At 45.5% G+C, this 72,089-nt stretch overlaps 3 protein-coding genes across 3 annotated transcripts; 2 read left to right on the plus strand and 1 right to left on the minus strand.

Annotated features, from left to right (window-relative positions):
• Positions 1-5,147: 5,147 nt before the first annotated feature.
• LOC123429449 lies at positions 5,148-13,801 on the plus strand. Its single transcript, XM_045113484.1, has 13 exons — positions 5,148-5,424; positions 5,521-6,147; positions 9,883-10,068; positions 10,278-10,370; positions 10,498-10,680; positions 10,763-10,865; positions 10,959-11,141; positions 11,262-11,528; positions 11,646-12,193; positions 12,293-12,403; positions 12,509-12,708; positions 12,781-13,326; positions 13,462-13,801. Exons 2-13 carry the CDS (start codon positions 5,581-5,583, stop codon positions 13,568-13,570), a joined length of 3,096 nt encoding a protein of 1,031 aa, XP_044969419.1. The 5' UTR covers positions 5,148-5,424; positions 5,521-5,580; the 3' UTR covers positions 13,571-13,801.
• A 25,122-nt stretch (positions 13,802-38,923) lies between these two features.
• Positions 38,924-41,052, plus strand: LOC123424711 (F-box/FBD/LRR-repeat protein At5g53840-like). Its single transcript, XM_045108378.1, has one exon. The coding sequence runs from the start codon at positions 39,391-39,393 to the stop codon at positions 41,026-41,028; it is 1,638 nt and encodes a 545-aa protein (XP_044964313.1). The 5' UTR covers positions 38,924-39,390; the 3' UTR covers positions 41,029-41,052.
• Positions 41,053-41,150: 98 nt separating this feature from the next.
• Positions 41,151-46,273, minus strand: LOC123424712 (alpha-galactosidase 3-like). The gene is made up of 15 exons (XM_045108380.1): positions 45,888-46,273; positions 45,693-45,751; positions 45,368-45,424; positions 45,239-45,273; positions 44,525-44,628; positions 44,342-44,414; positions 44,105-44,163; positions 43,940-44,005; positions 43,767-43,850; positions 43,614-43,678; positions 43,435-43,517; positions 42,810-42,900; positions 42,212-42,270; positions 41,961-42,101; positions 41,151-41,426 (listed from the first exon to the last, which is right to left on the minus strand). Exons 1-15 carry the CDS (start codon positions 46,094-46,096, stop codon positions 41,316-41,318), a joined length of 1,296 nt encoding a protein of 431 aa, XP_044964315.1. The 5' UTR covers positions 46,097-46,273; the 3' UTR covers positions 41,151-41,315.
• Positions 46,274-72,089: the final 25,816 nt, after the last annotated feature.

The raw sequence follows: 72,089 nt of genomic DNA on the forward strand, positions 1-72,089 counted from the left end.
GCTTGTACGAACCAGCTTCCGTTATTCTTTGTTTGCTTTCAATCTACATTTATACCAGTGACGCCATCAAATCAAACAAAAATTCGTTTAATGTCTCACTTCTTAATTATACTCTTTTGACGTGTTTTGTCGAGCAACCCACTATTGCAATGCTAATCATGGAAACGTGGTTCCTTGTACTTCCTAGCGCCATACACATTACTTAATTCTAGTACCGTTTTATTGCATGATACGCTATTGAAAACGCTTGTACGAACCAACATTCATTATTCGTCGTGGGCTTTTGATAAACCACAATTATATGGGATCACAATAGTTTTCGAGGATAGAGTATTCAACCCAAATTTATAGATTCGACACAAGGAGAGCCAAAGAATATTTGTAGGTATTAGCAGCTGAGTTATCAATTCAACCACACTTGGAGATTTAGTATCTGCTACACAGTTATCAGTAGCATAGTAATATGATAGTTTTGATAGCAGTGATAACAGTAGCAATAGTAAGAGTAACAATGATAGCAGTTTTGTAGTAGTTGTAACAGTATTAGCAATAGTTGTAACTTGGCAAGAACAATATGTGGAAAACTCGTAGGCACTGGATCGATGATATTGCTAGATAATATTCATCATGTAGGAGTCATAACATAGGGCGAGACCGAACTAGCTCTCATTCATCAATATAATGTAGGTATGTATTCCGTATATAGTCATACATGCTAATGAAAAAAAACTTGCATGCCATCTTTTGTCCTACCCTCGAGTGGCAGCGGGGTCCATAAGAAAACTAAGGGATATTAAGGCATCCTTTTTACAGAGAACCAAAACAAAGCATTAACACATAGTGAATACATGAACTCCTCATAGTACGGTAGTCACCAGAAAGAATCCCAATTATTGTCACCTTAGGGTATGCGAATCCTAACACGTAGTAGGTGCATACAACTTGCAAGGTCGGATCAAGAACAAAGATATAATGGTGAAAACATGAACGGTTCAGATCTGAAATCATGGCACTCGGTCCCTAGTGACAAGCATTAAGCATGGCAAAGTCATAGCAACATCAATCTCCAAACATAGTGGATACTAGGGATCAAGCTCTAACAAAACTAACTCGATTACATGATCAATCTCATCTAGCTCTTCACCGACCAGCAAGCGTACGAAGGGATTACTCGCTCCTGATGGGAGCATCATGGACTTGGCGATGAAGGAGGGTTGGTGATGACGAAGACCGAAGATTCCCCTCTACGGAGCCCCAAACAGACTCCAGATTTGGCCTCCCGATGAAGAATAGGAGGTGGCGGCGGCTGTGTATCATGAAATGCGATGAAACTTCCTCCCTCATTTTTTTCTCCGAAAATAGGATTTTATATCGCTGGAATTAGGGTCAGCACAACCCCGTGGGTCCCACTAGCCAACGTGCCTAGTGGGCGCCTGAGGCCTCTCCTCCGTTGGGACTTAGTTCTAATATTTTTATTTTATTCCATAAAAACTCTCCAAAAAGTTTCATTCCATTCCGAGAACTTTTATTTCTGCACAAAAACAACACCATGATAGTTCTGCTGAAAACATCGTCAGTCCGGGTGAGTTTTATTCAAATCATGCAAATTAGAGTCCAAAACAAAAACAAAAGCATTAGGAAAAGTAGATACATGGATACATATCAGTTTTCAATGTACATCTAAACCAGTGACGCCATCGAATCAAATAGAGTTTCGTTTAATGCCACACTTCTTAATTATACTCTTTTGACGTGTTTTGCCGTGCAATCTTAGACATAAAAATATGGTTCGTTGTACTAACGAACTTCACACACAATAATTAAGTCTAGTTATGTTTTGTCGCCTGGTCCACTACTGAAAACGCTTGTATGAACTAGCTTCCGTTATTCCTTGTGGGCGTCGAAGCTACATTTAAACCAGTAATGTCATTGAAATCAAACAAAGTTTCTATAACGCCACACTTCCTAATTATACCTTTTGTCGTGTTTCACCGACCAATCCACTTGTGCAATCCAAATAGCAACAAACGGTTCGTTTTACTTTCGTAATACGCAATAATTATACCCTAGTTGTGTTTTAACACCCAATCCGATATTGATAATGCTTGTATCAACCAGCTTCTGGAATTTGCCACTTGTGCCCATCTACATTTGAACCAGTGGGGCCAACGAATCAAGCATAGTTTCCTTTAATGCCACACTTTCTGGTTATATTGTACTCCGGCGTTCTACGGTCCATCCACTCATGCAATCCTAGTAATGACAATAAGGTTCGTTCTACTTTATAACGTCACACACAATGATTATACTTTAGTTGTGTATTGTAGCCTAATCTGTTAGAGAAAACGCTTGTACGAAACAGCTTCCGTTATTTGTTATGGGCTTTCAATCTACATTTATACAAGTGATGCCATCGAATCAAATCGAATTTCGCTTAATCTCATACTTCTTAATTATAATCGCTTGATGTGTTTTGGTGGGCAATCCACTCGTGCGATCCTAAACACGGAAATACGGTTTGTTTTACTTCCTAACGTCATGCATATTAATTAACTCTAGTAGCGTTTATCGCCTGGTCCATTGCTGAGAACGCTTGTACGAACCAACATCCGTTATTCGTCGTGAGCTTCCAATTAACATTTAAGCTAGTGACACCATCAAAACAAATAGATTTTTGTTAAATGTCACAATTCTTAATTATACTCTTTTGACGTGTTTTGCCGAGCAATCCACTCATGCAATCCTAGTCACCGGAATACGATTAGTTGTACTTCCTAATGTCACACACGATAATTAACTATAGTTGCGTTTTGTCTCCTGATCCACTACTGAAAACACTTATACAAACCAGCTACTGATATTCCTTGTTGGCATTCAAGCTACATTTAAACCAATGGCACGGATCGATTCAAACAGAGTTTCCTATACCGCCACACTTCCAAATTATGCCATTTTGTCATGTTTCGCCGATGGATTCATTGGGGCCACCTTAGTAATAACACCAATCCATTCTGTTGCACTTCCTAACGTCACGTGCAATAATGCAATATATAGTTATCTTTTGCCGCCCAATCCGCGACTGGAAACGTCTATACCAACCAGCTTTTGGTATTTGTCGTGGTCGTTGAATCTAGAATTAAACCAATGAAGCCATCGAATCAAACAGGTAACGCCACACTTTCTAATAATACCCTTTTAGTTGCCGAGCGGGTAGCAACCCGCTCGTGCAAACCTAGTGACGACAATGCCGTACGTTGTACTTCGTACGTCACGCGCAGTAATTATACTCTGGTTGCATTTTGCTCGACGCCGTCACCTTCTGCTCCGGCAGCACTGAGGCGGAGACCGCCACCTCCTTCTCCACATCCGCAGCGGTTGCGAGTTTCCCCGCACCGCCGTGGACGCCACCAACATCCTTCACTTCATCCGCGGTCACCGCGCCCTGCAACTCCACTACATCTCCGGCCGCTGTGCCGGCGTCGCCATGAGCTTCCGCCATCGGATAGATGGAGGCGATGAAGGTGGGGAAGAGGATGCGGTGGGAGACAACGAGACGACAGTGGAGGAGAGCGAGATGATGTCGGTTGGGGAGAGGAAGATGATGCGACAGGGAGGGGATTTGGGGGAAATGGTAGGGGCGATGCGCTGGGAGGTGGTTCCCCCTCTTTATACGATGGGACGTTTCGGGCATGTCCCATCGATTGCCTCCATCGACACGTGCTACCCCACGACCGCGGTCAGTTGCATGCGCCCTACGCGGCCCCACTCGTCAGAGTTAACAGTCAAAGCACTGACCCGACGGCAATGTCCGTTGTAACCTGTTCTGAGGGTTTCGAGCAAGGGAGTGGGGAAAAGTGAGTAAAAGTTAAGAGCGTGGGGATGAATGAGTAGAACTAACGAACGAGGGGCACAGAAATAAAAATCCCTTAAACCAATGGCAGCCATCAATTCAAACAAAGTTTCCTATACCGCCACACTTCCAAATTATACCATTTTGTCGTGTTTCGCCGACGGATCCATTGGGGCCACCTTAGTAATAACGCCAATTCATTCCGTTGCACTTCCTAACGTCACGTGCAATAATACACTATGTAGTTGTCTTTTGCCGCCCAATCCGCGACCGGAAACGCCTATACCAACCAGCTTTTGGTATTTGTCGTGGCCATTAAATTTACAATTAAACGAATGAAGCCATTGAATCAAACAGGTAACGCCACACTTTCTAATAATACCTTTTTAGTTGCCGAGCGGGTAGCAACCCGCCCGTGCAAACCTAGTGGCGACAACGCCGTACGTTGTACTTCGTACGTCACGTGCAGTAATTATACTCTAGTTGCATTTTGCCGCCCATTCCGTTACCGGAAACGATCGTAACGATAACAGAATCTACTGGGTTTTTTCCTAACGACATGCTTAACGAATTTAGTTCTCGCCGCCTTTTCTTTGCGTAGTATCTTAGTTTTTTCTTTTCATGGGCTTTATTTGTGTGCACACTTGGTTTCTAAGCCCCAAGAAAGAAATCACCATTCCAGCCCTTTTAGCCCAAGAAAGAACCAACGGTCGGAACCCTCTTCCCACCAACCACCACCTATAGAAAGAAGATCCATGCACATAGATTACATGGTGCCAAAATACTTCACTGCCAATGACTAGCCATCATTTACTACACGATATATTGCGAGGATACTACGAATAACACACACACCACTACCCCACAATGCAAGAAATAATAAATCTCTCTCTCTCAAAAAAAAAAAAAAAAGATCCCTGCGTAGTACGTAGGCACACCAGGCATAGAGCTGTGTGGTGCCAAAAAAATGCTTTGACTGCCCAATGACGGGCCATCATTAACCACGATATATTTTGCGGGATTACGAGTAGCACACAGCGCGCATCCTCGTATATCCTCCCGCGGGGTCCATCCAATTAATCCAGTCTCCAGATATGCACAGCCCAAAGGCGCGGCATTAATCCCAGAGATCAGCCCTGCTTTGGCCACCGGCCGTATCCCGGGCACCTAATTAATGCCGCATAAAACCCATCGAGTAAATGGCCATCAGCAGATAACTCACATTCCGGGGCTGCGCTCCTCGCTATATAACCCCGCCCCCCGGCACCCCCCAGGGACCCATCACCCGACACTCGCTCTCGCACTCGCACTCGCACTCGCACTGCACAGACAGCCAGATCCAGAGCGGCACCGGCACCAGCGCCACTGCCAGTACCGGTGCCAGTGTGCCAGTGCTTCTCTTCTTCTCCTGTCTGTGCCACCTTCCCTCCATCCATCACCCAGCATTCCATTCCATTCCTCGTACTTCCTAGTGGTAGGCCGCCCAAGTCGAGCCCCACCAACGTAGGTTTTTTTGGAAGTACGAGGGAGATCCGGCGGCCCCCATCGGTTGGTCGGCGGCGTCGGAGGGAAAGGTTGGAAGGGGAAAGTGACTGTAGATTACTTTTTTTGGTGGGGTACGGGATTTTCCTTTTGCCTTTGTGCTGATGCTGGCCCCTTCTATTCCGCAGGGCTTTCTATCTATACCGTGCGCGAGGTGACCGTGCCCCCGCGCGCGGCCGCAGGCGCCGATGCTCTCGCGGCGGCGCATCCCTAGTGCTCCTCCAATGGCGGCGTCCTACCCGGCCAGGCCCGTCCAACACCGGGAGGACGGCGTGTACAACTACGACTACGCGGGTGGCGGCCGCGGGCGTGGCCTCGACGGCGGGTACGGCTACTACCACCCCGGCAACGGCGGCGGGCGCGGGGGCTGGGGCAGGGCCGGCTACCACGACCGCGGGAACGGCTACGGGGGCGGCGGCGACGGGGGGTTCCAGCACTACGGCGTGCCCGGCAACGGCGTGGGCGTGGGCATGGGCCACCCGCTGCCGCTGGCGGCGGGGCTGCCGGTGGCGACGACGAGCTACCTGCACCCGCACGCGCACGGCCTAGGCTGGGTCCCGGACGAGCTCCCGCGCCGGGTAATGCCGGTTGCGCCGCCGCCGCCGCCCCCGTTCCTCCCGCCGCCGCTGCGGGCCGCGGAGGCGGCCGCGCGCGAGGTGCTGCTGCGGCTGCACCCGACGGAGGAGGCGGAGCGGCGCCGGCACAAGATCATCGACTACGCCAAGAACCTCATCGGCACCACCTTCGGCTGCGAGGTACCCACCCACCCCCACGCGAAACCCTCGCGCGTTTGTCCCGCCGCGCGCGCGCGTGCCCGTTCGTCCAACGTGCTCCCTTCGTCGTCGCCCGAGCTTCCGTAGCCCCGTCCCCCACACAATCAGCAAAAAGCTCTTTCCGTTTAATCCTCCTCGTGGTGCCGCCGCCGCGTCCCGTGCCTCGGGTTTCGTGCCGTGCCGTGCGGCCGCCGCCGCCTTCACCTGATCCGGCGGCCGCCGCCGTGTCCTCTCCCTCGTACCACGTCCTCTCGGTGCTTGGGGAATTTTTTCGATTAGGCTAATCCATCCGTCTCGTGTCGTCGTCTGGGTTGGGATAGGATATATTGCTGGTCTTTTGTTAGTTCATCATCATCACCTGCTAATTAGTTAATTAATCATCACCCTAGGATTATCCTGTTATTTGTTTGTTTATGCTCCTATAGAACTAGTAGTACAGAAGTATTTGGATCTTAGGATGATAATGGTGTTCGGACCTAAAGTTTACCTATACCTATATTAAGCATATAAAGTCATAATAAAAGGAAGGGGGGAGAAAAATACTGGTTCAAGAGTCGCTCACTGCTGCAATTCAAAAAACAAATATAGTAACAATTCCAATTCAAAAAAAAAAACTTATTTTTCATCTCAATAGAAATAAATGAAGTTTTAGTGTGCTAGTACTGTCTGTTTTAAGATACATATATCAATGACAATAATCGAAACGGGGTAAAAAGGTTAAAAAATGAAAAAAAAATAAGTAGAATCATACTCAAAATAAAACAAAGTGGCTTTTCATAGGAAAACATGGATGAACTTTCCTAACAGATAAAAAAACAAGAATAGATTTAAAAAAAGATTAGAAAAAAGTAAGTACGAGTAGATATATACAAAATAAAATAAAGGGGCTTTTCCTAAGAAAACATGCATGGACTGTCCTAATGGATAAGAAAAGAAGAAATATGGTATTGGTAAAAAAAATAGAAAAAGTAAGTAGAAGTAGATATATACAAAACGAAAGGAAGGGGCGTTTCGTAAGAAACCATGGATGAATACTATAAATTGTTGTTCTGATGGATAAATAAAAACAGGAATGGATTTTTTGGAAAAAAGATGGGGGGAAATTAAGTAGAATTATATTCTATATAAAAGAAAGGGGCTTCAGTGAAAAATAGATGAATACTTCAAATCACTGTCCTAATGGTTAAGAAAAAAGCCGGAATAGATTTTTTGAAAAATATTTAAAGAAACAAGTAGAATTATATATTCACAATAAAAGAAAGTGGCTTTTCATAAGAAAACATGGATGGATACTTCAAGTAGCTGTTCCAATGGTAGAAGATCACAATAGGCTTAAATTAGGAGTGATTAGTCCAACAATCCTAGTACTACCGTAGTTTAACTTCAAATACCTATTCAAAGACAGATCCTCTAGCTTCACTGTTCCTAGCTCTTAATCTCTTCTGTAGAGACACTTTGAACCAAAACACACCTAAAAATGGCAGACACATTTTGAAGCAAAACACCTGAAAAGGGGAATTCCCCGATTAGACTAATCGATCGGCTCGTGTCGTCTGGGTTAGATATCATGACACGATCCCATGCTTATGCTGGCCATTGTTTATTTCCTCCTACGTACTACAGTATTGTTAATTGAATATTTGATGGGCCGGTTAGTCCAATAGTCACATTCCATGGACACATACGGACATTGTCTGGGTGCATACTTCAGGCATATTCTTTTCGAACCATCATTTGTCCGGATGCACAACCACAAGTCCACAACAAGACAACCAAAAAAGTTTCATTCCCATTTTCAAACATGTCAACGAGTTAGGCTGGGCATAAAACCCTATACCCAAAGCCCGAACCTGCAAAATTCAAACCCGTATTCCTTGAACCCGAAAAGGCCAAGCACTACATCAAGTACAAGTATCATAAATCTGAATTTATTCAGTTGAGTTCCTAATAATAGTACCCAAAGTGCGGGAATACATGAAATAATAGGCAGCCGGATAGAACTTAGCTAGCCAAGGCCCAACCCAAAAGAAGGAAAGTCAATTTCATCGACCGCCAAGGGCGCCCAACCCGAAAGAAGGAAAGTCAATTCCATCGACCGTCAAGGCCCAAGCTAGGTAAACCTAATCCATGTCTGACTGCCCAACCCCGACCCCTTCCTCGACCCTCATACACAATTCCCCATGCCAGTGATGCGCCTAAGGCGGCCTCCACAATCACAGCCGCACGCATCACAGATATTTGGGTTCCTAGTCACAATACCCAAACTACCCGAAAAACCCAAATTAATAGGCGGCCTTGTAGAAAATAGCTAGCCAAGGCCCAACCAACTGAAAGAAATGCTCAATTCATTGACCTTCAGGGCCCAAGCTAGGTAAACATAATCCCTACCCGACTGCCCCAACCCTGACCCTGTCCTCGACCGTCATCCCCAATTCCCCCATCCCAATGATGAGGCTAAGGCGGTCGCCACAAGCACATCCGCACGCACCACAAGTATTCGGATTCGTAATCACAATACCCAAACTGCCCAACCCAACTGAAAGAAAGGCTCAACTCCTTCAACCACCAAGGCCCAAGCTAGGTAAACATAATCCTTGCCCGGCTGCTCCAACGCCGATCCTGTCCTCAACCCTAATCCCCAATTTCCCATCCGAGTGATGCAGTTGAGGCGGCTGCCACAACCACAACCGCATCAACCATAGAAATTCGGATTCCAAGTCACATTACCCAAACTACTTGGATAACCCGAAATAATAGGCATCTGGGTAGAAAATAGCTAGCCAAAGCCCTACACATCAAGATAGTGCCCGGTGCTCCAGAGGCAGTGTCCAGGCCCCTCATATGTGCATAGACATGTCTAGACAGTGTCCGAGCGTGTTCACAATAGTTCAGACACAGAGCTGCACCCTGAAAATGGCCTTCACATTTTCACACATTTCAACTAGCACGACACAGCTAGAAGCACGCACAACAAGAACACACAGTAGCACACGCACACACGGGTGTCAAATATGTCCATGAACACGTTCGGACATTGTCCAGACGTGTCCGATCCGAATCCAAATTTGTGTGGGTGCACAACCACGCCACCAAAAATGTCTTCCCATTTTCAAACATTCCAATGAGTATGTTGTGGGCGACACCGTCAGAGCATTGCACTACCCCGGCATCACAGTAAGACAGCACTGCAACACAAAATTTTCCACTCGGTGTGGTGACCGATCGAAGCGCACGATGGGTCGCCCGATTTCAGTCGATCCCCTTTTACCGGCGCAAGTACCCCATTAGTATTGATTACGACGTTGATGTGTAAGAAACACTTGAAAAGGTTCCAGCCTTTCTGTTTAGCTGTTGTCACTGTCCGCCGTCGCATGACTCCCCACGTACAGCTGCACTCACGCATGCACTATACACGTCTAGTACTGGTAGGTCCTGAAGGCACAACGTCTACTGGATTTCCATGCCCTTGCACTCAGATGTGCTTCGTACACTTTTATGGGAGGACTTCAGTGTACCCGTATTTAACATGAAAATGGGAGTACCACTTTTATGCGCATCTTTTATGGGAGAGTTGATTGGGTTTGGCAGGCAATAGGTAGTCTTGTTAAAAATAGCAACGGCACTCGTACCGCTTAACTTTCTACGCGCCATTTTGTGAAATGTCCTACACATTTTTTTGCGAGAAGTGTTTAACACATTTTCCTTCTAGCAATGCAGGTGTTCGCGTTTGGGTCGGTACCGCTGAAAACGTACCTCCCCGATGGTGATGTCGACATCACCATACTGACGAACGTCAACCTGGACAACAACTTCGTCCAAGACGTTTGTTGCTTGCTGGCAGCCGAACAGAGCAACGAGGCTGCTGAGTTTGCGCTGAAGGAGATTCAGGTCATCAACGCTAAGGTGAGTCGTCCATTTGAACCTCCAGATCAATTATCTGCATATTTGTGGGAAGTACACTTTTTGAGGGGTTGTGGGAAAGACACTTTTTAACATTGTGGGAAAGACACTTTTTAAAACTATATGCTCTTTTCTATGTCCTTATATAGTTATATTTGCTGCTGATACTCAATAAAGTCTCTAATCTTATGCCATTGTTTTTGTGTACCCAGGTCAAGATAATCAAATGTGTTATCGACAACCTTGTGATGGACATCTCATTCAACCAAGTCGGCGGTGTGTCCACGCTCTGTTTTCTTGAGATGGTACGTGAATGCAATCTAAACTATTCATTTCATTTCAAGTTTTTCATCGTAAATGCATACCCATCAATTTGAATAAATAAAACGGAGTAAATTAGATCCCTAACCTGAATGTGTGTTGTTGTTTCAGGCCAACAAGGAGATCGGCAAGGACCATCTATTCAAGCGGAGCATCATCTTGATCAAGGCTTGGTGTTACCACGAGGGTAACATCCATGGATCCAACCATTGGTTGATGTCTACGTACGCATTGGAGGTGTTAATCTTATACATCTTCAACCTGTTCCACACCGTTTTACATGGCCCTTTGCAGGTAATTCCTTGGAAAACAATCCAATTAACTTTACAGCATGTGCAAATTAAAATGTTTTGACTGTATCTTCTCTGTTTTACAGGCCCTGTACAAGTTTTTGGAGTACTATAGCAAGTTTGATTGGGACAACCAGTGCCTTACTTTAAATGGCCCTGTCCCCTTGTCATCCCTGCGCAACTACACCGGTTAGTCATACTAGTCTACCATTTCCCATTGTTATGTGAATCACCTGGCATGTAATCACTTATTGTAATTAATAAAATGTCTGTGACTTGCAGCTGGGCCTACTGGCTCAAATGAGGAATTACTGCTGAGCAAGGAGCCCCTCGAGCCCTCACTGCGTAGACTTTTTGACCTTCCAGCAGGTTCTGATGGGCGTGGCCCAGAATTCCGTCTGAAGTATCTGAACATTATTGACCCCTTGAAGGGGGGTAATAACCTCGGCACAAGTATCAGCGAAGGTAAGAATAACCACGATGATCCATCATTTTGTTTTCTATATCTTGATTATGGGATACACATTTTTATTTCTATTGGTTGGATGAATTGGTTGAACTTAACATAAACATTATTTTATGCAGCAAACTCTCGTGTCATACGGGACGCCTTTGCAGCTGGTGCAGAAAAGCTCGGACAAATTCTCAAGCTGCCTTGTGAACTTATTGCCGAACAAGTGTATGTGTTCTTCACACACACGCTGGGCAAGCATGGACGGGGCGAAAGGCAGGACCTTGGCGAAAGTGTGTCCCAATCCATGCCTGATCCAAGAAATGCACGTGGCCAAGATGTGTCCAGCTTGGGAGTTTCTTGCATGGATGAGGATGAAAAGAGAATACATCGGATCCCAGGTAGATTATTTTCCAGTTCATGCTAAAGATCGTATTTGGCACAAAATTTGAGTATTTCTACCTGATTATTATTGCAAGATGGTACCGCAGCCATTAATTCATCATTTCTTGTTGTAGGTTTAACCAACTTCAGGAGCCACTCCGATTCGTCCTCCTCCTTGAAGAATGGCCAGGATGTTTCTGGTTCTAACCCTGTTAATGGGTCAAACCAGACTGATGTCCAACAAGAAAAGGTGCGACTGACGACTCATTTCACACCGATGAACTTACTGGACCTCTCAGGGCATGTGAATTTACACATGACATGCCTACGGAGTGTTCAGTACAACTTGGAGGCCCTGTATGATAAGCTCCTTAGGTCGGCCATAGAAGCATCTTCAGCTGGTGTACTGGATGAGGAACGGTTTGTAGTTCCAATCCTGCGCCCTGATCCGAGGCCATCTCCATGCCCGCGGATGCCTCCAGTTAGTTCTTCTGTCGGCACAGGAGCTGTTCCTCAGCAACCGATCACTGAGGTCCAAGTTCAATTGGGTTATCAGTCGACGCCTCGGACGCACATTCCACCCAACGGATTGTCGGGATATCCACCTTTTGCTGGTCCTTGGTTTCCAAACACGGAGGACATGTCTCTGGCTTATGGAGCTACCACTTACATGCATGACATGGTAAGAAACCTTGGCTCATGATCCTTCTTGTTCACAATCTGTTCAAGTTTCCAATAGATTGACTCAATAATGTCTCTTTTGTTTTTTCCTTATGCGCAGAACTATTCGGTGCCTCTCGGAATAGATGCTCTCTCGAGCGGGATGCCATTCTATCCACCTATGTGGGGTTTTCGTCAGTCACGTGGAACCGGCACATACATCCCCAGAACAGTAAGAAACGTTGGGAAAATGTTTTTCCCACTTTTGAATTTAGCTCTGTTTGCACTAGGCTGATTTAATTCTTGATTGCATGTCATTTACACTTAACTCTTGCAGGGTTGGGACAGCAACAGGGACAAGTGGAACGATAGGGGAAGGATGCAAAGGCAGAGACAATCAGACCGGGGTTACGGAGACAGGAGGCCGGATGTCGGCTCAAGCAATGGGCACGCTACCGCCGCAAGCGTAGCAGGACAGACACCGCCGATGCGAGGCAATCCACACCAGGGTGCCTCTTCAAGCAACAATGATCAGAGGTATATGCGGCACTGCTGAAACATGAAACCACACACACCATATTCTTTTGGTACTAACGAAGTTGTTGCCAGGTTTGAGAATGGGTGGGTGGCGACGCGGATGCCACCGAGGATCACGGTTCCTCGAAACGGCTGCGGCAGTCAGCCCTCTTCACCTGTTGTGGTGGTCACACCTGCCGTCACAATGGTCAATGGCCAGTCGGTCACCGCGGAGCAGCATGAGAACTTGGAGTTCGGAACCATGGGGCCCTTCTCGGTGGCTCGTCAAAACTCTGTGTTCGATGAACAATTCCCTGCTCTCCAGGAAACAATCAGGCAGGGACAACAAGGCCCGCAGAGGAGCCCCCCCAAGCCGGGCGTAGGTGCATCCCCCAGGAGCTGGCCTGCAGAAGCCCCTGGGTCAGCAGTGCAAAGCCCTAGGCCCGGTGTGGCTATGAGCCAAAGCTGGCCCAACCTGCCGGCGCAAAGCCCCAGGCCTGTTGTGCGTACAATCCAGAGCTGGCCCAACATGCCGTCCCCCAGGCCCTTTGTGGGTGTGACCCAGAACCGGCCCGCAGAATCCCCCACTGCCTCCACATCGCAGAGCCCTAGGCCCGGTCCCATTGCGGCCCAAGACAGGTACAGTAGTATAGATCATCTTCTTCCATTCCTAGCTCATGCATTACTCTCATGTTCATTCCTGCACTATGTGATGAAGCCAAACCATCATCTTCTAGTTCTAACTAGAACTGCTTCCTGATGGAACTTGTGCAGGGCTGCCCGGCCTTACCAGCTGCAAGACGACGCTGACTTCCCTCCCCTGGAGACCGAGAACTCGTACGATGCTGACTTCCCTCCTCTCCAAGCCGCGGTCGGTCGCTGACATGGCGCTCGCGGTCGCAGCACATGGTAGAGTTGAGATGACATACAACTAATCGTGACGGTGCAAGGGGAGAGCTTAACTTCATTACTTGGTTGAGGAGATAGTGTGTGCTCGAGGAGATGGAGCAGGATTTTCGTCCGGCGGCATAAACAAACAGTTTGGATTATTGATGCTATTCGTGGTGATGGCATGTTATCTGTGTGTTGTAAAAGCTCTAATAATTCCGGTGCCTTTTATGGTTGTTGTTGTCTGTAGTGTAGAAGAGGGCGGCTCTAGTGCAGTGCAATGCCAGCGCTGGCTGCACCCTCCGTAGCTTCATATATACATATCCCAAAAAAATAGCAAAAATAGAAAATGACAAAAAAAATTGTAGCCTTACCCTTTGTAGATCAGTCATTTAGCATTTAGAAAAAGAAGAAAAAAAGTAGTTAGAAAACAATGCCTCTCTTTGTTCCCATGTGGAACGCCGATGTGTTCTTTTCCATGAGATCATCATGATTTATGTGCTGCATTGCTGCATTGTGGTGGCAACAATGTTAGCCTTAATTATGGATTTGCAGGGACCGAGTCCTTCTCCTATGGTGGTCGGCGACCAAGAGACGTGCGGTGGCAGCTGCTTCTGCTTCTGCCTCGAACCAACACAACTCAACCCCCTGCTGGCATTGAAAGGGGTGGAGGATGGCACTTAAAAATGTGAAGTGCCGGCAGGGTAAGTTCATACTATGGATTCCGTAAAAAAAAAGTTCATTATTATGGATGGTAGATTAGCTTTGCTCAATGCCACTCTTAGCTATAGGCCTATGCATATGACATCCTTATGGGGACTGAGAACAGGATTTGTTTCTTTTAGGAAATGACTTTTGTGGCAGGAAGACTTGGGTAACAGAAAATAAAATACCACTTGGTTAACTGGAACACACAGTTTTCCTAGCTTCAGAATATGAGCCTCCTGGTCCTGGGTAAATAGTTGGGAAAGCTTGAAACTAGTCATGGCTCTTAGTAGAATATGTTGAGGAAGAAATTAATACCTTGATAACCAGATTATGTCTCAAGCCCAGAACTTCTGGGTTTGAACCAGTATTCTGTTGAATTATTTATTTATTTTGTAGTTTAAACTAGTGTTTGGGGCTGACTCCTCTAGAATTGATCTTTGTTTCTGGTGTTGGTAAATTTATTTATTTACAAATAGTGTTGGTAGATGTATTAGTTACATTGCGTCAGCTAATCAATTGCATAGCACTCGAAAATACTGTTGTGTATAGTTTACCTTTGGATTTTTTTTATTTGCCTGTTTTACATGATTGGTTTATGGTCAACCTCTAGAATTGCATGGAATTATTGATGAAACATTTAATTCACTAATGCCAACTTTTGGAATTTGGATGGTAAACGAACGGTTTTCCTATTTTTACTCGACTGAAATCAATTCGAGTTCAGGTGAATTTGCTGGCTATTTGGTCACGCGACGTGATTTGTAGAAGACGGTTACAGCAGAGACCATGAGAACAGGGGGGGGGGGGGGGGTAGAGGTGCTGCTCCATGGCGATTGTCTCGGCGGCTTCGATCTTCTCATTGTTGGCATGAATTTTGATTTTACTTTGTTTGTTCCTGTTTATTTCATCTCCTTTTTCTGACATCGATGCATGAAGGACTGCAAGAATAATTTGTAACCTTGTGATCTTGTGATGTTCTAGCTCAATGTGTTAACGAGCAGTGGCGGCTGCACTGCACTACTATGCAAGAAGCATGAACTCAATATGTATGGTCATCTTAAATTACCCTTTCTTTATAGTGTACTTTTTACTATTATTATTCTTGTACATGGAACTTTTGATTCATGCTTACTGTAACTGCAACCCACTAGCATGAAGGTAAAAATAAAAATTTTCTTGGACTTACCTTTGATTTTTACTATTTAGCTTACAACTTTAGTGTTCAACCTTCAGTTAGTCTGTTGTCAGTTTCACTTTCAGTGTGAACTTTTTAAGTCATGGGATGATGCATAGCTTTTTACTTGGATATAAGCTCTTATTTACAATGTGAAATGAATGAATTACAGTGTGCAAGAAGTTGTACATGTGCAAGCAGCTGCCAGTAAACGATCATATGTACATGTGCTTATAGTCTGGAAAAATGTTTTTGCGGTCTGATTGTACATGCATTGCTGTATAGTTTACTCTATAATATTAGGTTCAATCTTTTAGTGCTTTTGGGTTCAAGCTTCAGTACATCTGCCATGTGGATCTTACACGACCTACTGGTTTAGATTTGTGTTCAGATTTCACCAATTTTTGCCGCTATTTTGGTTTGCAACGGTTCCTATGTTTCAGTTTTCATATCTTAACTTGCTATGCTGAACTTTTCAGTCAGCTCAGGATCTTGTTTTTGTAGCATCAGCAATGCATGGCTTTTCTATTGGATGATCAGCTTATTTTTACATGTTGAAATGCATGAGTTACAGTGTCCAAGTACTCCCTCCGTTCCTAAATATAAGTCTTTTAAGCGATTTCAATAAAGGACTACGTACATAGCAAAATGAATGAATCTACACTCTAAAATATGTCTATATACATCCGTATCTAGTCCTCTAGTGAAATCTCTAAAAAGACTTATATTATGGAACGGAGGGAGTAGTTGTTATTTTGGTCGGTTTCATGTGTTGTGTATGGATTACTGTATATTATGCAATTTTAGGTTCAAGCTTTAGTGTTTTCTGGTTCAAGCTTTAGTGAGTTTTCAGTTCTTCTAAGTTGCTCTATTACTACAAGAAGGAATCTTGGGTAAAGCGGGCATACGCTTCTGATATATACACTATGCTCATAGACTTGATAGTTGTGTGTCCATGAAGTCTCCCTTAACTTGCAACTAGTATATATGGTAAAAACTTGATTTTTCTTGCTATGAAGAGATGGCATCAAAATTGACTTCTAAGTTTTGAACAAGGATTGTATCAGTATCATCAATCCAATCAACATTTCTGATTTGCTATTGTTTGAATATGTGAATAAATTAACCTTTGGTGCATTTGCTAACTTGGTAATTGGCCTTCTAGTATTGTACATGCGTTCCACTTCTTGTCTCGCTGCGCATGAGTAAATTTGTGCACTTGCACTAATTGTTATTGAACTATTGAAGATTGTTGTTGAGCTCAGTTATGTTCTTGTCATCTTAAGTTTGCTAATAAAAAATGTAATAAAAATCATCGGAGCCTGTAAGCCTAGACTTGCATTGTGTTGCTTTTAGCTCATGTTAGCCTAATAGTTTATGTTCTGGAATAAATTCCCTCTTTTCTGTTGTGAATTATAGGTATTGATTTCAAGGCTTTGTTCACGTGGTACACTCTAAAGTGTTCTTTATTTTTGTTACAATTCATATATTTGTGTATCAACCTGAAGATTCAAGCTCACCGTGCTGACAAGGGACTGTTTACTTGCCTCCCCTTTGTACAAAAATTTGCTCATGCCAAGAACATGATATAAACAGGAGTCATGACTTTGCATGTGTTATCTCCAATTGATGTATCTTGATGGGCTTACAGGTTGCTGGCATGTAATTTCCATTTACCGTTCCTGGCTTGGTAGTCTAAGGAGTGGTAGTAACACAGAGCAAAACTGGTTGTGTTCACGTTATGTGTTTTGTGAATGTTGGTGGCATGTGAGGTTTGTGACATGCAAATCACATGAAGCGTAGTACAGGAATCTTGCCAAGCCCACCATAAAAAAGTGCTAAAGAGTTGGATGTTGGAAGCATGCTTGTCATACCGAGCGAGCTCCAGCCTGAGGATTTCAAGAATCTTGAATTCATGTTTCGCACACTGAAACCATGTGCGGCTTAAACTGCTAATCACATGGCTAAGCCTTGCTAAAGGCACATATCCCCATGACAGCCATTTTGAAATGGGTCAACCATTGTCCAACGCTCCTACCTTGTGACCCGTGGGCCAACGTAGTTGAGCTCTGTCGTCATCTGTTGCACCGAAAAATCTCAATATCTGGATCCACCATTGGTCATGTGTTCTATGCTCTATGTAGGAAGAAAGTGGGGAATGGTCTGAATATTAGTTTTTGGAATGATCCCTGGCTAGGGGGTACCGAGCTAAGGCAGAGCTTCGGGCTTGTATAACTTTGCTATTTTACGGCGTGTTAATAGTGTGTTGGTGTTGATCGTACGTGTGCATCCTAGCCAGAGGTCGGGTGTATTCATTGTGTTTGCATTCGCTTGATGCTTCATTTGGAGTCAATAAAATTCACCCTTTGTCGAAAAAGTGGATTCCAAGCTGGCTACGAGGTTTAAACAACTACTTCCTCCGTTCCTAAATAATAAGTTTTTAAAGATATTCCATCAGGGACTACATACGAATGTATATAGACATGTTTTAGAATATAGATTCATTCATTTTGTTTTGTATATAGTCCGTAGTGGAATCGTTAAAAAGATTTATATTTAGGAACGGAAGGAGTATATGACATCACCTTCTCTATGCCAAGGGCTTGCCTATTCAGAAGTTAATTACTTGCAGCTGATGCGTGTGTTGTTAGAGAAATGGCTAGAGTTAAAGATCTTGCTTGACCATGTATTCTTGCTTATCAAATCTGATGCCTTGGATACCTAATCCAAACAAAGGTTTTACAGTTCGTTTGTTCTATATAAGCAGATGCATTCTTTCTTTCCCCGTGTCTCCAAATAGAGGGATGTGAAAGTTAAAGATACCATCAAAAGTAAAGGTTTTTTTGTGGCTTGTTTCTAAGCGTAGCATTCCCGAAAATATCGTGCCTTAAGAACGCGTGATGCAGTCCATCCCCTGCACACCCTCGGTCCCAGGTCTTCGGGTGAAAACCTAAAGCCCGGTCGGGCTGGGCGTCGGCGTCGGCATCGTCGCTTCCCCTTTCGAACGTCGTCTTGAAGGTCATGGGATCCGGTTTACACTCTTCATGGGCTAGACGCTCACGACGCTGCAGTTGGCAGGTGCCCGACTGGCAATATGGAGGTCCTGGCATCATGACTTGTGTGGCGCCAGTGGTGATGGTGCGGCCGGGGTCGACGGTGGTGTGTGTCGTGCTTGAGTGCTCCTGGTGCGTCTCTGCTTGACTGTCCCTGCGGCTACGTTGTTGGCACTCAAGTGTCTTGGCGTCGTCTAGCCCTCGCATTACCGTTCGAATGCACCCCCGACATAGGTGGTGTCGTGGTGTCGTGCAGTCTTGATTTGTGAGGTGCCGTTGGATTGCGTCAACGATGCAGTGCTACAGCTTGGTTTGCTAGGCGATGCCTTCAATTATGCCGATGACACACAGGTGTTGTGGTGTTGTCTTGGCCTTGCGTGGCCTTCGACTGTGCCTCACGATACAGGTCTTGTGTCACGGCGTTGTGTAGTCTTGGTTTTTGAGGTGCCGTTGGATTGCGTCGATGGTGCAGTGTCGTGGTTTGGTCCGGCTGGCCAATGTTGCTTGTCTTCTCCTACGGTGTTCTTTGTTGTGTTTTCCTTCCCTGTTCTTTCTGTTATGCGTGTTGTTGGCGCTTCTCGTTCGCTTGAACCTATCTTGCGAGGTTGCAAAGCCTTATAGTCAAAATTGAATACAATTCAGGTGGAGGGCTTTGCCCTCCCCCGATGACCTTAAAAAAAACGCATGCACAAAAAAAAATTGGGACCATGATAATACGCCACACCTACTTGGCAAGAAAGGCTTGGTTAAACATCTTGAAGTCTCTAAAACCCATGCCGCACTCTTTATTCATTGTACGCATTTTATCCCACGCCACCCAGTGGACTTTGTGTTCGTCATCGGCTGCCCCCATCAAAATTTAGAGGAGATAGACTTCAGGTTTCGGCACATCTTCTTGGAGAGATGGAAGCAACTCATGGTGTAAGTTGGTGTCGGTTGCAACCCAGACTTCACTAGTACCTCCCTTGCATCCTTTAAGAAACCTTATCCTTCCCACCAAGTGACTTTTCGTGTCGATGATTCTCTCACGTGCTTAAAAACTCATTATTATTGTCCCACAATAGTTGGAAGACCAACATACCGCTCACCTAATGCCTCAGAATCAATACCCAGCTCATGTTTAAGTTCCACTTTGGTTTCCTCACTATACCCCTTGGCCAAAACAATAGATGACTTCTGCATGTTTAGCTTTTGCCCAGAGGCTTCCTCATAGATCTGCAATATATGTTCCAGCCTCGTCATATTATCCATAGAAGCCTCTAATCATAGAAAACTCAAACTGTGTCATATTATGCAAAAAAGACCACATGGTCCTAATGCCTTCATCACATCACTTGTTGCCGTGGCCATACCAAAATTTGACGTGAGTGCTTGACTTGAGCCGGGAAAACCTGCTTATAAAAACGAGACCATCCAGAACAAGCCTTTGGAGGCATATTTTTACAGGATAAATCTCTAAGCAAAATGGGCCACTCGGGACACGCAGGGCCGGCCCTAAGCCATGGCAAGGAGTGCGGCTGCCTAGGGGCCAGCATGTACAGAGGCCCACACTCTTGTGCATATGTAATTATGTCTTGATGCAATTAAAGAGAAAATAATCAAAGAATGTGGCAATCCCAGCTCATTAAGAGCATCTTCAGGAGTCTGTATGTTTAACCGTTTGTATAAATGTCCACGTCAGCAGCCAACAACACATCATACAAACTCTTCAATGCAGTGTATGTTAACCGTATGTAAAATAACTAAGCGGGTCCACTAAATGTTGAAGAAATGATCATGTTTGCCTCGGAGCTTATGCATGAACCGTTGCTTCAAGTTCATACAATTTCATTCTCTCTCTTCTTTTATTACGTGCCATGTCATCAAAATCGTCTATGTGGCAATTTTCTCAACGATGATCATACGACTATTGAAGGTGCCCTAAGGACAGGACAGAGGAGGCAGTCACGAGATGAACTCTTAATTGCTTCGTTTTGTGCGATATAGTGTTGCCGGCTCGTTTTGGTTGGATTTTCAGTTGCACCAAGTCCCCACGAGGCCCGAGCCCCAAGCGATGCCCATGCATGGATTTTCGTTGTACCACCTCATTAATCTCTTCGTCACCCAATAAGGTCCTCTTTGATTCACATGATTCTCAAAATACATGAATAGAAAAAACATACGAATAAAGTGTCATGACCTTATACCCTACAGGATTTAGAAATGTGTTTGATAGCACAAGAAAAACAAAAAAAATCTATGAAGAGGGATGGAAATTTTTGTCCAAAATGTAGTACAAATGAATCCTATGAAAAAATTCCGAAGTATTTTAATCCTACGAATCAAACGACCATCATAGAAAAAGATTCCTAAGGATCCAAATCCTCCAAAAATTCAATAAATTCCTTTGTATCAAAGGAGCCCTGATTTTTGTACAGGTTCTTTCTTAGGTACCCAAGCTGACAAGGCCCCGGCGGACGGCGACCCCCTTAGCAGATGCGCCATATTAGGCTGGCCGCTAAGGCGTTGACACCAGGGCCAGTGCACATATAAATTGTTCATACTATGGATTGGATTCCTTTTCATGTTAATTGTGAATTATGTGACGATTCTCTTGCATAAAATTGTCAAACAAGTGATTTCTTCATGTTAACGATGATCGACCACCATCATATTACCACATGACAATTAGTTATCGCTCGGGTTTCATCTTATGGATTTTTTATATCGTTCTTGTATGGAAGGTGTTTGTGTTTTTGTTCAAACTGCTATTTCTTGATTGACACAAAAAGATTTATTTGACATTACTGCTTTGTCAAAAAGAATAGGTCATATGTATTATTCGAATGGACTTGTGGCTACAATTTTTAGCAGGGACCAGCAACACGTGAGGAGTGACCGTAGGGCCCTTTGTACCATGTTCGCACTAGGGCCGGCCCTGGGGACACGAGCCCGGGTTGGCTAGCTCATTTTTCTATTTTTTAGGAAAATGCCTATCCGGTGCATTTTATTTCGAAGTCAACAAAGTTACATCTTAAATTACATAAGGGAGTAAGAGACTAGGGGGGACTTTCCCAAAAAATAAACGACTTCGACTCAAAATAGTGTTTTGCTAAAATATGTGCTACCGAATTTGCATCCAGCAATATGTTGCTCTTTCGTAAATATTTCCACCAAAGTAGCTGAAGAGGGACCAAATAATTCAGTGTCACCAGTGCAAGCATTGATCAATTCCAAACAGTCCGATCCCACAATGACACCCGAGCATCCCAATCTTTCCAGGAGTTCAATTCCTTTAAACATGGCTAATTAATGACTCGCGGACGCAGCATCCAACACATGATAAAACCGGTTCAGCGGCGCCGCCAGCGATGGCTTCACCCGGACGGTTGCGGAGGACTACACCCAGCTCCCGTTCCGTCCTCATGAAACGCCGCGTCCAGATTGAGCTTGTAAAACCCCGGACTAGGTTTAGCCCACATGATTTCATGTGGTGCACTTGATGCCGTGGCCGCACCAAAATTTGACGTGAGCGCCTGGATTGGGAACGCTGTGCGAGCGGGGGCGGACATCTTTTTTTCATGGTAATAAGTGTCTCATTCATATTAAAAAATAAAATACAGATTACGTAAAAACCGACATGACAAAACTAAAAAGATAGCAAAACATCGTTGAACTTGACACCAACGCCCGTCGCCTATCTCCGGCACCACCACAGTAGCCATCAAAGGAGTAAATGACGGATCACCTCCTCACCCGAACTCGACGCGGCTCCATCACCGATATGCAGCTTTGCGAGTGAACTCGTTACCGTTGAACGAATCAGATCGGGGCAACATCCTAGACACGTCATCGATCTCCAGACCTGTCACCCCACCATGACTAAGACGCTGAAGGAGGAAACCATACATGCCATCCATCAACCACGAACCCGGCATACGTTCCGTCTTCCAGATGTCATCGATGCAGACCACGATCTGCATCCGCTCCTGGACTACCTTCCAAGCTCCACACCGACGTTGGAGCAAACGCCATCACAATGACGGAGCCCAAGGACACAGATCCACCATGAGGATGACGACGTCGCCACACCATCCTTGCTTGAACGAACTGATTTCCAAAGTCATCCCCAATCATAGGACCAATTGCCTCGTTGGGGACAGATCTCAACCTTCTTTATTCAGCGTGACATCGCCACCTCTGAAGCGAAGACGGTGAACAACCGAAAAAATCAAAGCTACTAGGGCCTAACCTAAATCTACACGATCCACACGCGTAGATCCGACGACCCCCTCATCACCGACGACCGAGGTCGCTGGCGGGGGCGGTCACCTTTTTTCGTTTTGATTGAAAATATGGGGAGCTTTATTCAAGAGGTTTTTTACGGTACCCTGGTACTCTTTAGGTCGGGGTGGGAGTACCGGTTAAATCCAGCCCTTGGTCTAAAAGGGTAGTTTGGGTAATGTTTATTTAATTTTGGATCTAATTCCCTGCCAATTGGCTGGTCTAGAAGTCTCCGCCGCCTCCCTGATCGAGTTACCGTGCACAGCCATGGCCCTGTCCTCCCCGCAGGCCCATTGCAAGCATGCCACTCTGCCAGTTGCATCGTTGGAGTTCTTCGATCTTGCAGTTGCAATTATTAAATTTTATGCATCTCTCGTTCATAGTTGGAAGATGCCAACAAATCTTCCTGATGCATGGCTGCGCATGGTTCCTGGCCGGATCTCCGTCTGGTCCGCTATGGATGTTGATCACATCCCGTAATTAGTGGGGAATTAAATACGACACTCACATAATACCACATTAATTACCAATCTATATTACCAATTTACCCTTGAAATCAAGGTACTCCTCAAATTTTGGCTGTAGTACTCCCAGGTATCCATATAGGAGTACCAAACAATTCTATCCATCAGATTAGAGTAAATGGATGGCTCTTATTTACTTGTGGGTACTGTAAAAGAGCTCTTCAACATATGCCCCGACAGAATCTGTCATGAGGTTAGTTACAAGAAAACTAGGCTTCGAATCAAGCCAGCAGTCCGTCACATCTAAAGTGCTTGCTTGCTTTGCACATAGATGAACAGAGGTGTTTGCTGATCTATTACAATGTTGAATAATAAAAGATGTAAAAGAAACTACGTGCTCCTCTATCTCATCTAAGATAGGCGCCACCATCGATCTTGAATTGTGGCACAAATTTCAGAGATGGATCAACTCCAAACAATCCGTTTCCATGACAACCTTGGATTGACCTCTCAACCTCGCATAAAGGACCCCATCTCGTAGCGCAAGTGCTTCTGCTGTAAGCGGGTCTGTAACCACATTGTAAGGCTTGCACCAAGCAGCCACAAACCCTTGGTGAGTTCTCGCAACTCCTCCTCCACCGCCCCAGCGAGCCTCCATATATATGGAGACGTCGGTGTTAATCTTTACCTCGTCATTTTCTAGTGGGCGCCATCCACTGGTGGAAAAAGGGCCTTTGGTCGCGGTTCGCAACTGCCTTTAGTCGCGGTTGCGCAACCGCGACCAAATAGGCGCGACTAAAGGCCCCCCCCTTTAGTCGCGGTTGCTTAAGAACCGCAACTAAAGGCCCGTCCACGTGGGCGCCAGGCGGCCGTCGGGGCGGAGGACCTTTAGTCGCGGTTCTTCTGCCCAACCGCGACTAAAGGCCCCCCCCTAAACCTGTTTTCTGTTTAATTTGTATTGTTTTATTTCTTTTGTGCTTTATTTTAATTTTGAAGGAGTTTCACATATTCTACGGTACTACATACATGCATATGAATGTACAATTTCAAACAAATTTGAAATTAGAACCAAAAAGAATTCAAGAGGAATATACAATATATATTCAATATCATCGGATGACCATATACAATTTTGAACAAGTTTCCATACATAATTTAATGCATATGAAGTTCTACGTCCTCGTAATGGTGTTCTCCTTTACGATGGAGGACTTCCCTCCTGAACCATCCAGCTAGTTCCTCTTGAAGTGGTCGGAAGCGAGCTTCTGGACTAAGCATCACCCGGAGGTTATTCCGCTGAGCATTGGTATCACTCGGAACCCGCTCAGAGATGTATCTCCGGATCATCTCACAGACATAGTATCCACATAGATTGGTCCCCGCTGGCTGAATATCCCCACCATTCTTAGCCTTTGACCTTTTGAATTCTAGCTCTTTTTTGAATTCACCGACCTTTGTATCTACGAACCGTCTCCAAACCCTACGAGGCAAAGAAAATTAAATGAACAAGAGAGTTATTAGTTACTTGATATTAGGAAATGAACGAAATAGGCCGATCGATATAGAGCGCAAATGAATGAAAATAATTACTTCTGCAGCATTCTTCTCATGCCGCCCCAAAGCTTTGGATCCATATTCAGAGAGTCGTGGACGAGACATTCTGAGGTGTCAACTTTAATTACTAGCAGAATCCAGTGGAACCTGCGGACACGATACATGCACAGTACGTCATGCATAACTCATCGATTAGCCGGCCACATATCATGCATGGAGTAAACAAAAGAGAATGTGCTCAAGACAGAAACACTCACCCAAAATGGTAAGGAAATAGAATATCACTTTTGAGTTCCTGCTTTGTAAGAAACTGCCACAGGTCTGCCTCCATGTCGGCGGGGTGATGCTCCAACACATATCCATTAACGATGTGTGGGTCAATGAACCCAACATCATGGATGTTCCTTACTCTGCATTCCTTAATCTTCATTCTGCATGTATAATAGCGGACACAACAATATAGTTACGACATATATATAGTGCAGGCAATATGAACGAGATGGGGTATAAATAAATCACTTACAGAACGTAGCAACTGATGATAGATTTGTCGAGCTCGCGCAGATTGAAAAGCTGGAACAATTCACTCAGATGAATTTGTACATAGTAATGTTTGAAGTGATGCTCATATCTAACTTCCGCATAAATATAATCTTTGGCGTTTTTATTTTTTATGTAACCCTTGTACCATTTCAGCAGACCTTTCATTTGTGGAGGTAGATCCTCTTCCTGCGCAGGCTCGACGAGAGGCCCATTCTTCACATATGTAATTACTACCTCCTTCACTGGCGCCTCATCAAGGCCTAACATTTCACGAAGAGTAATACCTAAGTTGGCCGCTTGTTCTCTGGCACTCGTTACAGTCAATCCATGTGCTGCCGCAGCTGCTATGATATCGGGGTCATCCGGACCGGCGGCTTTCACTATAAGCGGGGCAATCGATTGTTTACTTTGTTCCCCGAGCTAGGCAACTCGTTTCCCGCTTTTTTTACTTTCTAATTCCGTTTTCTCGGCCTCCTCCAAGGCTTTGTTCTCCTGGTTCTTCGCCCGCTCTTTCTTCTCCTTCAACATGAGTGCCTGCCTACGAAGTTCACGTGCATAGTCGTCAGGCAGATTCTTCGCGGCTTGGGACGGTGTGCTCAAAAATGACTTAGCCCACTTCTTTTGCTCATCAGAAAATACTGGCTTGGGCTCGGGCTCTCTTTTCTTCTTGCAGTCCGCCTTCCATTTCTCATGATCAGCAGCCGCCCTCGCGGCAGTTTCCTCGGCACTACGTTCCCAAGGCCTTGTGGGGAGAGGCTTCAGTGATGGCTCCGGTACCTTTGTGGTCTTAGGTACATAAGGGTCCGGGTTAATAATCCAGGACTGCTTCTGCTTCTTTGCCGGAGGTGGATTGGGGGGTGGCGTCTGATCACCCGCCGGACGAGGACTGGGGGGCGGCGTCTGATCACCCGCCGGACGTTGTGGACTGGGGGGCGTCGGCTGACGTGACGGAGGTGTAGGTGAACCGTCACCACCACCACCACCACCACCACCGCCACCGCCACCACCACCACCGTAGGGGGGTGGACTTGTTGTCCTTGGCGCCTCGCCTGGAAACTTGATAAACTTCTTTTGCCATAGAATGAAATGGCGCTTGACATCTCCAAGTCTTTTCTCCCCTTCAGGTGTAGCAATGTCAATCTCCAGGTCCTCAAACCCTTGGACTATGTCCTCCACCGTGACACGAGCATAGCCATCTTGAATGGGGTTGTTGGGTGGAGTGCTCCAGGTAAACATGGTAAAGCACTGCCGATGGCTACCTTCATGGACATGTTCCCGATAGGATAATACAGATGACATTCTTTCATCTCCTTTATATCGTCCACGGGGTAGCGAGGAGGCTCCGGTGCAGTAATTTCGACCACCAGAGGCTCCGGTGCAGTAATTTCGATCGTCGGTGCATCTGCACCAGCTGGTGGGGCCTCCGTGGAAGCCACGCTGCTTCTCCGCTGCTGGCTTCCGAGATCCGCTGGATGATCTTCATGCTGCGCCCGAGCTACATCTCTTTCGGCTAATAGTACACTCACGGTTTTCTTCATCACATCCATTTCCGATGCCAACCGCGCCACAACATCTGCTTCCCGATCCATCTTTCTCTTACGGCTTCTGTAACCGTACGGGTCATCGTTCTGGGGGAACCCTATTTTCCACGGAATGTTCCCCATGCCTCGTACACGTCCTCCGTGTTCAGGATTCCCGAGGGCTTTTGTCAGCGCGTCGTTCTCTCTGTTGAACTTGATCTTCCCCTCTTGAGCATCCCTCATTGCGTCAATAAGGGCTTGGGTGGGTTTAATTAATTTGCCCCGGTAAACACACTCCCCTGTCTCCGGGTTCAGCGTTCCCCCATGCCCGTACCACCAGCTTTTGGCCCTTTGGTCCCATCCCTCCGTACCTGGACGGATTCCTCGCGCCCTCAGCTCGTTCTCCATCTTCTCCAACCTAGGCACCCAAATGCGATACCCTCCTGGCCCCATAATATGATTGTACTCCTTCTTAGCCGCATTTTCCTTATTTCTTTTCGATATTTGAATGAACTGCTCCGATTTCTTTTGCTTCACAAATTCTGGCCAATCATGTTTCAGTTTCTCATATTGTCCTTTGAAATCCGGAGTCTTGTTCTGCTTGACAAAGTCATGGGCTAGATTTTGCTTGAATTTCCGGAATGCGTCGGCCATCTTATGAAGAGCGAACTGTTTGACTAGCCTCCTCCTCTCCTTGTTTTCCTCAATCTTGTTACCCTCCTCATCGAATTTGTTGTATTCCGGAGGTAGAACGAAATGTTCCATAAGCTTCTTGAAGCAATCTTTTTTTGTTCTCTTATCGACAAAAGTGAAACCAGCATTTCGTGCCTTCTTTGGCTCATTCCACTCCTGGACGGTGATCGAGACGTTGTCTCTAACAACGGCTCCGCATTGGCTGACAAACTTGGTGGCGTTCTTGCGGGGCTCCAGCGGCCTGCCGGTTGCACTGTCGACAACCTCGATGGTGCATGTTTCTCCTTGTTTCATCGTCTTGGTTGCGCCACGCTTTGACGACGTACTCGATTGTTTCGACGATCCGGCCGAGGGCTAAAATAAGAAAGAGAGTCGCGCGCGTTAGTACACACATATTTATTCAAATCAGTTAGTTTGTATCACCAGAGGCTCAATGTATATATATACCTCGGCGCCGGAGGTGGTTGCTACTTCCATTTGAAGATCGTCGTTTATCGACGTTTGTTCGGCATCATCTTGCTGACGGCGCCCTTCATCTTCACCGTCAAGGTTCAGATAAGAAGAGATATCATCTTCTTGATCTTGTCCGGTCGGCACATATAGAATATCGCCGTTTATGATGCCGAACATATGTGCTTCACCGTCCGGATCATAGTTGTCCATAATCGGGTCAGCTCTATCGTCCGCCATTATGTCAGTCCTGAAAACATGTAGTAAAAACAAATTAATTAAGTGAAGAAGGGGTGCGGTGGCGGTGGCGGTGGCGAAAGGGCGGTGGCAAAAGGAGGGGGCGAGGAAGGGGTGGGAGAGGGTGTCCGGATCGTGAAGTTTGTATGCTTGCAATCTATAGAGGTTGTGCTTTTGATCTTTTGTTCGAGGGGTTGTTGTGGACTGTTCAAGGGACATCAAGAACAACCTACACCAACTCTTCTTCCTCTGCATCTCGAAGTTGGTAAAGATCCGATCTAACCTTATATGCATCTTCATAGTGATCCAGGACCTTGATCGTAGGGCTATTTTTCTTTTGTTTTCTACTGTATTTCAAAACAGTGACATCATGAGCAATTCTATGAGTACATGCATGTTACAATCTAGATCACATGTGATTATGAGGGTATTGCACAAAGTTTTTAGTGATGAATTTCATTTATTGCTAAAAAGAATTAGGAACTAGCTAGATGAGTTCTAGTGCTTAATAAAATTGTGCGAGTAGAAGATAAATCTATTATGTTAGACACAATCTTTTACTTGATGTTCTTGTTTTCTTCCCTCAAGTGTTACTTCGGCTTCGTTCATTAGAGGCATGATATAGCTTTCTACAAAGTTATTGACAAAGATTAGTGTGGGGATAGAGATTTTTAACTAAGTCTCGTCCCACACATACTCCGCAAAGTTAATCTAGCAATTCGGACAAGAGACGGCCGGCGGCGAGGGCGAGGGGCGACGGCGGGCGACGGCGGGCGGCGTACGTGGGCAAGGGCGACGGCGGGCGGCGAGGGCGGCGTCGAGGGCGGCGTCGAGGGCGAGGGCGACGGCGCGCGACGGCGGGCGGCGTCGAGGGCAAGGGCGACGGCGGGCGGCGAGGGCGGCGTCGAGGGCGAGGGCGACGGCGGCAGGCCTTCGGCGCGCGCGGCAGAGAATCGGAGAAGACGAGAATCGGAGAAGACGGCGGCAGGCCCTTGTATTTATAACCCCCCCTTTAGTCGCGGTTGGGGAGGCGACCCGCGACTAAAGGTAACCTTTAGTCGCGGGTCGCCTCCCCAATCGCGACTAAAGGGTTTTTGGCGGGTTTTTGCGTTCCCGCGCCCCCCCCCCCCCCCCCCCCCCCCGCTTTAGTCGCGGTTGGGGAGGCGACCCGCGACTAAAGGTTACCTTTAGTCGCGGTTGGCTAAACCAACCGCGACTAAAGGGTTTTTTCGTTCCGGCGCGCAACGACCTTTAGTCGCGGTTGGTCTGGCCAACCGCGACTAAAGGTATTTTTCAAAATACTTTTCTTTTTCAATATCTTAAAAATACAAATAATATATCAAAAAATTCAGAAAAATAAAACTAATTCAATTCAATATGTTAAAAACACAAAAATTATATCAAAAAATTAAGAAAAATAAAACTAATTCAATTCAATATGTTAAAAACACAAAAATTATATCAAAAAATTAAGAAAAATAAAACTAATTCAATTCAAAATGTTAAAAATACAAATAATATATCAAAAAATTCAGAAAAATAACACTAATTCAATTCAAACGTCCTTATCCCACCGACAGTTTTCTTAGATGACACAAAAACCACATTTAGTCCCGGTTGCACCAACCAGCCGGGACTAAAGGTTAGATGACCAGCTCTGGATTCCTCTTCTTCTCGCCATTTCTTCCCTGTCTTCCCGCCTCTTTCTTCCCGCCTCCTGTCTTCCCGCTCCCATTTTCCCGCCATTTCTCACTACATATATGTAGCCCGGCTTGGCCAGCATTATCACATCTCTACAATCTCTCATCACTCTCTCATGGCTTCCACTGCACCCACTCTAACCTACCAGCAGGTGGAGGAGCTTTGCGCCTCGAACTACCCTTGTCCACCGGGCTACCGCGTCCCCACCGGCTGGAGCCTAAGCGCCGACGGCGTGCCGGTCCCTCCCGTCCCTCAGGGTACTGCGCGCCGGGCGGCCATCACGAACCACTACTACCTCGACCTCACGCCGGAGCAGCGGATGAATCCCCGCTGGCATCCCGATAACCAGCATACTTGGGACGCCTTCTTCATCAATCGGCGTGAAAGGGCGCTCGCCAGGTATGAGGAGGACGGTCTGCCTCCTGGGAACTTCCACGAGGCCGGCCGTCGGCTATGGTGGTACGGCCGGACTCTGCAGAGCGTCATGGACTACATCACGGCCGGCGATATCCCCCGCCTGCGCTACCCTCAGTTCGAGCCACGAGCGCCGCCCGACGACAGCGATGACAGCAGCGACGACGACGGCGGCAACTTAGAAGGCGACGACTACCAGTACAACGACGACAGCGGCTATGAAGACTACGAGTATGCATATTATACGCCTAGGCAGGAGTATGACTAAATCACTCCAAATTTCATGTATCATCAGTGGTATCTCGAATCATTCGAAAATGGACACCAAACACATCACGGGTAATATAATTCACATGATCCATTCAACAAAGTTTGGTACAATAAATTATTACACATCATTTCTTCCCTTGTGTCCCTGCTTGCTTACGATTGTGCCGTATCCATGGAGCATCCTCATCATTTAACTTAATGCTTGGGTCGGTGTTCACTTTGAAGGGCGGAATTTCAGCAAACATATTATAATCTTCTGACATGTCTGTCTTGTCCTCCACTCCCACGATGTTTCTTTTCCCTGAAAGAACAATGTGGCGCTTTGGATCATCGCATGATGTACTGATCGTTTTCTTATCTTTCCGTTTCCTCGGTTTGCTACTCATGTCCTTCACATAGAAAACCTGAGCGACATCTTTCGCTAGGACGAATGGTTCGCCAAGGTAACCAAGATTGTTGAAATCCACCATTGTCATTCCGTATTGCTGGTCCACCTTTACCCCACCTCCTGTTAGCTTGAACCATTTGCACCGGAACAAAGGGACCTTAAAGGAGGGTCCATAGTCAAGTTCCCATATCTCCTCTATGTAACCATAATATGTGACCTCTTGCCCATTCTCGGTTGCTGCATCAAAGCGGACACCACTGTTTTGGTTGGTGCTCTTTTTATCTTGGGCGATCGTGTAAAATGTATTCCCATTTATCTCGTACCCTTGGAAAGTTGTTATAGTCGAAGATGGTGTCTTGGCCAACATGTACAGCTGATCTACAACATCATTGTCATTCATTAAATGTTTTCTCAACCAACTGCCGAAAGTCTCCATGTGGGCCTTCCTAATCCAGGATTCAGGCTTCCCCGGGTTGTCCGAGCGTAAAATATTCTTGTGTTTCTCAAAGTACGGAGCCACCAAGCTGGAATTGGTCAGTACAGTGTGGTGTGCTTCAGTCAGAGAATGGTCGTCCATACATATCGTTGATTTCCTTCCGATCGTGCCTTTTCCACTTAGTCTCCCCTCGTGCCGCGATCGAGGAAGACCAATCGGCTTAAGGTCAGGAACAAAGTCAACACAAAACTCAATTACCTCCTCATTTCCATAGCCCTTGGCGATGCTTCCTTCTGGCCTAGCACGGTTACAAACATATTTCTTTAATACTCCCATGAACCTCTCGAAGGGGAACATATTGTGTAGAAATACAGGACCGAGAACGAAAATCTCTTCGACTAGGTGAACCAGGAGGTGCATCATAATATTGAAGAAGGATGGCGGGAACACCAGCTCGAAACTGACAAGACATTGGATCACATCGTTCTGTAACCGTGGTAGAACTTCTGGATTGATTACCTTCTGAGAGATTGCATTGAGGAATGCACATAGCTTCACAATGGCTACTCGAACATTTTGCGGCAGGAGCCCCCTCAAAGCAATCGGAAGCAATTGCGTCATAATCACGTGGCAGTCGTGAGACTTCAGGTTTTGGAACTTTTTCTCCGCCATGTTTATTATTCCCTTTATATTGGACGAGAATCCAGACGGGACCTTCATACTGCTCAGGCATTCAAAAAAGATGACCTTCTCTTCTTTGGTCAGAGCGTAGCTGGCACGACCTTGAAACCATTCCGGATGCCGGTCATCAGGGTCTTTCAAACGTTCCTGGTCCTGCCGTGCTTCCTTTGTATCATTTGTCTTCCCATACACGCCCAAGAAGCTTAGGAGGTTCACGCAAATATTCTTCGTAACGTGCATCACGTCGATTGCAGAGCGGACTTCTAGGACTTTCCAATATTCTAGCTCCCAGAATATAGATTTCTTCTTCCACATGGCTGCGTGCCCGTCAGCTCCCTTCGGAACTGATTGTCCGCCAGGACCCTTTCCAAAGATGACTTTCAAATCCTTGACCATATCAAATACCTCAGCACCAGTGCGTTCCGCAGGCTTCGGCCGGTGATCTGCCTTGCCGTTGTAATGCTTGCCTTTCTTTCTTACTGGATGAATTTTCGGAAGAAATCGACGATGCCCAAGGTACACGTTCTTCTTACAATTTGGCAAATGTACACTTTCAGTCTCATGTAAGCAGTGCATGCATGCATTGTATCCCTTATTTGACAGTCCCGAAAGGTTACTAAGAGCAGGCCAATCGTTGATGGTTACGAAAAGCAACGCTCGTAGGTCAAATTCCTCTTCTTTGTGCTCATCCCACACACGGACACCAGGTCTGCCCCACAGCTGTAAAAGTTCATCAACTAATGGCCTTAGGTACACATCGATGTCGTTGCCGGGTTGCTTCGGACCTTGGATGAGCACTGGCATCATAATGAACTTCCGCTTCATGCACAACCAAGGAGGAAGGTTGTAGATGCATAGAGTCACGGGCCAGGTGCTATGGCTGGAGCTCTGCTCGCCAAAAGGATTCATGCCATCTGTACTTAGACCAAATCTTATGTTCCTTGCGTCAGCTGCAAAATCTTTGAACTCTCTGTCGATCTTTCTCCATTGCGTTCCATCTGCGGTGTGTCTCAACTCCCCGTCCGACTTACGGTCCTCTTTATGCCATCGCAACAACTTGGCATGCTCTTTGTTCCTGAACAAACATTTCAACCGTGGTATTATAGGAGCATACCACATCACCTTGGCGGGAACCCTCTTCCTGGGTTTCTCGCCCTCAACATCGTCACCAGGGTCATCGCCTCTGATCTTATAACGCAATGCAGTGCATACCGGGCATTCATTCAAATTCTCGTATTCACCGCGGTAGAGGATGCAGTCGTTGATGCATGCATGTATCTTCAGAACCTCTAAACCTAGAGGGCATACAACCTTCTTTGCTTCGTACGTACTGGCGGGCAACTCGTTATTCTTTGGAAACATATTCTTCAACATTTTCAGCAAGTTTTCAAATGCCGAGTCAGCTACACCTGCCTGTGCCTTCCATTTCAGCAAATCCAGTGTGCAGCCCAGCTTTTTCAGACCATCATCGCATCCGGGGTACAACGACTTTCTGTGATCCTCTAACATGCGATCCAAATTCTCCCTCTCCTTTTCAGTTTCGCAGCGTCTCCGTGCATCAGCAATGGTCCGACCAAGATCATCAACGGTCTCATCACGTGCCTCTTCTTCACCTTCACCTTCCCCTTCACCTTCCCCTTCACCTTCAGCATCCTCCATGAAAGTATCACCGAAATGAGCAAGATAGCTTTCATCCATGAAATCATCCCCTTCTTCATCTTCTTCCATTATAACCCCTCTTTCTCCATGCTTGGTCCAACAATTATAGCTTGGCATGAAACCGTGCCGAAGCAGGTGCAGGTGAACTTCTCTTGAGGAAGAGTAACCCTTCTGATTCTTACAGTCAACACATGGACAGATAACAAAACCCTTCTGCTTGTTCGCATTAGCCACTACGAGGAAATCTTTCAAACCCGTAGTGAACTCGCGGGAGAGTCGGTTACCGTACATCCATTGCCGATTCATCTGCATTATTATAATATAAAATATATAATTAACCATCATGCATTTGTTAAACTAACTAGCTATAAACAATAGAAATTAAACAATGAACAACACACATGCATATATATTTTATCAATGACACACATGCATGAAAGGTTCAAGTTGCTAACCGCGATCGAGGAGGAAAAAATAAATGAGGAACCTCAAGTGTGGCTCCAACACTTCATATCATGTTTGTTTCACGCTCTTGGGGCATTTCATCAAACACCTTGTGTGCATAAGAGGAACCAAAAGCAAACCTACACCCCCTTGTGAAGCTTGTGAAGAGAAGTGGCACCAAATGGCTAAGTGAGTGTGCTGAACTGGTATCTATAGGGGAGGAGATTTAGTCGCGGTTGGCATGGCAAACCGCGACTAAAGGCCTTTGGACACCTTTAGTCGCGGTTGGCCTGGCCAACCGCGACTAAAGCCCCTCACGTGCACTAGCTGGCCACCGAGCGCCCTGGCCCAGGCCTTTGGTCGCGGTTCGCCTGCCGAACCGCGACTAAAGAAATCATTAGTCGCGATTCCTACAGTGTCGCGACTTATGGGCTGGACGAAAGCCTCTTTTTCTACCAGTGATCCATGCCCAGGAAGAACTCGAGCATGCTCGCAAGGTAGATCTAACAGTGCTAGTGGGTCTCGCGTCATGATCATAGACTGAACTGGGTTTGTTGGTCCCGTATCATGTGTGAGATTGTTGTGAGAAGTTCAAATAGCCCACGTAACAGAGACCAACTTTGCCCTATCAGCCTCACTAGATTGAGGATCACATAAAATGTCCTTCTTCCAAGTCAGAGGATGTAAGTCTGGTCTTAATATCCAACCATTCCTGCGCTGCGTTTCATAACTTCATCGCATGGGAGAAATGCATGAGCGCATGGATCAGTGTCTCATCCGGATGCATACAGAGCTTGCATGTACTATCCGTTGAGATGTGGCCATGCCTAAGCAAAGATTCGATTGGGAGAATTCCTCGCAGTACTCGCCATCAAAACACTCGTACCTTAGGGATGACTTTGGGCTTCCATAACCAGGACCACAGCTGTTGTTCTGTCACTAAAGTTTTCATAATCGTCCCTTCTTCTAGAGCCTTTAGCTCGTTTTGAATCATTACAGATCGATACTCAGATTTCACAGTATACATCCTGGAATTCTCAGGCGCCCAAGCCAAGATATCCCCCCCCCCCCCTCCCCCCGCCAGATCTCACGGGATAATCAAGATTTTCGATAAAGAGTATATATTAATATCAAAGAGATACCAATTACATCCAGCCTCTGCAACAACGCAATGCCCTAATGGCATGACGGATGCACACAGCCAAAAGAACAAAGAAGAAACTAAAAAAGAAAAGTCCTGCTACTCCAAGAAGGAAACAGTGCACAAGCACCGTCGTCGCCCGATCGTAAATTTTGGGTTTTCACCCTGGAGATAATGCCCGCTCTCAAAGCAATGTCTTCAATAAGACCATTGCGAGGCACAACCAATTAAGGCAGACCTTGGATTTTCACCCTGAAAGGTAGGACCTTGAACTTCACTTGTGATGTCACCCCCACTTACATACCACTGCTACGAATCCCGAAACTCCAAGCAAATTCCTCAGTGTCGTAGGCTATAATAACTAGTACTGGTCCTCCAATCTTGGCTTTCATGACATTCTCCGTCTCTGACTTTACCATAGAGTAAGATATCTCCTGATGAAACCAGATAGCAGAGCTTCACGCCGCTCCCTCCTTAATGGAGAACCAACGGGCACGACCGAATTCCAACCAATCCAGCAATCTCCAGGCATAACACGCCCATGGGAGTTCGCCGGCGGAGCCTTCCGACCAGATCAGAAAGTTCGTGTGTCAGGCAAATCTTCGTCTTGGCGCAAGAGGAACACTAGGACCGCCGCCTTTATTCAAACACGCCAGCAGGCCCCACCATTGCCATAGGTTTGCATTACCTTCGGCCATGACCGCCCGTCTGTCCGTGTCAACCCATCCACGCCTTCGTTCGACGCGTCGACAGACGCCACGCATGGGCTAGCGTCGCCGCCTCGCTACCAGACATCCACTGCGCCGCTAGAACCGAATCCCCCGCTCGAAGGGATCCAGCAGGCTACGCAGAGGACGCAGCAACCGGGCGGAGGAAGGGGCACCACAACCAGCTGGGGAGGTCCCAGATCCAATCGGGGTGGACGGGGACGGCGTCCCAGGAGTCGGGGCGAGGCCACCCACGGCAACAGCTAGTCGAGGTAGGGCCAACTGCCGCGGGACTTCCCTGGATCTGGGCTGCCACGCCTGATGACGCAGCCCAAACGACCACGACGCCGGTAGCCGCCGCCACGCCCATGAGAGGACGCGAGTTCTATCACCGGTCGTCGGGATCCTGAGCCCCAACGCACGCTGACACACAACCCAACCTGCTGCCCTACAGGATGGAAGCCGTCGCCTGAGAGCGCCCTGCCGCCGCTATCGGCCGCACGGGCTTCACCCAACGGCTCCTCCAGCGACGGCGTGGCGAGAGGAGGACAAGGAGCGGCGCTGGTGGCCGGAGAGCCGCTGCGCCCGAGTCGCCCTGGGCTGGGCGACGCGGGCGATCCTTTTTTCACGGAGATAACTCCCTCCGGATACCACGAGATAATCAAGATAGCATTTGCATCTGGTGGGATGAAGTTTTGTCGAACCACGTCCGTCTTCCAAAAACCAATGTCCTCGTCAATTAGGTCTGACACCCAGGTTACATTAGCAGCATCGATGTGTGTCAGAGTCATCGTCACGGTATTGGGAATCCACCTGTCCTCCCAAATTGAAATTGTTGAGTCACTTCCAACACGCTTGATAAGGCCGGTTTGCAGAGCCCTCCTTCCCGCAATGATCTGCTCGCCAAGTCACCGAAGGACTCTTAGGCGTTGTGGCTTGCATTAAATGACCATTCGGGAAGTACCTTCCTTTCAAAACACGAGCGCACAGCGAGTTGGGGTCTGTCATCAAACGCCATCCGTTTTTGCCAAGCAAAGCTAGGTTGGACATTTCTAAATCCCTGAAGCCCATTCCACCTCGCATTTTCGGCTCAGCCAAGGCTTCCCACGAAAGCCAGTGCATGGACCAACGATCTAGGGATGAGCTCCACCAATATTTTGCCATTAGAAAAATCAAACTTTTGCAAATCTTCTTTGTCAATTTAAAACAAGACATGTTGAAAGTTGGAATTGCATGTACCATAGTTTTCAATCTGATCTCTCCATAGTTTTCAATCTGATCTCTCTCCCAGCACAGGAGATCATCCGCTCTGCACCTCTCCCTAGAGCTTAACACGAACCCTTCACGTATATGATTGAAAGTTCCACTCATGGTCCGCCCCACAGCAGTTGGGAGGCCAAGATATCGTTCACTGGAAGCTTCAACCGAAACATTGCGGGAGTGTTTGAACTAAAGTATATGGAATTCTTCTCCTTGTTAACTGCATGTCCCGACCACTCACCATATATCCGCAAAATATCATTCAGCCAGGGGCAGCCACCTGTTCCCCAAGGTATATACCATCAAGTCACCGTTGGTTTCGTATACTACCTCCATTCCTAAATATAAGTTGTTTTTAGATATTTCACTAATAATTACATATAAGGCAAAATGAGTAAATCTACACTTTAAATTATATTTACATACATTTGTATGTAATCCGTTAGTCAAACCTCTAAAAGGGGGTGTATTTAGGAACGGAGGGAGTATATACCAGCAAGTCACCGCAATTGATACTTGCAGTCCGAGTCCTTCGAGAGCCAGCGATGTGACCGCGTGCACTTTCGTTCGAGAAACCAAACCGACTCAACCGCCCTTAATAAGCACCATTGTAATATGAAAAAGTCCAAAACAAATCTTGAACTTATACACGAAAGCAAAACTGAACCCTGAACTTACAATCCCTGAAATCAACACACCAAACTCTCTAATCCCGGTCTATGTTAAACCTTGATAGCGTTTCTAAACAGGGATCATTGACGTGGCAGGTTGAATCCCGGGATTGTTGACTTACGTGGCAGGTTGAATCTCGGGATTGTTGACTTGCATACGTCAATGGGCCGGCCCAACAAGTGTGAAGCAAGATTTTTTTTTTTGATTTATTTCATATTTGGAATACGCGACATAAAAAAAACCAAAAATTATACAACTGTCGATTGCCGAGAGGGCCAGCCACCACGTGCGAAGCGAGTAATTTTTTTTCATAATAATGAGGAAAGTAAAAAAAAATAGAAAATCTGGTAGAGTCAAACTAGCGACCTGCTGCTGCTAAACTCGACACACAACCACTAGAACCAACACTTGTTAGTGATTTTATGAGAGGCCCCAAAGTTTAATCACACACCGTAAAGTCAAGATAAAAAAACTTTTTTAGCGGCAAACAAATATGGAAAATATATACTAATTCTGAAATCTTCGAAAAAATGATAGTGTGAATACTTTCGAAAATTCTTAATAATTTTTTTAAAAACACACCTTTTTGCAAAAAGAATCAATTTTGAAAATATCAACACATTTTGAAACATGCTTTTTTTCAAAAAATATCAAGAAATTTGAAACCTGAACAATATTTTAAAGCCAAATACTTTCTGAAAGCAGAATCAATTTGGAAAACGTGAACACTTCTTGAAACATAAACATTTTTTCCAATAAATAGGAACAAATTTTGAAACCTGAGCAACTTCTGAAACCTAAACAAACGTGTGATAAATATGTTGAATACTTTTTAAAAAATTAAGAACTTTTGAGAACATAATAAATTTTAAAGTGTGCACATTTTTTGAATTTTTTAAGATGTTGGCACTTTCTAAACAATATAAAAAATGCTCATATAGTTTTGAAAATCTTCACTTTCGTTTAGAAAATGTTAAACGTGTATTTGGTAAAACATTATTATCTATTCGACAAAGGTTGAAAACATGTATTTTCAAAATTATACACAATATATTTGAAAAATTCGAAAGTGCATGAAAAATATTTATGTGCGTGTTAAATGTACTGCACACTAAAAAAATAGACATGTTTTAAAAAACGAAAACCATTGCAAAGCGAGCGTGCGAGGGACTGGTCTAATGGGTCGGCCCGATATGACCTGCCACATCAGCAAATCCCACCCAAACATTCTTTAAGGTTTAATATAAAGCGCGTCCAAGAATTTGGAGTGCTGAGTTCAGGGTTTAATTTAGGTTATATGTACAAGTTCAAGGTTTGTTTTGGACTTTTTCCACTGTAATATATACTCCTGCTGTCAAAAAACCTAGCACGTCCGCGTCCACGATGGCCGCCGCCGCCGACGCCGCCCGTCTCTCCGCCCTCCCCGACAATCTTCTTCAGCACATCCTGTCCTTCGCGCCGGCCAAGGAGGCCGCGACCAGCGCCGTCCTCTCGCGCCGATGGCGTCCGCTGTGGCGCCGCACGGGCGTCCTCAACCTGGACAGCAGACACTACTCCGCCCAAGATCGCTACGGCTGCTTCGACGTCTTCTTCCGCGACGCCATGGCCGCCCTCGCCGCCTACCGCCGCCGTCGCGGGACGACGACCCTCAAGAGGCTCACGCTCTTCCTGACGGAAGGCGCCTACCGTCCCCTCAAGAGATGGTACAGCGACCCCGAACCAAAAGAAGAAGTCCGGGTCGCCGCCGGCATCCTCGCCGACCCCGCGGCGGCCGGGCTGGAAGGGCTCCGCATCGCCGCCAAGGAGCAAAACCAGTGCGACGAGATGTACAGCCCGCCGCTGGGCTCCCTGCCGTTCGCCGCCACGCTCCGGGTGCTGGAGCTCGAGCACTGCAACCTCAAGGCGCCGCCGCCGTCGGCGCGCCTGGCCTTCCCGTGCCTCACGGACCTCACGCTGCGCCACTGCTTCGCCTTGGAGGGGAATCTCCAGGCCCTGGTCGACGACGCGCCGTCGCTGACCAGCCTCGCGCTGGTGAACCTTCGTCAGATGTCGCCGGAGCCACCTGGCTCCAAGAAGAAGGCGATTTACATGCATGAAGCTTTCAGCCTGCGCCTGCGCCTCCGCTCTCCGACGGTCACCGCCCTGGTGCTCGAGACACCTTATCTCGCCTGGGGCGAGCTCGACGATCCCGCCAACACGGGTATCGAGCTCGACATGCCAAGCCTGCGCTCCTTCCGCTACAGTGGGTACCCTATCAAGCTCTCGCTCGCATCGCCCGCGCCGGCGCTGGCACGCGTCGACCTCGACGCCACCCGCCGCGATCCCCGCGTCCACCAGTACGAGCCCACGTCGCGCATGCTCACCAGCTTCTCCAGCACGAGGGCGCTCAAGCTGCGCCTGGACCACATCGAAGGCATCCTGGCCGGTGGGGCCATCCTGCCCACGTTCCCAAACCTCAAGCTCCTCCAAGTGCACGGCAAATGCAAGGACAGTGACAGTAGCACAGCGGTGACCGTGGCGAGGCTGCTCGCCTCCTGCCCGGCCATGTCCGAGCTGAGGCTCAGGCTGGAGATGGCGTATGACTACTGGTATGACGCCAAGGAACACGACGGAGGCCCCTTCGGCGAATCCATGGACCGGTTCGAGAGGCTAGCGTGCATGTCCTCGGCGCATCGCAACGCGGTGCAGCTCGATGGCGTCTCAGGGCTCCTGACAAACAGCAAGTTCAGCTGCCTGGAGACGACCCTGCGGAAGGTAACGCTGCAGTTCAAAGCCAAGGAGGTCAACTGCTTCCAGGTGCGGCTGGCCAAGTTCCTCGTGGAGAATGCCATGGTGCTCCAGGAGATGCACCTCGACGATGGCAGCCAGTTTTGGTCGGACCACCTCCGCCACAAGGTGGCGGGATGGAGAGCCGATGCGTTCCAGGCCAGGAACCTGCCGGACGCTGCCGGGTTTCGGGTGTACCAGCTAGCTAACCCTGTGATAGACCCTAAGCCTAAGGAACTGTCAGGCTACCATTAGGATGCGCCTGTAATAATGAGAAAACATTCTATGCCCTATATTTCCCATTGAATAACTGATGATTAATTAATTTATTGGTCATAGTCCACCCATATAGAGCCTCCCAGAAAGAGATGTACAAATTGAGAGTAAATTTTGCATCATGCTGGATATATGATTGATCGAGTATTTTGACGAAAACAGGCTGATACATATATATACCATGTGACCTGGAAGTTGGATGATTGACCAAAGTTTGTTTCCAGGCATGCTGATATAGTGCGTGGCGTGGCTTTGACCTTTTTCTATCACCGACTTGTAGAAAAACCGACAGCGGGTGTGAAAATGTACATCTTGCAGTCGTGCATATCGACTTGGGCTCCAAAAGTTCCTACCACGTTCGCCGATAGAGTCTCATGCTGGAGAAAATGGCAAATTTAGCAGGTGGTCAACACTGTTAACAGTAAGTTTAAGTTTAGGACTGGAAGCCAGGTGAGAAAAGCTACTTGGTCACATTGTTTCTATTCTCCCAGACTAAAGGACTGTTCGGTTTCTCTCCGCTCCGTCCACTCCGCTCCCGGAGCGGAGCAGCGTATAGCTCATTTTGACAGAGCGGCTCATACCCAACTCCACAACTCTGCGGAGTGGAGAGATTCCGAACAGGCCTTAAATTGGGCTATAGTTGAACTCTGATGGTGTTTTTTATTATGAAACTTCAAGAGCTCCCTTTGGATCTTATAAGAACTAAACCAACCCCCATCAGAGAAAGGGGTAAAGGGATCTTATAGCAACTAAACCAACCCCCATCAGAGAAAGGGGTAAAGGATTCGTAGTCCCATTTTATCTGGAATCTAATAATGATACGCTATAAGCTACGTTTCTCCAGGTACCTTTATTTCAGAGGGACAAGTGAATTAAACCACCTGATAGCAATGAAATCTTATGTAACTCACCTTCCACAGATCTCTAACAGAATAGGCAGACGAACCATCAAGGCCTACAGCAGGCAATGTCATCGTGATATTAACAGTCTCTGAACAACGATTCCATAAAGCAACGGCCAAACGGTTGCCAGAGAGGGGGCCAGCCCACACCTGCAAAATTTGACATACTATGAGTTTGGCATAGGGATGCGTTGATGCACGGAACGGAATGAAGCTATGCGACTTATAATAGTTGTTCCCATATGGAGCAGCTGAATCACCTCACGGCATCCACCTTTTCCTTGACCCAAAATTCTTCTTCCTTGGACTCCGAGAGGATCTGAAGAAAAAGAAACACAATTAATGTAATCAATTGCATAGTTACAATAGCACACATACAAATGGTTCTTACTATGTGAATAGAACAACATGCCAGAAATATTATATAGCAGAAGAAACACAATCAGGCACATTAAAAACAACCCCCAAAAAACAGAACGGGTGTTAACAGCATATAATGTTAGTTCAGCATAATATATCGCGTCTCCGAGAGGAATAAAGAAATGGCAACTAGCCAGCTCAATGCTCACAAGTCAATCAAACACAAAACATAACTCGAAAATAAACAAAATCTTCATCTTAGATCCATCAAGTGGTTCAAACAACTCCGAAGAAAATATCTACATTAGTTAGAGCAAACTGACTTCTAAAGAGCAGCTAAGATGACAACATTTTTTCAGTGCATGGTTGTTTTGCGTCACCAAGAAAGCTCGCTTTCAATGTCATGAAAAAGCGATAGCGATAGAAAAAACTGCATTGCAGTTTCGACACGAGGACATATTAGAGAGATACATACGAAGACAAGATTCTGAGTAATACCTTGGTTTACTTGAATTACTTCTTTGTTGCTCAATATTTCAATTGTTTGTGAAGTCATATTTCTGACATCACAACCAATTAAGAGAGGTGCCTGAAACATGAACCAGAAGGGGATTTTCCAGTCAGTGCAACAAAATGAAAATAGCAGATAATGTGCCGCCAATCAGTTTATGTTTTATTTGCATTATGCATATACAAACTGATTGTAAAAAAATTTGTCTGGCACTCACGAGATGATTCTAGAATCCAACACTGCTGTAATACTAAGTAATCCAGAATGAATGCAGACAAACTTTTTGTACTACCTCTGTACCAAAATATAAGACGTTTTTGCAGTTCAATTTAAACTGCAAAAACGTCTTATATTTTGGTGCTGCTGATATCCAAATAAATTATGCGCATCTGCAGTTCTACATATTTCTCTGCAGCAATATCCGAAATTTGAAATCCATGAGCCAAGACACAATTTCATAGAAGGAAAATGAGCTTTTATTTTCATAAACTCTTAGTTTGCTCATGGGTCCAAAAACAACATAATCTACAAATTTGAAGGAGTCGATGCAGCGAGGCAATAAGACATTGGCACAATTGTAGTGACTACTGATGCGCTTGGCAAAACTCTTACCTTCATGAGTGCCCAGATGCTGAAATGTGCACGGTACTCTGCAAAGGTCATGCCACCATTTCCAACTTCCAGCATGTCTGGGTCTGCCAAAAATGAGTTTGTTTAGTAACATCGTACTCTTTTATTTTAGTGTCTCTTACAACATCAGGAAAGCTTGTATTCTTGACAAACATAGTTACCATTCCATCCACCGGGTCCAGCATATGATGCCCACTTGTTGTTCTTATCAGCAATGTCAGTCATGCTTGTTGAAAACAGAAAACGGACAAGTCAATTTCACAGCACGTCAGCAGACTGGCATATTCTTTTGTTTCAGGAAGATCATGAATCACCTTTTCCATGTATCCTGTATGTCATCTGTTGTACGCCAACTGTTTCCAACTTTTCCGGCCCATAAAGCTGGATCATCCTGGCCCCTAAGAGAGAATACATGTCCAAATTCAACAAGGTTGGAGGTTGAACACAACATACAACTGCTATTTATTTCCCAGTGTTAACTGCATACCATTCACATAGGGAGTAGAATATCTGGCGCCCAGTTGAATTTAGAGCATCACGCATTGGAGGATATCTGAGATTATGACATCATGGAACAAATTTAGCTCCATATATTGAGGCTAGCTGTCTGTAAAGCCTGCGATCGAGGCAAATGAAAGACGTGTGACCTAACCTTTCCTTTGGCGGTATTCCCAGATTGTAACAGTTGTCGTACTTTAGATAGTCAACACCCTGGACAAAAATATTTTTCGGATTCATGTATTAGTAAAATTATATTTGCATGTTCAGTAGTAGCGCAGAATAGGTTAAGATAGAAAGACTCGGAAAAGATGTTCTTAGAATGTTCATTGCAATGTTGTGCAGTAACTCTTTATGCATCACTGATTCTGTGGTTGCTTGTAGCTCATACCCATGAAGCAAAAAGGGCAGCATCGTCATTTTCGTGATGGAGCGATCCTGGTCGAACTTGACAAGTAAATACCCTGAAAGCTTTTACTTGTTACACTTTTTGTTATTTGAATTATTCTTGACTATGATACATTAAGAACCATAAAAGCTAGCAAGTTAAATCATCTATAGCTAGACTACTTACCCAGCGTCAGAGTAGATGCCAAGTTTTAGACCTTTTCCGTGCACATAATCCGCAAGTGATTTGATTCCAGAAGGGAAAGTCTTTGGATCAGGTAGCAATTGATCCTACATATTACAGGAAGTAATTTATTAAAAAATGTGCAGATGCACTCAAGATGCATTTTTAGTAACATAAACGAGTTTAATGCATTGACATAAATAGATTTCTTTGGGTATGCAAAAATAGTAATCATAATGCCTCAGGTAGAGTGCAATGGAAAGACTTAGTTATTTTTTGATGAAAAACATTCGTTTACTAGCAACTGAATGGATCCCCAGGAGGGCATGCGACAATACAGTAACTTCACAGAAACAATGCTCTAGAAAAATAAAGACAAAAAACAGAGCTATTGAAACCAAACTGGTGAGCAAGGTATAGAACATCATTCCTGATATGTTTTTAGTGAATACATTTTCAAAGTAAACGTAGGTAGGGCCACTGTAGATGCTTTTTCTCTTCAGAATTTGGAGTCCAATTATCATGAACACAAGAAAAACTCTCAGGTTTCTATGAATGTGCGCAAAATAGAACATATAGAGACCGCAGAGAAAATTAATGTTCTGATCAGACTAATTCAAGCTTTAACATCATACTCCACGTAAAAGGAAAATACAGTTAGGAAAAGTATAATGCACCTATTACGTTATTTATATTAGCTAAAAAGAAACTTATTACCTTATTTCCTCGTTTCACATATGACCAACAGTCATCTGAAAAGGAAGGACCGAATATAGCTCAGAGACAACACACAAAATACTTCGTGTAGCCCAATAAAAGACACTGGTGTCAAGCGAAGTAATGTACCGATGTTTACGTAGTTGTATCCCAAATCAGCCAACCCCGTAGAGACCAATGCATCAGCTGTTTCAAGAACAGGGTTACGGAACTTTCGACTGAGTAAACTCTACTCTACTCTGGGCTCTGGAGCCTGGACGAGAACGCACTGGACCCTTTTACTGGCAAGCACGCACGAGACATCTGACACTGTTGGACCTGTTCTATCCTACCGTATGTATGTCTTTTGCGCTTGCGGCAACCAGGAGATCAGAAATGTGCCCTGGTGATAATGGGGAATCGCGCGCGGTCTCAACGAGGATTATATCATATTCAGGGATCCCGCGGGCCGAACCTGTCTCGCGGATGAGCGTCTCGGTGATGTTGCAGGCGAAGAAATTCCAGCTGTTCCACCTGCGCGCGGCGCCCACACGGCGATTAATCTCTGAAATTTCCGAGGGCGAACCCCTCCGCCCCCAACAGACGGAACAGAGTAACCAAAGCGCGAGCCAGAGCGGCGGCAGAGCAAGGAGAAAGCTGTGGAATTTACCCCATCTGGGGCGCGAGGGCGAGGCCGTTGTTGAGCTGCAGCATGCCGTAGTTGGAGGTCTCGTAGAGGCGGCGCAGCGCGGCGGTGGGGAGCGGCGCGATGCGCCTCGCCGCCGCCGTGGCCACCGACGGCCACCTCGTCCCCTGCGGCGAGAGGAGCAGGAGGAGGAGGAGCAGGAGGAGCGGGAGGCGGCAGAGCGGCGCCCCCATTCTCTCTCCGCTTCGTCTCGATGCTTCTCGCGCGCGCCGCCCCCTTTCCTTCCGCCGAGCTCGAGGCAGCTGGCCTGTGCCGACGGCGCCTGGTGTCGTCGCGGGGAAAGCCTCGTGAAAGAAAAAAGAAAAAAATGACGGGCCCACATCCACCAATCAGTCAAGCGCTCAGAAGGCCGGCCCGCCGTCCCCTAGCCCCGACACGTGCTTTATCCGTTGAAGGCACATCATATCTACTACCTATATGAACATCTCTCAGATACTGATCCGACGCATTATTTTGAAATTAATAAAATTGTCGTAAACGTCTTCGTATTTGATGTAAATGTATTTTCTCACACAATGCACATAGTTGAAAAATATATAATAAATTTTTAAAAAAATATGAGTATCAATATTAAGTCTGAAAAATAAACTTTGATATACACGATATGCCAGCCATGCAATCACACGTTTGCTCTCTGTAATTTCGATCAGCAAGGCGTGTACCGCTGGTCCTAAGATGATTATGTTATCTTGGCTTGAGAATTAAGATGAAAGGAAAATGACACGACACGCCACCCGTGCATTATCCATTTGATGTGCAAGACAATAATACCTGGACAGTGACGTGGCTACCTACCACTATATCGATGTTGTCATTCTGTCATGTGTTATTCTCCGCCTTCCAAAGGAACTTGCAAATCCGGTTCTCAAACGTTCGCGGACATGATCGGCCAGTGATCAGGCGTGTTTGTTTTAAACTTTTATTTTTTTCATTCGTGTAACCGTATTTTTTATATATATTTTTTCATATGTTCGGTCACATACATATGGTTGGTGAAGAAGAAGAGAGAAAAAAAATTGAATAAATAATAAGAAAAGGTGATCCGAGGTGAGGTCACGTTTTACGTGTCGGGCTTACCGGACGTGTCCAGGCACGTCCGCGAGTCCTCATATTATCCTCATACTAGCTTCATGCCCGTGCGTTGCCACGGAGAAACAAACTTAGAGTTAAAAAATTTATATGAAATATTATTATAATTTATAATGTGCATGTTGTACGTGGCTTATGAATATGTTGAGATAATATCATCTTGAAATATGCGCTCACGACCTCCTTTGCTCAATCGCTTGTTGTTAACGTACGTCAGACTGCTTTGTCTCTGTTCTATCATGTTGTTGCTGCCACGCTAAGCGTAATAATGATAAGCTCTTCCTCACAAAATAAAATAAAATAAAATAATGATGAGCTCTTGTCTATTGTTCCATCTTTAGCCTTCTCTATCGTGCCTTCCTACCCGATCTTCTATACCATCGCCCACCGCGGATGTTATATTTCCCAGTCACCTATAGCACTCACACCACTCCAAAACATTGCGGTCTCACTCTCACTTGCTTTCTCGTCCACGTCTGGATCCTCCTATTCTCCTAAGCGTGAGTTTTTAGTCGTTCCATCGTGTCACACTTGCTGACCGAGTTATGATATATAGATAGATAAGTAGTGCTAGTGCCCACATTAAATTTCCAACTACAACTTAACAACCACCAAGCTTACAATATCTTCTCGCTTGCGGCCCAATAACCTTAGTATGTGTGCGTCACTTATTCTATTTGTTGAATGCATCCGAACATAATATATCTTTAGTTTTTCACCACTTAGCTATAAACATGAACATTTTTCTTTCATTCCCTCCCTCTCAGCCCCCATGTGCGTCTCCATTGCTAGTACCCCATCTTCAACTGTACAAACGAAATGAAAATTGACACATGCATAGGGATATACAATGTCCTTTTTAGGTCAAATTTTTAGGTGAGGGGGGTGGTTCGATAGCTCGAGAAAAATTCAGTTAGGGTGAAAAATTCAATATTCTCAAAGGAATGTTTGCATGAACATGAAAGAAAATTAAATGACAAGGTACATCATGTTATAATCCACCTTGAAGGTATGAACATAATAATACATTATATGTCATGAACTCATGATTCCACGATCATAGAAAAAGGAAATCAATTCATTCTTTGTCACCATTGTGAAACTATTCCGAGCCAGGAACCTAGTATTTAGGTGCAAAAAAAAAGTACAGTGTTGGGGAATGGTAGAAATAAAACCAGCAGCCAAAGCAATTGTTGGACTTCATAACACTTTCTCTTCTTACTATACCAAATAATTAAGCACTAATTCAACACAATGCAATCATTGCAGGCAAGGCCTAACCTGAGAACTGAAAATAATTTGTGCTGATACAAAGAAAATAATTCCTAATAGTTCACAGGCATTTATATTTATCGTAAGCAGGAAAGTGAGGAACATTTTCTTCAAAAGAGAAGACAAAATCAAAACAAAGAAGAACATTGTGCCGCATACAATATACATGAAGAAGAACATTGTGGCGTATACAATATACATGAAAAATAGATCATGTGCAATATTTCAAATATAACCAGGAAACGGACCCCATGTGTGTAATTCTTGAGAGCAATAGAAGGCACGGCTGAGCCAGTGATCAGCGACCTTAAGATCCATGGTCTTGTGGCCTAAGATCTTAGTAAAGAGAAGAAAAATAAATCACCATTAGCTGCATGCCTTCGACAGTTCAAGACCGTCTTCATTTTCCCGCATGAGTAAATGGGCATACATTAAAAACAAATCATGTATTAACATTTGGAGTCACATATTCAACGTAGGATAACACAAAACATCCAAGGCTAATTGTTACAGGTTGTGAAAACTGAAAACTGTAATGTATTCAGAAAATTGTACTCATAAAAGGTTCCATGTTATGGTCTATAACAGATTCTACTATATTTCATGAAAAAATAGATTCTTCTTTTGCACCCATCCTCCCACCTCGATGCCTGGATGAGTCATTATGAACTGCCCAAGGGAAGGGTCAAGCGTGAAGCCGTTGACACCATTTCCAGTGTTCGGGACAGGCTGCAGAAAATAATGTACACATGCACACCATTTATCTTGTTTGTCACGAATTGAGGAGGATTGATAATGTACACATGCAGTATCCAACAGCAAGCATCACTGCATGAATCAGCTTCTTTGTCGTCTGCCATCACAGACGGCAAAGAGTAAATCCCGGACGGCAAAGAGAATACCACAGACGGCAAAGAATCTCACGACCGGCAAAATTTCTGCGTCAGCCTACGACGGCTTCGTACCTTCTTTGTCGTCTGTCTCCCCAAAGCGGACGGCAAAGAGCTTTGTCGTCAGCTTTTCATAGGAGCAGTCGGCAAAGTGCTCGAGACGACAGCCGACAGGTGTTGCATCCGTTAGGGGTTAACGGAGGCTTTGCCGTCTGCCTCCCCCTCTTCTTTGCCGTCTGCCTCCCCCCCTCTTCTTTACCGTCTGCCTCCTCCTCCTCCCCCCCCCTCCACTCTTTGCCGTCTGCCTCCTCCTCCCTCCTCTGTGCCCTCTTCTTTGCCATTTTTCTTTCCAAAGCGGACGGCAAAGAGCCTATATAGACACCCCAGGATGCACAGCTAGGTGCCATGTGGCACCTTTGTCGTCTGCCAGCTGATGGCACAGGTCTTTGCCATCAGCTGGCAGACGGCAAAGAGCCCATATAGTACCTGTTTTTTGTTTTATATTATTTCACAGCATATATATATATATATTTGACAGCACATTTATATAATTCACCACACATATATGATATATAGTTCACCACACATATACTTGCCAACACATATATATAAATCACCACACATATATGATATACATATAAATCAATGTACATATATCGAAAGAACCAACATACAAAATATTGCACTGTTTATCCATATATACATATACATATAGTTCGACATTGTTCATCAACTCAAATGAAAACTAGATGATATACATATAAAGTTCATCCATCGACATTGTTCAACTCCATGAATGCCAGCTTCCATGCATGTAGTATATCCAATCTGCAAAAATGTGAAAAAGAAAGTCAGAAGAAGAACAAAATATGATGTTTTTGCGCTAATTATGTCATTTTAGCGGAAAACAAGCTAAGAATATAATATTCATGAGCTAACCAAGGTTCTTATGCCATTTTTAGCTTATTATGGCATTTTGGAGCTAAATGGGTTAATTATGTCATTGTTGGGGAAATTAAAGCAAGGATAATATGAAAGAGGAGAAGAAAGAGGAGGAGGAGAAGAAGAAGAAGAAATCAAGAAGAAGGAGGAGAAGGCCTAGAAGGTCCTTGGCCTTCTCCTCCTCCTCCTCCTCCTTCTCCTTCTTCTCTTCTTCTTCTTCTTCTTCTTCTTTCTTTTCATTTTTCCTATTTCTTCTCCTCTTCTCCTCTTGTTGGAGCTAAATTACCTAATTATGTCTTTTTGGAGCTATATGGGCTAATTGTGCCATTTTAGATGAAAACAAGCTAAGAATATAATATTCATGAGCTAACCAAGGTTCTTATGCCATTTTGAGCTTATTATGGCATTTTGGAGCTAAATGGGCTAATTATGTCATTGTTGGGGAAATTAAAGCAAGGATAATATGAAAGAGGAGAAGAAAGAGGAGGAGGAGGAGAAGAAGAAGAAATCAAGAAGAAATCAAGAAGAAGGAGGAGAAGGAGGAGGAGGAGAAGGACTAGAAGGTCCTTGGCCTTCTCCTCCTCCTCCTTCTCCTTCTTCTCTTCTTCTTATTCTTCTTCTTTCTTTTCATTTTTCCTATTTCTTCTCCTCTTCTCCTCTTGTTGGAGCTAAATTACCTAATTATGTCTTTTTGGAGCTAAATGGGCTAATTATCCCATTTAGAGGAAAACAAGCTAAGTATATAATATTCATGAGCTAACCAAGGTTCTTACGCCATTTTGAGGTTATTATGGCATTTTGGAGCTAAATGGGCTAATTATGTCATTGTTGGGGAAATTAAAGCAAGGATAATATGAAAGACGAGAAGAAAGAGGAGGAGGAGGAGAAGAAGAAGAAATCAAGAAGAAGGAGGAGAAGGACTAGAAGGTCCTTGGCCTTCTCCTCCTCCTCCTCCTCCTTCTCCTTCTTCTCTTCTTCTTCTTCTTTCTTTTCATTTTTCCTATTTCTTCTCCTCTTCTTGGAGCTAAATTAGCTAACTATGTCTTTTTGGAGCTAAATGGGCTAATTATGTCATTTTAGAGGAAAACAAGCTAAGTATATAATATTAATGAGCTAACCAAGGTTCTTATGCCATTTTGAGGTTATTATGGCATTTTGGAGCTAAATGGGCTAATTATGTCTTTTTGGAGCTAAATGGGCTAACTATGTCATTGTTGGGGAAATTAAGGCAAGGAGAATATGAAAGATGAGAAGAGAAACTTACCGTAGTGGTCATCAAGGAGGAGAAACACGTGGAGAAGGGTCGTGCGATGCCGCTCGGGAGTTATTCTGCAGAATAGATATTTTGCAATGTCTCAGTTAGCATGATGACACTCAATTATTAATACTAGTTTATAATGAAACTCACCATGCAAATCGAAGAGAAGACAGGCATCGACGGAGGGACTTGACCGCTCTTCTCGCACAGACCCTGAAGAGTGGGTCGTATTAGTTAGTAATGAAATAGACATTACACACATGATTTGGCTAATGTGAAAAAAAACTAACCAAAAAAATCTCGTACAGGGGTCGTTGACCCGCCTCATTCCGGGACCTCTCCTCCTCAATCAATCGTGTCGTGGTTGTTGGGGAACATCGCAAGGGAAACAAAAAATTTCCTACGCGCACGAAGACCTATCATGGTGATGTCCATCTACGAGAGGGGATGTGTGATCTACGTACCCTTGTAGACCGTACAGCAGAAGCGTTAGTGAACGCGGTTGATGTAGTGGAACATCCTCACGTCCCTCGATCCGCCCCGCGAACAATCCGAAGATCAGTCCCACGATCTAGTACCGAACGGACGGCACCTCTGCGTTCAGCACACGTACAGCTCGACGATGATCTCGGCCTTCTTGATCCAGCAAGAGAGACGGAGAGGTAGAAGAGTTCTCCGGCAGCGTGACGGTGCTCCGGAGGTTGGTGATGACCTTGTCTCAGCAGGGCTCCGCCCGAGCTCCGCAGAAACGCGATCTAGAGGAAAAACCGTGGAGGTATGTGGTCGGGCTGCCGTGGAAAAGTCGTCTCAAATCAGCCCTAAAACCTCCGTATATATAGGTGGGAGAGGGGGGGCCTTGCCTTGGGGCTCAAGGAGCCCCAAGGGGGTCGGCCGAGCCAAAGGGGGGAAGGACTCCCCCCCAAACCGAGTCCTACTTGGTTTGCTGGGTGGAGTCCCTCTTTCCTTTCCCACCTCCCCTTTTTTTCTCTTTGTTTTTTCTTCCAATGCACATAGGGCCCTTTTGGGCTGTCCCACCAGCCCACTAAGGGCTGGTGCGCCACCCTCAAGGCCTATGGGCTTCCCCGGGGTGGGTTGCCCCCCCCGGTGAACTCCCGGAACCCATTCGTCATTCCCGGTAACTCCGAAAACCTTCCGGTAATCAAATGAGGTCATCCTATATATCAATCTTCGTTTCCGGACCATTCCGGAAACCCTCGTGACGTCCGTGATCTCATCCGGGACTCCGAACAACATTCGGTAACCAACCATATAACTCAAATACGCATAAAACAACGTCGAACCTTAAGTGTGCAGACCCCGCGGGTTCGAGAACTATGTAGACATGAGCCGAGAGACTCCTCGGTCAATATCCAATAGCGGGACCTGGATGCCCATATTGGATCCTACATATTCTACGAAGATCTTATCGTTTGAACCTCTGTGCCAAGGATTCATATAATCCCGTATGTCATTCCCTTTGTCCTTCGGTATGTTACTTGCCCGAGATTCGATCGTCAGTATCCGCATACCTATTTCAATATCGTTTACCGGCAAGTCTCTTTACTCGTTCCGTAATACAAGATCCCGTAACTTACACTAAGTCACATTGCTTGCAAGGCTTGTGTGTGATGTTGTATTACCGAGTGGGCCCCGAGATACCTCTCCGTCACACGGAGTGACAAATCCCAGTCTTGATCCATACTAACTCAACGAACACCTTCGGAGATACCTATAGAGCATCTTTATAGTCACCCAGTTACGTTGCGACGTTTGATACACACAAAGTATTCCTCCGGTGTTAGTGAGTTATATGATCTCATGGTCATAGGAACAAATACTTGACACGCAGGAAACAGTAGCAACAAAATGACACGATCAACATGCTACGTCTATTAGTTTGGGTCTAGTCCATCACGTGATTCTCCTAATGACGTGATCCAGTTATCAAGCAACAACGCCTTGTTCATAATCAGAAGACACTCACTATCTTTGATCAACTGGCTAGCCAACTAGAGGCTTGCTAGGGACAGTGTTTTGTCTATGTATCCACACATGTAAATGAGTCTTCATTCAATACAATTATAGCATGGATAATAAACGATTATCTTGATACAGGAATTATAATAATAACTATATTTATTGTTGCCTCTAGGGCATAATTCCAACAGTCTCCCACTTGCACTAGAGTCAATAATCTAGCCCTCACATCATCATGCGAATTACATTGTAATAAATCTAACACCCATACAGTTCTGGTGTTGATCATGCTTTGCCCGTGGAAGAGGTTTAGTCAGCGGGTCTGCTACATTCAGATCCGTGTGCACTTTGCATATATTTACGTCCTCCCCTTCGACGTAGTCGCGGATGAGGTTGAAGCGTCGTTTGATGTGTTTGGACTTCTTGTGAAACCGTGGTTCCTTTGCTATGGTAATGGCACCCGTGTTGTCACAGAACAAGGTTATTGGATTCAGTGCGCTTGGCACCACTCCAAGATCCGTCATGAATTGCTTCATCCAGACACCCTCCTTAGCCGCCTCCGAGGCAGCCATGTACTCCGCTTCACATGTAGAATCTGCTACGACGCTTTGCTTGGAACTGCACCAGCTTACCGCACCCCCATTAAGAATAAATACGTATCCGGTTTGCGACTTAGAGTCGTCCGAATCTGTGTCAAAGCTTGCATCGACGTAACCTTTTACGACGAGCTCTTCGTCACCTCTATACACGAGAAACATCTCCTTAGTCCTTTTCAGGTACTTCAGGATATTCTTGACCGCCGTCCAGTGATCCACTCCTGGATTACTTTGGAACCTACCTGCCATACTTATGGCCAGGCTAACGTCCGGTCTAGTGCACAGCATTGCATACATGATAGAGCCTATGGCTGCAGCATAGGGGACGGAGCGCATATGCTCTCTATCCTCATCAGTTGTTGGGCACTGAGTCTTACTCAATCTCGTACCTTGTAAAACTGGCAAGAACCCCTTCTTGGACTGTTCCATTTTGAACCTCTTCAAAACTTTATCAAGGTATGTGCTTTGTGAAAATCCTATCAGGCGTTTTGATCTATCCCTATAGATCTTAATGCCTAGAATGTAAGCAGCTTCTCGTAGGTCCTTCGTAGAGAAACTTTTATTCAAGTAATCCTTTATGCTTTCCAAAAACTCCACGTTGTTTCCAATCAACAATATGTCATCCACATATAATATTAGAAACGCCACAGAGCTCCCACTCACTTTCTTGTAAATACAAGATTCTCCAACCACTTGTATAAACCCAAATGCTTTGATCACCTCATCAAAGCGTTTGTTCCAACTCCGAGATGCTTGCACCAGTCCATAAATGGATCGCTGGAGCTTGCAAACCTTGTTAGCATTCTTAGGATCGACAAAACCTTCGGGTTGCATCATATACAATTCTTCCTTAAGGAAACCGTTGAGGAACGCCGTTTTGACATCCATCTGCCAGATTTCATAATCGAAAAATGCAGCTATTGCTAACATGATTCTGACGGACTTAAGCATCACTACGGGTGAGAATGTCTCATCGTAGTCAACTCCTTGAACTTGTGAAAAACCCTTTGCCACAAGTCGAGCTTTATAAACGGTCACATTGCCGTCAGCGTCCGTCTTCCTCTTAAAGATCCATTTGTTCTGAATAGCCTTGCGGCCCTCAGGCAGTACCTCCAAAGTTCACACTTTGTTCTCATACATGGATCCTATCTCGGACTTCATGACTTCTAGCCATTTGTTGGAATCTGGGCCCACCATTGCTTCTTCATAATTTGCAGGTTCATTGTTGTCCAACAACATGATTGATAAGACAGGATTACCGTACCACTCTGGAGCAGCATGTGGTCTCTTCGACCTGCGTGGTTCGACAGAAACTTGAACCGGAGTTTCATGATCGTCATCATTAACTTCCTCCTCAACCGGCGTCGCAACGACAGAGGTTTCCCCTTGCCCTGCACCACCATCCAGAGGGATGAGAGGTTCGACAACCTCGTCAAGTTCTATCTTCCTCCCACTCAATTCTCTCGAGAGAAACTCCTTCTCGAGAAAAGCTCCGTTTTTAGCAACAAACACTTTGCCCTCGGATTTGAGATAGAAGGTGTACCCAATTGTCTCTTTTGGGTAACCTATGAAGACGCACTTTTCCGCTTTGGGTTCCAGCTTTTCAGGCTGAAGCTTTTTGACATAAGCATCACATCCCCAAACTTTAAGAAACGACAACTTTGGCCTTTTGCCATACCACAGTTCATATGGTGTCGTCTCAACGGATTTTGATGGTGCCCTATTTAAAGTGAATGCAGCTGTTTCTAATGCATAACCCCAAAACGATAACGACAAATCAGTAAGAGACATCATAGATCGCACCATCTCTAATAAAGTACGATTACGACATTCGGACACACCATTACGCTATGGTGTTCCAGGCGGTGTCAACTGTGAAACAATTCCACATTGTCTTAAGTGAGCACCAAACTCGAAACTCAGATATTCACCCCCACGATCAGACCGTAGGAACTTGATCTTCTTGTTACGATGATTTTCAACTTCACTCTGAAATTGCTTGAACTTTTCAAATGTTTCAGACTTGTGCTTCATTAAGTAGACATAACCATATCTACTCAAATCGTCAGTGAAGGTGAGAAAATAACGATATCCGCCGCGTGCCTCTATGCTCATCGGACCACACACATCGGTATGTATGATTTCCAACAAGTCACTTGCACGCTCCATTGTTCCGGAGAACGGAGTTTTAGTCATCTTGCCCATGAGGCATGGTTCGCACGTGTCAAGTGAATCAAAGTCAAGTGACTCCAAAAGTCCATCGGATGGAGTTTCTTCATGCGCTTTACACCAATATGACCTAAGCGGCAGTGCCACAAAAATATGGCGCTATCATTGTTAACTCTAACTCTTTTGGTCTCAATGTTATGTATGTGTGTATCGCTATCAAGATTCAATATGAACAATCCTCTCACATTGGGTGCATGACCATAAAAGATGTTACTCATAGAAATAGAACAACCATTATTCTCTGACTTAAAAGAGTAACCGTCTCGCAATAAACAAGATCCAGATATAATGTTCATGCTCAACGCAGGCACTAAATAACAATGATTTAAGTTCATAACTAATCCTGATGGTAACTGAAGTGAAACTGTGCCGACGGCGATTGCATCAACCTTGGAACCATTTCCTACGCGCATCGTCACTTCATCTTTCGCCAGCCTTCGTCTATTCCGCAGTTCCTGTTTCGAGTTGCAAATATGAGCAGCAGAGCCGGTATCGAATACCCAGGCACTACTACGAGAGCCGGTTAAGTACACATCAATAACATGTATATCAAATATACCTGATTTTTCTTTGGCCGCCTTCTTATCTGCCAGATACTTGGGCCAATTGCGCTTCCAGTGACCCATACCCTTGCAATAGTAACACTCTGTTTCAGGCTTAGGTCCAGCTTTGGGTTTCTTCGTCGGATTGGCAACAGGCTTGCCGCTCTTCTTTGAATTTCCCTTATTGCCTTTGCCGTTTCTCTTGAAACTAGTGGTCTTATTCACCATCAACACTTGATGTTATTTACGGAGTTCAGACTCTGCGACTTTCAGCATCGCAAACAACTCGCCGGGTGACTTGTTCATCCCTTGCATGTTGTAGTTCAACACAAAGCCTTTATAGCTTGGCGGCAGTGATTGAAGGATTCTATCAGTGATAGCCTCTTGCGGGAGTTCAATCCCCAGCTCAGCTAGACGGTTTGAGTACCCAGACATTTTGAGCACATGTTCACTGACAGACGAGTTCTCCTCCATCTTGCAAGCATAGAATTTATCGGAGGTCTCATATCTCTCGATCCGGGCGTTCTTCTGAAAGATAAACTTCAACTCTTGGAACATCTCAAATGCTCCATGACGCTCAAAGCGACGTTGAAGTCCCGGTTCTAAGCCATACAAGACTGCACATTGAACTACTGAGTAGTCCTCCTTACGTGCTAACCAAGCGTTCTTAACATCCTGATCAGTCGTAGCGGGTGGTTCATCTCCTAGCGCAGCATTAAGGACATAATCCTTCTTCCCAGCTTGTAAGATTAGCTTAAGATTATGAGCCCAGTCTACAAAGTTGCTTCCATCATCTTTCAACTTAGCTTTCTCTAGGGACGTATTAAAATTCAGGGTGACTGTCGCGTGAGCCATGATCTACAACACAAATATATTCAAAGTGGACTTAGACTATGTTCAAGATAATTAGAGTTTAACTTAATCAAATTATACGCTAAACTCCCACTCAAAAAGTACATCTCTCTAGTCATTTGAGTGGTTCATGATCCACTTACACTAGCTCAAGTCCGATCATCACGTGAGTTGAGTATAGTTTCAGTGGTAAGCATCCCTATGCTAATCATATCATCTATATGATTCGTGATCGACCTTTCGGTCTCATGTGTTCCGAGGCCATGTCTGCACATGCTAGGCTCGTCAAGCTTAACCCGAGTGTTCCGCATGCGCAACTGTTTTGCACCCGTTGTATGTGAACGTTGAGTCTATCACACCCGATCATCACATGGTGTCTCGAAACAACGAACTGTAGCAACGGTGCACAGTCTGGGAGAACACAATTTCGTCTTGAAATTTTAGTGAGAGATCACCTCATAATGCCACCGTCGTTCTAAGCAAAATAAGGTGCATAAAAGGATTAACATCACATGCAATTCATAAGTGACATGATATGGCCATCATCACGTGCTTCTTGATCTCCATCACCAAAGCACCGGCACGATCTTCTTGTCACCGGCGCCGCACCATGATCTCCATCAACGTGTCGCCATCGGGGTTGTCGTGCTACTCATGCTATTACTACTAAAGCTACATCCTAGCAAAATAGTAAACGCATCTGCAAGCACAAACATTAGTATAAAGACAACCCTATGGCTCCTGCCGGTTGCCGTACCATCGACGTGCAAGTCGATATTATCTATTACAACATGATCATCTCATACATCCAATATATCACATCACATCGTTGGCCATATCACATCACAAGCATACCCTGCAAAAATAAGTTAGACGTCCTCTAATTTTGTTGTTGCATGTTTTACGTGGTGACCATGCGTATCTAGTAGTATCGCATCTTACTTACGCAAACACCACAACGGAGATATATGAGTTGCTATTTAACCTCATTCAAGGACCTCCTCGGTCAAATCCGATTCAACTAAAGTTGGAGAAACCGACACTTGCCAGTCATCTTTGAGCAACGGGGTTACTCGTAGCGATGAAACCAGTCTCTCGTAAGCGTACGAGTAATTTCGGTCCAAGCCGCTTCAATCCAACAATACCGCGGAATCAAGATAAGACTAAGGAGGGCAGCAAAACGCACATCACCGCCCACAAAAACTTTTGTGTTCTACTCGAGAAGACATCTACGCATGAACCTAGCTCATGATGCCACTGTTGGGGAACATCGCAAGGGAAACAAAAAATTTCCTACGCGCACGAAGACCTATCATGGTGATGTCCATCTACGAGAGGGGATGTGTGATCTACGTACCCTTGTAGACCGTACAGCAGAAGTGCTAGTGAACGCGGTTGATGTAGTGGAACGTCCTCACGTCCCTCGATCCGCCCCGCGAACAATCCCGCGATCAGTCCCACGATCTAGTACCGAACGGACGACACCTCCGCGTTCAGCACACGTACAGCTCGACGATGATCTCGGCCTTCTTGATCCAGCAAGAGAGACGGAGAGGTAGAAGAGTTCTCCGGCAGCGTGACGGCACTCCGGAGGTTGGTGATGACCTTGTCTCAGCAGGGCTCCGCCCGAGCTCCGCAGAAACGCGATCTAGAGGAAAAACCGTGGAGGTATGTGGTCGGGCTGCCGTGGAAAAGTCGTCTCAAATCAGCCCTAAAACCTCCGTATATATAGGTGGGAGAGGGGGAGCCTTGCCTTGGGGCTCAAGGAGCCCCAAGGGGGTCGGCCGAGCCAAAGGGGGGAAGGACTCCCCGCCAAACCGAGTCGTACTTGGTTTGGTGGGTGGAGTCCCTCTTTCCTTTCCCACCTCCCCTTTTTTTTATTCTCTTTGATTTTTCTTCCAATGCGCATAGGGACATTTTGGGCTGTCCCACCAGCCCACTAAGGGCTGGTGCGCCACCCTCAAGGCCCATGGGCTTCCCCGGGGTGGGTTGCCCCCCCGGTGAACTCCCGGAACCCATTCGTCATTCCCGGTACATTCCCGGTAACTCCGAAAACCTTCCGGTAATCAAATGAGGTCATCCTATATATCAATCTTCATTTCCGGACCATTCCGGAAACCCTCGTGACGTCCGTGATCTCATCCGGGACTCCGAACAACATTCGCTAACCAACCATATAACTCAAATACGCATAAAACAACGTCGAACCTTAAGTGTGCAGACCCTGCGGGTTCGAGAACTATGTAGACATGACCCGAGAGACTCCTCGGTCAATATCCAATAGCGGGACCTGGATGCCCATATTGGATCCTACATATTCTACGAAGATCTTATCGTTTGAACCTCAGTGCCAAGGATTCATATAATCCCGTATGTCATTCCCTTTGTCCTTCGGTATGTTACTTGCCCGAGATTCGATCGTCAGTATCCGCATACCTATTTCAATCTTGTTTACCGGCAAGTCTCTTTACTCGTTCCATAATACAAGATCCCGTAACTTACACTAAGTCACATTGCTTGCAAGGCTTGTGTGTGATGTTGTATTACCGAGTGGGCCCCGAGATACCTCTCTGTCACATGGAGTGACAAATCCCAGTCTTGATCCATACTAACTCAACGAACACCTTCGGAGATACGTGTAGAGCATCTTTATAGTCACCCAGTTACGTTGCAACGTTTGATACACACAAAGTATTCCTCCGGTGTTAGTGAGTTATATGATCTCATGGTCATAGGAACAAATACTTGACACGCAGAAAACAGTAGCAACAAAATGACACGATCAACATGCTACGTCTATTAGTTTGGGTCTAGTCCATCACGTGATTCTCCTAATGACGTGATCCAGTTATCAAGCAACAACACCTTGTTCATAATCAGAAGACACTGACTATCTTTGATCAACTGGCTAGCCAACTAGAGGCTTGCTAGGGACAGTGTTTTGTCTATGTATCCACACATGTAAATGAGTCTTCATTCAATACAATTATAGCATGGATAATAAACGATTATCTTGATACAGGAATTATAATAATAACTATATTTATTATTGCCTCTAGGGCATAATTCCAATAGTGGTCTGGTCCCTCTCATCAAGAGCAGCCTGACTTGCCAATCTCTCTTTCTCAAGAGCAGCCTGACTTGCCAATCTCTCTTTCTCATGAGGAGCCTGGTTTGCCAATCTCTCTTTCTGAAGAGCAGCCTGAAACACCATTCCTCGTTACCACAGTAATGATCTATGGTGAAACACATAATGAAATGGATGAAAGTGTTCTTAGTCCGTACAACTAACCTCGATGGCAAGTTCGACTGGCCGTGGACGACGCATTATCTCAAGACAGCTGCTCGACTGGTGTGCCTTGATCTCCGGGAGAGTGAGTGGACAACGTATTATCCCATCTCCAATGGCTATCGAGCCATGGGGCCTCCCGCCACCAGATATCATCACCAGCTCTGGATCCAAAGGTTCCTCGCTAGGGTTAAAGTCATCCCCTTTCGTAGCCTTCCCTGCGTCCCTGTATGCCACGAGCTTCTGGTGGGATGATATGTTGGTGAAGTTATTGGGATCATCCAGGTCAGACTCAGAGAATGCCTTCGCCTTCTTGTATGAGGCAGTATGGGCCATGCCATAAAGGTCGTACAAGTGTGGCATCTCTGTCTTATTGTGATGCGCCTAAAAGAGAGGAACAAAATATTAGCATCGAGAATGAATTGCATGAATCATGAAGCAAATCACATACCCAGTTTCGTCCGAACTGAAGTAAGTTGGTGCTGCCTTGATGGTGTGGCACACCAACCATTTGGCTACGCCGATCCTTCGCATTCTTGTGGACGGCTCGCCAGCTGCCTGTGCACCACTCATCAACCAACGCCTCCCAACAACCCATCTTATCCGCACACCATCTCGGGGGCACCTGTAAGTTATTAGAAAGAATTTTCAGCGCTACGCCTATGAATGAAATCAAGAAAACTACGTAGAAGGACTTATGAATAGGTAATTACCTTCATGTATTGCTCCTTCTTCAGAAACTTTCCGCGGCAATCCTTCTTCTGCTTCTTAATACCACGCGTGGCGTAGTAATCTCGAATAGCCTGCGACCGAGCCTCGTGGCGCAAGTTCTGTAGTAACCGCCTACGCTCGGCCTTGAGAACCCTGGCCGCCTCCCCCTCATATCCATCCTCACACCTATAGAAGGTCTGCAATCAAACGTGAAAACACCGATTAGTAAAATAATTAGCTATATTGTTAATTTTAGATTCTGTAAAAGGATAATTTACCCAAAAGCTCTTGATCACCATCTCAACCCTCGTGTGGCACAAGACACCATCTATAACCTCCTCCAGCGGGGCCTGCACAGCCTGGTAGTACTCCCAGGAAAGTCCTAGTGTAGGAACCTGATCCTCACCAGGCAACGTGACAAACCCCGGGAAATTTGTCCGGCAAAGCACACCAAGGATAGAGTTCGGCCTACGGACTCCGAGAGGGTGTACCCATCCCCTGCAGTATGATAAGGTCAACACATTAGATATTTGAACAAACTTGAAGGCAAAAGCTAAAAAAAAGAGTAAATGTACTTACCTATCTTCTTCAGGTTTAATCACCTGCCTCTGCTCGCGGGTAGCCTGCGCGACCGGGAGACGTGTACTACCATGCTTGTACACGGTGGCCCCGTCCACCTGCACATCACCCTCACTATCCGTAAGCTCATCCCCGCCATCCCCGCCCCCTGAGCCACCCGGACCCTCGGTCCAATTCGGCAACTCGATACGATCCGGCCAGGTTTCCCATCCGGGCCTCTCCACGTCGGGTGAAGCCTCCGGAACCGTAGTCTCGTGGGCCGAATGCACCTCGACCCGAGGCTGCTCCTGGACCGGAGTCTCATGGGACGAATGCCCGTCAACAACAGGCTCCTGGAACGGAGTCCCCGTATCCTCCTCCGCAAACGGGTCGACCATAGTAGTCCTATGCTCGGGTGAATGAGCTGGTGGTGGTGGCGAGGACGGCTCAACAGTCCTCCTGGATCTTCCGCGGCCACCACCTCTCCCTGTACCCTTCCCCTTCTTCCCTACCTGACCAACACCTCTCCCAGTGGGCAATGCCGCCGACGAAGAAGAACCCACGGGTGGTGTCGACAGACTGTCTGCCAAGGCTCTACGGAGAGATAGGGGTGGAAGGGAAGTACCACCCCTCGTGCGGGGCACCTGGGAAGAACCCGTCGAGCGATCTGGACAAGCGCCCACCATCTTTCCACACCTGGTGACCTGCCATTATAAAGATTAAAAGAAATTAGTACAGCATAAAAAAATTGAATAACTGACATGAATAATAATATGTACATGAATAATAAAGATTAAAATATATATAATTTAAGTTGTGAATCTTACAAACTAATAATCATCATCAATAAATGCATCATCATCATCACTATCACGCATGTCTTCATGAATGACGTGCTCGTCGGGTTCAACGGCGTGAAGTTGTGAAAGGCCTTCCTTTAATCGTTGAAGCATTGACAGGTCATCCACATCAGTAACCTCTACGAGTTCCAGGTCTTCTGGTTCCGGCCAGGGCTGGAGTCAGATTCATTGTCGCTGTCTACTTCCGTGTTCTTGGGTGAAGCACGGCGGTTCTTGAAACGTTTCTTGGAAGAATTCTCCACCATATGTCTCTGGGTTAATGTGAGGTTCATAATCCTGTTCATTTGGGAGAGGTGGTCTGACATGTGGTGGCACTTCATAAACAACATACCAACCTTCCAGATTCTTATCCGTTTGGCATGCCCACGGTAGATAGAAAACTTGGGTCGCCTGTTGAGCCGTAATATAGACATCGGGAACAACTAAATGGGTGTTTGGATTGATTTCGACTAGTCCTATATGTTCATGAGTCCTTCTAGTCTTCTTCGGCTGGAACCAATAACATTTGAAGACTACGACGTTCGGTGGGTTTTCACCATAGAATTGAAGTTCATAAATTGCTTCAACTCTTCCATAATACTCGATAACACCTTCGCCGATAGCAGAGACACCACAATTTGTAGATTTCCGGTCGGGCATAGATAGCTCTTTGCCAAAGGTACGAAAGAGATACCCATTGATGTTGTATTTCTCAAATGAACGAACCTTATAGTCAAAACCGTTAGCGACTTGTCTCAATTCGGCGTCCATAGACTCTGAATTAGCCTACGAGTTTAATACGAAACGATTGTTGCGTTAGCCGCAAGTTAGACCAAGAATGAAATGGTCCATTATTGATAATTACCGTTTGTTTGAACCAAGAGATGAAACCGGGATAGCCGCCTCCTGTCTTTGATAGAAGCTCATACTCTTTGACAGAATCATTTTCGATCACTGCTCCATCCGAGAATTTGGCGACGTAACGGCTGTTTGAAATATCCGGGAATAAGAGCAGTTCAAATGAATTAGAAGTTACGGGAAAATGTGCCGAGAACTCACTCGATGTACGTCCGCACTTCTGTTAGGTTGTTGAAGATATACAATGAAATGTTCCGCCATTCTTCGGCATCCAACGTTATTTGTTTTGAAGCACCGGCTGGTGCGAGCTTCCCTTTGAATAGGTTGAGGTTGGACCCACCTTTTTTAGGGTCTGCATCATTGTGCCGAGGCTTCGGATTATGCAAATGATGATTTTTGGCTTCGTAGTGTGCTGTCACAAAGTTTGCCACCTCCTTAGTAATGAATGCCTCGGCCATCGATGCTTCAATTCTATGCTTATTTTTACATTTAGCTCGAAGGGTCTTCTGCATCCTCTCAGTTGCATAGCACCAACGATCTTGCACGGGCCCACCCAATCTTGCCTCGGTCGGTAGATGTAAAATCAAATGCTGCATTGGATTAAAGAAGCCCGGTGGAAAGATCTTCTCTAACTTGCATAACAACTCCGGTGCAAACTCCTCCATGTCTTCTACCACGCCAGGCGACAATTCTTTCGCACAAAGAACACGGAACAAATAGCTCAGCTCTGCCAGTACTAGCCATTCATCCTCAGGAATAAAGCCATGTAGCATCACCGGCATTACCCGCTCTAGCCATATGTGCCAATCATGACTCTTGAGACCAAAGATTTTTAATTTTTCAAGACTCGCTCCCCTCTTTAGATTCGCTGCATACCCATCGGGGAACATCAAGTGCATTTTGACCCACAAGATAATTTCCCTCATAGCTGGCCTTCCAAGATTGAACCAGGCCTTTGGCTTCGACCATTTCTGCTTTCCTTTGCCTTCTCGCATGTTTTGTAACGGTCTATGACATAGTGTCTCTTGATCGACTCTAGCCTTAATATTATCCTTTGTCTTCCCATCTATGTCAAACAATGTACCAAAAATAGCCTCTCTGATATTCTTTTCAGTGTGCATCATGTCGATATTGTGTGGAAGAAGGAGGTCTTTGAAGTAAGGCAGATCCCAGAAGCATGGCTTGTGAGTCCAGGCGTGTTTTGAATTATACCCCTTGAAATACCCTGGACGCTCTGGATCAGGCTCGAGGGCGTTTAACTGATCCAGGATCTGTCGGCCTGTGAACGCAGGTGGTGCCAAGTTTTTGACAACTTTACCTTTGGTAAAGTTCTTCTTGTCTTTTCTGAACTGATGGTCAGGATCCAGGAACTGTCTATGCAAGTCAAAGCAAGAATACTTCCGACCCTCCTGCAACCAATGAAACTGAAGAGTTGCCTTGCATTGGGGGCACGGGAACCTTCCATGCACACACCATCCAGAGAATAGTGCATACGCTGGCAAGTCATGCATAGAGTACATGTACCACACATGCATTTTGAAGTTTTCTTTTCTAGCGGCATCGTATGTCTTGACCCCATTATCCCAAGCTTCTTCCAATTCATCCTTAAGCGGTTGCAGGTATACATTCATATTCTTCCCAGGATAATTGGGCCCTGGAATTATCAACGTCAGAAATATGTTCTTTCTTTGCATAATCTGCCCGGGGGGAGATTGAGTGGAATGACAAATACAGGCCAACAACTGTATTGGGTTGCCGTCATGCCAAAGGGATTAAAACCATCCGTGGCGGCGCAGACTCGAGGATTCCTTGGATCTGCCGCTTTATCCTGATGCAATCCATCGAAATGTTTCCACGCTTCCCCATCCGATGTGTGTACCATCATCTTATTCCCATCCGCATCTAGTTCAGTTCTTTTGCCCAATTTGTGCCATGTCATCTGTCTGGTTGTCTCTTCGACCATGAAAAGATGTTGAAGTCTTGGTACGATTGGCATATACCGAAGAACACTAACTGCGATTTTGGTCTGCCTCTTCTCACCCATACCGTTGTCTACCACAAGATACCTGCAAGACTCGCAATTGGGACAATAGTCCAAGTGTGCATACTCCTTCCTAAATAAGACACATCCTTTCTCACATGCATCTATCTTCTCATAGGGCATCTTAAGTACACGAAGTATTTTGTCCGACTGGTACAAGTTTGCAGGCATGACATGGACTTTGGGTAGGAAGCGTCCAAATAGTGTCATCATCGCGTCGTAGCATTCTCTTCCCAAGTTGAACTGAGCCTTCAGAGCCATTACTTGTGCAATTGCATCCAGCTGACAGACCTCAGTGTGCTCATGGAGAGGACGTTTTGAAGACTCCAACAATTCATAAAAGGCCTTTGCAGATTCCTCCATCTCATCTTCCGAATCCCGAGCATCATCAAAGTCTTGCACCATGTCTTCGATCCCGGTACCATGCTCGTCCGTGCGACGACGGACCACCTCAGCTCTTGTGCGTTGTATAGACTCACCATGAAATGTCCACACCATGTAATTAGGCTTAAAACCCCTCCTCTGCAGGTGTTTAATCATTACAGCCTATGTCGTCTTTTTATAGTTGTCGCATCCAGGACAGGGGCAATAGTTTCTTTCCTGGCCATTTGCGAATGCGGCTTTCACAAATTCCTTTGTTTTTACAAACCATTCTTTCGTCATCTCTTTCTGACTAGGGTGACCGGTATACATCCACGCACGATCACTCAGCTTGCGTAGCTACTAAAGACAGAAGAAATATATTTATATATAATTTAGCATTTATATTCATCGGTTAATCAGGTTCGCCATTTTTATTACGTCCAGGCAACCTACACGCTAATAGGTAAAGATAGGTCCTAATCCCACCCGAGTATGTGTAGATTGGGTTCGTTTTCCCATGCTCTGCTCCGGATCCAACGCAAAATTTCGGCAGCACCTCCCCGTTGTTCTCCTGATACACGTCTCTGCAATAAACAGAGAGGATGTGCATCCGGAGAACAACAGCGAGGCACTGATGAAATTGCGCATCGGATCCAGAGCACAGCATACAGGAAAACGAACCCAATCTACACATACTCGGGCTGTCCATGGATAATGTTGGACAATTCGAAAGGATGGTGGTTATAAATATGCAAAGACATGCATATTTATAGATGTCGCCCTTTCAAACGGGAGACGCATACTGGTCACGCATACTGATAAATTAATATAATTACCTAAATCTAGAAAGTTTCATCCGAAAACCGAGCCACAGTAAATGAAGGGGCGGGGAGGAGATGAAATTTGTAATGACCCACGAATGCAGGGGCGGAGCTCATACAACGCACGGGCAGGTCTTCGCACAGTAGACCTCACAGCGACGAGACAACTATCACATGTAAATCCACTCGATCAACACAAATATTCTAATTATGTCATTTTAGAGGAAAACAAGTTAAGAATATAATATTCATGAGCTAACCAAGGTTTTTATGCCATTTTGTAGCTAAATGGGCTAATTATCTCATTGTTGGGGAAAATAAGGTGAGGAGAATAAGATAGAGGAGAAGAAAGAGGAGGAGGAGAAGAATAAGAAATCAAGAAGAAGGAGAAGGAGGAGGAGGATAAGAAGGAGGAGGAGAAGGTATTCTTCTTCTCTTCTTCTCTTCTTCTTTTCTTCTTCTTTTCTTTTTCTCCTTCTTATTTTTGTCTTCTCCTCCTCCTCTTCTTCTTCTTCTTCTCCTCCTCCTCCTCTTCTCCTCTTCTCCTCCTCCTCCTCTTCTTCTTCTTCCTATTCTTTCTATTAAGCTAACTAACTAACTAACCTAACTAACCAAGCTAACTAAACCTATCGCTAAACCTAGATAGCACTAAACAGCAAAAAAAAACAGAATCTACCACTAAGTAACTAAAAAAGAATCTAGCTACCACTAAATACCAAACAATAAAAAATCAACTTCTTCTTCTTTTTTCTCTTCTTCTCCTTCTTATTTTTTTCTTATTCTCTTCTTCTCTTCTTCTTTACTTCTTCTCCTTCTTATTTTTTCTTCTCTTCTTCTTCTTCTTCTTCTTCTCCTTCTTATTTTTTCTTCTCCTCTTCTTCTTCTTCTTCTTCTTCTTTTTCTTCTCCTCCTCCTCCTCCTACTCCTCTTCTTCTTCTCCTCTTCTCGTCCTCCTCCTCCTCTTCTCCTCTTCTCCTCCTCCACCTAACTAACCAAGCTAACTAACTAACCTAACTTAAACTACTAACCTAACTAAATCTACCACTAAAACTACTAACAATAATCTAGCTACCACTAATTAACAAAACAGAACTAAATCTGTAAATTAGCAAAAAAATAAAAAAGGACTCATCGGAGGGGGCGGTCGGGGAGGAGGAGGGTGCGGCGGTGGAGGAGACGGCGGTGGAGGAGGGGACGCAGGGCGGCCGGGGAGGAGGAGGGTGCAGGGCGGCCGGGGAGGGCGCAGGGCGGCCGGGGAGGAGGAGGGCGCAGGGCCGCCGGGGAGGAGGAGGGCGCAGGGCGGACGGGGAGGAGGAGGGTGCGGCGGTGGAGGAGGGGGCGCAGGGAGGCCGGAGGAGGAGGGGACGCAGGGAGGTCGGAGGAGGAGGGGGCGCAGGGAGGCCGGAGGAGGAGGGGCGGCGGCGCAGGGAGGCCGGAGGAGGGCGCGGCGGCGGTGGTGGTGTCGGGCGTGAGAGAGAGGGGTTGGGGTGGCCGTTAGGGGTGAGAGAGGCGCGTGGGGGTGGGGCTAATGGCCGTTAGGGGGGCACCCTCTTTGCCGTCCGCCTCCCGACGGCACAGAGAAGAAAAGCGGACGGCAAAGAGAGAGGTTGTTAGGGGGGGGAGAGGGGCTGCGGGGTGGGCCGCCCATGCTCTTTGTCGTCTGCCTGAATGCTCTTTGTCGTGAGCTGGCAGACGACAAAGAGCTGGCTGATGGAAAATAGTACCTTTGGCATCAGCCTGCTCTTTGTCGTCTGGTTTCTGGTAGCTGATGGCAAAGAGGGTCTTTGCCATGAGTCAGCAGACGTCAAAGAAGCAGCACATGGCAAAAAACTGTTTTCCAGTAGTGCATGTCCTTCCCAGGCTGCAATACTTCCTCCATAGTCCATGTGTCTTGGTTCTTGATCATCTACCAAGGATCACTGGGGCAAAAGAAAGGATATAAGTAACCATCCAACATATATATATATTCTTTCTTTGAAGATAGTGACTCTTCTTTTTTTGCAAGTTAGATAGTGACTCCATTGTGTGTTGCGTTGAACCTTTTTAGCGGTGAAATTACTTGTGTGTACCGTTCCGACGGGGATGCCGTATTCGATGGTTTGGAGGAGACATCCAAGGGATCAAAGCAGACACAATACCGGGTGGATGCCGCAAACAACAGCGAAGCTTAGCATCATGTGGCTACCGGCTGGATGCAAAAGCGTGCACAAATGTTTTAAAGACATGTAAAATTGCTTTCACAAATAATGTTCGAGGAGCTCTCATAAAACATAACAAAATCATTGATCAATGTTTTCTGCAGCTTTTAGTACATGCTTTTTTTCAAGAGCTCCTCACGGGTAAAACTATGCAACAACCTAAAACATTTAATCATGTTTCATGTCACAAATTTTCAGGATTTTTTTATCACGTTTGATAATGATTTTTTGTTTGTTTCTATAAACTCACGTGTAGTACACCCGACAGTAGAACATCCACTCTCATGAAACATAGGGTTTGAAAGGCAGCTCAGGTCATGTGATTCAAAGGAAATTTGTGAAATCCACAATGCACAAGTACATTAGTGATTAGTATTACCTTTCACTTTTCCTTCCATCAGCTTGCTTCACGGCAAGCATGCTTGCTCCTGCACCGCACTCCATGTTGGGCAGTAGCTGGTCAACACTACAGTTACCTTAAAGGATGAATTTTTCCAGGTGGGGAAAAGCCGAGAAGTCTAACCTCTCAAGTGTGTCGTTCAAACTTGTGTTAAGGTTGAGTTGTGTCATAAGTCCAGCTGAGTTGCAAGTGATATGTGTCCACCTGCAGAGGCTGGTGGAGTTGGCCATCGACCATGACCCAAGGGACTCATCAGCACCATCCAAGCTAGCCTTCCAATTCACAAGTGCTTCAGCTTCACGGCGGATATCGGCTCTCACTGACACGGTGGCGCATAGTAGGAGACAAGTGTAAGAGAGTACATAATGGAGATGCTTCATGATGGCATGGAATGAATGGTGCTTCACTACCGCAGAGGATATAAAACTTCTGGAAGAGACAGCCGGACGGCCAAACGTTCTTTACAGTGGTCGTCTGGTGGACCTCGTGGTTTAAAAATGGAACATTCTCAGTTAATGACGTAGTACTCTCGGTTTAGATTAAGGAGATAATATATGCTAGTACTACAAATTGCATATGCTAGGAGTATTTTATAGTCCCCATGAAAATAGGATATCACAAATTGCATGTTGTATGCATGTTTCATTATCAGTGAGACACTTGCAAGTCATGGCACACTTGCATATGCTTAACTCGAAATTATAAATAACTTCTGAACTACGATACTGGAGCGTATCATCCAATATATTGATTATATCTAATATACTGAAGATAATAAGCTACCAACCCGACATCCATGATTAAGAACCTTGCTCCTAGCCTCCTACTGCAGCAATTCACATGTGCCCAAATAATAAAGGACAGAAAAGAAGAGAAAACAAGCAATGGAACTGCAGGTCATTACCTTGATGCAGCAAAGGAGACACTGATGGGTGGTTCTGCACGACAACCCATAAGTAAATCATCACACCCTTCTTTTTGCTCATGTATGTCCTCTTATTGCAGACATGTCATGTGCGTAAGTAATAACATCATTAAGCCATCATTATTATGGCAAATTATAATTAAGCTTACAATTATATAGCAATAGAATTTAATAGACAATCATACATTGTGTAGACACGCCTAAAGTACGTGATTGCAGTAGCTATAACTCTGAGATAACAATGATTTAAGATCGTCGGCATCATGAGTTAATTCCAGATAGGTCTGGTGGAGAATGGACAACATATCATAAACTGGAAAAGTGAGCTATTCAATAGCAGACATTAAAAAAACTGGAGTAGCAAACATTCAGTAGCATCCATTAACAAAAATTGCAGCACTCTACATATAAAGGAGATGGGAATGCTGCTGTCATTTTCATTTTTCTCTTAAAAGCAGTTAGCTTTCGGTATCACTATGTTAGTCTTGAAGTTTAATCAAACTCCACAGAAAAGTTAGGAATAAGAACTGCATGAAGAAAAGAATGGATAACACCAATAAATTAATGTGTTTGAGGTAGTAAACCAGCAATATATATATGCCAATATGTTAAAGTTTCTTAGATACAATGGTAGCCACTTCAAAAATGTAACTGTACACACTACTGTAGAATAAAATCTTGCTAATTATGGTCTAAAGAAAAAATGGGTAAGTTTGTTTGATCATTGAAGTCTACAGATATCATTCACACTATAAACAAAGGTACAGTTAAGGAAATGGAAACAATGTCTCTAACCTTTGTCTAACTTTGACCTGCTGGGCCAACCACCATATATCTGAAATAGTAACATACGCGTAAATTCTAGTAAGACACTGCAATGTGCCCATCCGGATTCCAGCAGGCAGCAAGGTGGTTGCTTAGGTCTTTAGTTGCTTTATGTAAGACTCGCATAGATATGAAAATGTTGTTACGAATTCCTACTATTTCGTTTACATTATGTCGTTGGGGGCTAGCCTAGCTCATCTATATATGTGAGTTCATCCCCATTTTCATTATCTTCTCTCACCAAAGAAAAGCCGTCACTCCCTACCATCATCGCCACGGTATTTACCCCGTGACTGCTACAACTCGAATGGAGTGACTTAATCACTTAAGTGCATGCTAAATTGCTACTTATTTTTTTACATTATTACACATATATGCTAGATTACTACTTGTAATTTACAGCTTGTCAAGCGTCCGGTGCAGCCGGCAAGAACATTATTCGTCATAGTTTGGCAAGCATCTAGTTCAGCCATCGAGCTTCAGAATAGTTTGCAAACTCAGAAGCTAAAAATTGGGAACAATCTGGTGACAACCGCCAACTTGGAATTTTAAGAAATTGACCTACACTATCCAGCAGGACTATGGCTGTAGGCATGATGTTCTTGTCCCTGACGATGGCCTCCACCTCCATGGTCATCGAGAGGTTCGTCGAGTACAACATGCCTGCAACATAAACGACAATCAACAAAGG

This window comes from Hordeum vulgare, chromosome 2H (genome assembly GCF_904849725.1).
Source record: "Hordeum vulgare subsp. vulgare chromosome 2H, MorexV3_pseudomolecules_assembly, whole genome shotgun sequence".
Lineage (NCBI taxonomy): Eukaryota > Viridiplantae > Streptophyta > Magnoliopsida > Poales > Poaceae > Hordeum > Hordeum vulgare.

Bases quoted from the DNA above. Each gene is read 5' to 3' on its own strand.
- LOC123429449 (XM_045113484.1), top strand. From the start codon at position 5,581: ATGCTCTCGCGGCGGCGCATCCCTAGTGCTCCTCCAATGGCGGCGTCC. The intron at 10,371-10,497 runs GTACGTGAATGC...TTGTTGTTTCAG, and splicing joins CGCTCTGTTTTCTTGAGATG to GCCAACAAGGAGATCGGCAA. The intron at 10,681-10,762 runs GTAATTCCTTGG...TCTGTTTTACAG, and splicing joins TTTTACATGGCCCTTTGCAG to GCCCTGTACAAGTTTTTGGA.
- LOC123424711 (XM_045108378.1), top strand. From the start codon at position 39,391: ATGGCCGCCGCCGCCGACGCCGCCCGTCTCTCCGCCCTCCCCGACAAT.
- LOC123424712 (XM_045108380.1), bottom strand. From the start codon at position 46,096: ATGGGGGCGCCGCTCTGCCGCCTCCCGCTCCTCCTGCTCCTCCTCCTC. The intron at 45,274-45,367 runs GTACATTACTTC...CTTCCTTTTCAG, and splicing joins ATACAACTACGTAAACATCG to ATGACTGTTGGTCATATGTG. The intron at 43,679-43,766 runs GTGATTCATGAT...GTTTTCAACAAG, and splicing joins ATACAGGATACATGGAAAAG to CATGACTGACATTGCTGATA.